Below are 72,089 nucleotides of genomic sequence, written 5' to 3'. Positions count from 1 at the left end.
ACTTGGCAAAAATACCATGTGTCAACCATGTACAGCGAGTACATAAGCAAGATGGTTTAGGATCAGATTCATGTGCAAAGCAGATAATTCAATTGAAGATGTTGGTAACTTAGAGATAAAACATGCACATACTTCTCAATCGGGTCCAACCATTCATGGCATATGCATTAAGCAGCTACTCTTAACTCTCAAGACTCAAACTCAATTGTTACTTAGGCTTGGCAGCCCAAGACTTTACCATAGTAGCAAACAATGGCCATTGATTTAACCGCCAAAGTCAGAGTAGTTGCTTACCGTCTTCTACACCCGCATCACTGTCATTTTGGCCCCCTCCGTACTCGTTCCCATCACCTACTTCCAAAAATTTACGTTAAAACCATATTGATCTCCATAATAATATCATGAAGTAATCAATAGTAGATTGAAATGTGAAAAGAGGAATACCACTAGTTATAAAGTGTGTTGTTTCACATTCAGCTTTGAGTTACCTTTTTTGAATCTTATACAGTCTCGTATAATGAGGAGGAGGTCTTGCATGTCCTTCGTCAGATGCCTCGGGCCCAGCATTGTGTCCATGTTTGTGCCCCCCTGTCCCACAAGGAGGTGCCTTTGATATGCGTTTCGGCTGACCTTCTGCCACTGCAGGTAACCCAACAGTCTGCTCAGCCTAAACATGGGGTAGGTCAATGGCTGAAGACGGGGCAGTAGATGTACTGTGGGAGGGTGGCTCCTACTGCATGTCAGGTGGAGTTGGATCAATACCCAGGTCAAAGGATGGAATGGGTAACAGCTGAGGAAATGACCGTGGAGTGGGTGGACGAATGTCAGACCCAAGACAAGGATGTGGGGTAGGTGTCAGTATGGTGGGGCGAGGAGATGGATGTGGGGTGGGTGAAGGAATGGTGGGGGTAGGGGATGGATGTGGGGTGGATGAAGGGATGGTAGGGCTAGGGGATGGATGTGGGGTGGATGGAGAAGGATCCGGGGTAGGGACAACTCGAGGGCTAGCAACAGGCAGACGAGGGCGACATCCGGCTGGGGTTGTGCTCGTGCTTGGGCCTTCAGTAGTGCTTGGGCCCGTAGGAGTAGGTGCCTCCTCATTCGGGGCCTCAGGAATAGGAGGTTGTACACGTTCAATTGCATGCACTGCCGTCAAGACCTTAGTAATGTCCTTGTGGTCCTCCGTGCCCACTAGGTGACGCCTCAAAAAACGGACGTATCCCTCAATCTGCACATGGAAAAACCACACATATTAGTAATGCAATACCAAATCAACAATGCCAATCGATAATAAAATAAATGTTGGTTCAGAATTGGTTCTGCTAGTAATAATTGCAAATTATAGAGAGACCAAGTGCTAAGCAAAAAATGTGATACTATCATGTTATCTAAACAGTGGTTTCATGCTATTTCAGTATGGTAAGATGTAGAAGACATTGAGAAGTTACCAGCAGAGTCACTATAGCACCAGGCCTATCTATGAACTTCCGAGTTATCCTTTTGAACCAGTCGTGGTACTCGTGCTGTGGAGGCATATCACCAAGCACTGCTTCACAACGCTGTTGAAGGCGATTACCCCACTCATCGATATGCACAGCATGTTTTCGCGCCCAATCAACACCGACCTTCCCCCTCAAATCAATGCCATGAAGCACAGTGTCAGTGTCAACATTGCAAGGAACTTGGATCATCCCAAATTGACAAACAACACGATCCGGTGTATGTTTTTCTACTAGGTGGAAACATACAAGCGGCACCGTTGCCGTCCACACGGCCCTCCCTGCAACGCACCATAGCGGAAGGTCCTCTAACTCAGCTTCATATGGCTGCCACACCACCTACAACAACCAAAAAACAAGTACACAACACATTAGGTAGCAATGTTTATATTTCAAAGCTCACCAAACCTATATCTTGTTCCTAAACATGTAAGACAATGCATTTTCATACCTGGCCTGGCAACATTGAAGCTATTTGCTCACGATACCTGTCCCTGAAGATGTGGGTGGGCCTATTTTTCTTGTTTGGGACCCACAACCACCTACAATCAGTTGCAATAGATCAATATCTACAACTTTCGTACAGAGATAATTCCAATGTTAAAACTATAATGTAATCACATATAACTACTGAGATCATCTTATAGATATTTACTTAATTAATAATATCAATAGAATAAGAAACTCGATTATAAAAAACAAAGCACATACAAGCCACGTGACAATCACAAAATTAGAGTATATTAACGTAATCATATATATTGAACCTCTATTTGAAATTTACGCAATGTTGACATAAAAAAATGCTAGAAGCCTTTAAAATAAATAAATAAAATCAAGTTACATTATTATAGGCTTAGGGAATGATCGCATAATGTATATGACGTGCATGAGGTAAAGACTTACTTCAGGGACAATGGACCACGCACTGGAGGACCATAAGCACCCACTGGCGGACCATGCTCAACTGCGGGGCACAAATAGGGGAACCTGGCCCATGCCCAATACTGGAGTAACAGTAAGCACCCACCAATTTGACTGGTGTCCTCACTTGCCCTGCATAGCTCTCGGTACAACCATGTAAGGCAAGCACTTCCCCAACTGTACCTTCGTGGGTTACGAAGGTCTTCCAACTGCTGCACCCACATTAGATGCACCCTATCACCAGATTTGTCCATGAATATTGTGTCTCCCAGTAGCGCTAGAATGTAGCATCGTGCGTACTTATGCAGCTAGTCCTCTTTAGCATTAGGCGGCAATGGATCAGCAACTTGCTCCAAAAGCCGGTTGATGAGAATCCTCTGACCAGTAAGTTGCTTATGGTTGTCTTGATTTATAGGTTGAAAGCCAAAGAAGTCCCGGCACACATCCACCCAAGTTTTCTGCGTGCTCCCTGTTATAGCGTCACCATCAACAAGAAGCCTGAGAAGAACCTCCACATCCTACAATGTGATGGTGATCTCACCATGTGGCATGTGGAAAGTGTGAGTCTCGGGCCGCCATCGCTCCACTAAGGCAGTTATCAGACCATGGTCAATCTCTCTACCCGGGACCCAAAGGAGTCCCTCCAAACCAACTGTCTTAATGATGTTCCTGACTCGGTCGTCCACCATTGGCTCTCGATTGGAGAACTGTAAACTACGGCTACGGCAGGTAACGGATCCTGGATCCTACACAGAATAGAACCATGGATTAATATATGGGTGGCATATGCATGTACATTGTATAAATTAAATGCATGTACATTAGTTAAATCTTTAGTGTTGTGTTTTACCTGCCCATTCCAAATAGCTTCGGACCGATGCTTGAGCTGCTTTAACAACACCGACCTGTCAATGGGTCCAGGCTCTGTATAGTCAATCTGCCCAGCATTTGCAGCAGCCATACTGCACAAAAATGATAAGCAGTTAGTTTGAAAAATGAACACACAATATGCTTATGGAAGTAGGTATAACTAAACAAGACATCATTGATCCCTATCTCACCAAATTTACTCCCACAACCCTAATCCATAAAAGGACTAATTCTGTGGCATAATGCCATAGCTATTTCCCCAAGAGAGCTTGATTGAAAAATCCAAGCTTCCGAAGCCTAAAACCCCCTCAATCCCATGTTCCTTAAATTGTATTGTAGAGCTAACTGTGTCTCCACTCTCCATTCACCTAATGAAATTACCTTTCATCCCCTAGGCCACTCAACAAGAAGTCTCTTTAAAGCCCTCCTAACATTTTACAAGAGAAACACAAGCGAAAAGAAAGTGAATTTATAAAATCCACAATAGATCACTAGATGCAAAAGTACAAGACCACTCGAACAAAGATCTTAAAACATGGAGTTGTTCAGTTCAACTTCAACAATAATAAAAACTTAAGTCCAAAACCCTCTTAGGCAACATGCATTGGACCCGAAAACAATAAAAACTAAAGACCATGGGACCGTTTGGTTAAGCACTTTAAGAGCTTAAAAGAGCATTTTTAAAACCCAAAACTCTGAATTGCAACCACAACTCCTCGTACCTTTTTTACATACACTCACTTTAAACTTAAAACACAGCTTATACAAACACACTCCATAACTCATAAGCAATAGCACAATTGAATAATAAAAACAGTTCATGCTAAAATCATACCTCTTCTATTACAAATCTGGATATAGTTATTTACTGTAGATAGTTTTCTTAGCAATGGTTAAGCACTTTAAGAACTTAACAGAGCATTTTAAAACCCAAAACTCTGATTTGCAACCACAACTCCTCGTACCTTTTTTACATACACTCACTTTAAACTCAAAACACAGCTTATACAAACACACCCCATAACTCATAAGCAATAGCACAATTGAATAACAAAAACAGTTCATGCTAAAATCATACCTCTTCTATTACAAATCTGGATATAGTTATTTACTGTAGACAGTTTTCTTAGCAATCATAATAATAGCAAAAGTAGTTAAAAAAAAAAGTAAAAATCCCTGTCACATGGAAATGGAAATGGAAATAATAACGTTGATAGTAGTGGAGAAATATATAATTACTGACTATTTATTGGGTATTGGGTTTTGGCTTTGGCTTCAGCTTGTTGAGGTGTGTTAGCGACAATAGAAAGAGTGTGTACACCAGAGTGAAGCTCGTCAGCCAAAGCAAATGATAAACAATAGCCTACATCAATTCAATTCACAAGCATACCAACACGGCCAAAGCAAACCCAAAATCTCAAACCAAACACACACACAGAAAATACCCATTCTAATAAACCCAGATTCAACTCAAAATACATAGCAAACTTCTAGCAATTTCGGAATAATCCATGAACAAAGAAAAAAGGAAAAGACCATTCACTTACCTTACAAGTTGTTCTCTGTGAGCAAGAGGGAGGCAGTGGAGGCGCAGAGCAAGGTTTTCTCAGATTTCCCAATCAAGGTTTTCTCAGATTTTTCCCACTGTACTTTGTACAAAGCACTCACCTTTTTTTTAGCTTTGAGAGACCGCGTAGACTGAGGGAAAATGGTGGAGACTGAGTGAGAGAACAGTGGTGAGTACGAAGAGGGTGAGTGAGTGAGAGTGGAGAGGGTGAGCGAGTGAGACTGAGTGAGGTTTGGTGTGTGAGAGTGAGGGTGGGTGAGAGGAAGAGTGAGAGCGTGAGAGTCTGCTGTGTTAGAGAGAGGGGAGAGTATCTGTGTGAGAGGCGTTAAGTTTGAAAAAACCCCAAATTGAAATCGAGTCTCTAAGACTCGGTTTCCTGTTTTGCCATGTGGATCAACCATGTCATACCTAGATGGCCACGTCACATAAATCGAGTCTTAGAGACTCGATTTCCAGGTGGAGGCCACGTGGAAAAAAGGCCACATCAACCTACAAAAACCGAGCCTCAAAGACTCGATTTATGGGCCAAAATCGAGCCTCTAAGACTCGAGATGTTAGTAAATTATATAGTTTACTAACCGGGCCTGCTAACTATATACTTAGAAACTAAGGGCTAATTTGCTATTTTTGCCCAATAAACTAGACTTAAACTATACGTCTATGGAAAATGCTAATGGATATCATTTTTGTATTATTAATTTTTTTTTTATCTTGCTCGTTTAATTCTAATTTAGATTTCTAGTCCATGCTTTGGCAGTGGAATTTGGAAATTTCTTGAAAGTTTCGTTGTCTACAAATGCTCTCAACATGTATCTTTATTTACAAAATAGCCAAACTTGTTTTTTCTTAATAATTAATCCAATCACTTTATTAGGAATTTTCCTAAAACTCTATATTGAATTATAGCCATTTAAAACACTTAATAATAGTAGTAAGGGATAATTATAGATTACCCACCCGTAATTTAGCTCAAATTTAACTTACCCACTTGTGATTTCATTTTTGATACTTTACCCACCTATGTTTCACTCCGTTACTACTTCGTAACCCATTTCCATTTCAGACGTTACTCTAACACATTTTTTTTATCAAAAACAAAATCCAAAACAGATCAAACACTCTTCTCTCCCAAAACACACTTCCATCTACATGAGGTAGATCTACTAATTTGCTTGAAAATCATGAGTAAATACAATATGAACATCTGAACTGAAATATGTACCACAAAATCAGCAACTTGCACAATAACAAAAAGGAAAAAAGAAGTCACTGGTCTCCATCTTTCCAATTCCCTCAATCCCTCTCTCTCTCTCTCTGCCCTCCATTTTCCATTTTTCCATGATCCATGAGCTCCACCCAACACCGATTATCAAGATATAATCACCAACTAGAGCACCACCAAATCCATGGTTGGATTTCTCTCTCTATCTCACTCTCTGATCTGGCCTACCATGATTCAAACTAGAGCACCACCAAACGGGTCCTTCAAATTGATGTAAAACAAATTGAAGAAAAATCTGAGGGTCTAAAACAGGAGAAATTATTGAACCTCAATGTGGTCCCCCCAGCTTCACCCACCAAATAAGAAAGTGCCACTTTAGTTTAACTTTATGAGTCAGCTCTACATCACCACTGATTTGAATAGAGAGCTTTGAAAACCTGCTAAAAAATAAAGTAGGTCCTTCAGGTTGGTGTAGTACTTGCTGGTATTTGGTAAATTAATGTAACTGTAATTAATTAATTAATTAATTAAGAGATGGATAGAAATCTGTTTTCTTAACTTTACTAAGAGTTGTATTTATTCCATCTTATGGTGAAATGACGTCCATTAAAAAAATTATTGATAATGTTAATTTATTTAGAAAATCAACGTAGTTGTTCTAAAATCTTTTTCTATTTTTCTTAGTTGGGTCCGGTTAATGTGTGCTCTTAGGGCACACATTAAGCTATCTATTTATGGTAAAATTTTCTCAAAAATTGAAAAAATTGTCAACACTTTTTTAATTTTCAAAATTTTTTTTTCAAAAATAAATAATTATTGTGTGTCTTAGGGTATACATTAGTAAAATTCTTCTTAATTATCTATTTGACCGAAAGTTCATGGTTTAAGATATTTTGTCATTTTAGTATTTTACGCTCTTTAGTGGGCACATGGGTGGACTAGTTACTAGTTAGGGTCCTTAGGGACCTATAATATGATACATCCCACCAAAATACCAAGTCCAACAATTTTCAAATAGATTAAAATAGAAAGTTGGTCCACAATCAGATTTATTGTAAACTTTATCATGTAAAAAACATGTGAGGTAAAATGATAGTATAAAAATAGTGTGCAAAATTTCAAATATCATTTATAACTAAAATCTTTCAAATTTTACTAATGACGCAAATGATTACTACGAATATTTCTAAACCACAGAGATAGTGGCATCTTTTCCAAATAAGATAAAAATCAACATATATAAAAGAGTACATAATAAATACTCCATCTCTTTCCGGTGGTAGATATATTCGCTCATTTTCCATTGAGTAAATGATGCGGTATTTTTGCTACAAGAGAATTTCTCGTTTAGTCGTTTTGTGTACGTAAGACAAGGGTTAGGCCAGCCGAAGGCCGCAAATTTTACTGATGTGGCTCGTTTGAGGTTTGAATTTCAGTGCATAGTATCTAAAAAATATGCTATAGTAATACTATACTTTATTAGTAGGAAATAATGAATGCGGATATGGTGCTACTCAAAGTTAAAAATTGATTTTAATTTCAATTTTTGAATTAGAAAACTTGTTAAACTTTCAACCTCTTACTTTTTTTTTTTTTAACCTCGCAGACTTTTAAATCTCACAATTACGCCGTACAATTATTGTAGAAATCCAAATTTAAATGGGAGGCCAATGAGAGATATCTCTCATTGGCCTCCCATCTAAATTTGGATTTCCACAATAATATTGTGACTCTTGTCACGTTTTCACTTATTCTTGCTATTTTTAGGATTTTGATTTTGTGAATCGAGTAGGGTCTTAAATTCAAAATGTATATCAATCTGCATTTTTTTAGGAGTAATTTTTTAATATCAATCTATGAGAATATGCTAGGTGAAGCACTTATTTTCCATTTTTACTGTGCACCTTTGATGCAATGGTCACTCTAAGCGAGGAGCAAAAGTCGGGGTTCATTGGTTTATGATAAATATGATGCCCAAGAAATAAGTAGTATGATAAGCATTGGTTAATTTTTGTGCTAAAGAAAGTTTGATTTACATGTTTTAGGAATAATTCTATAAATTGGTATTGTTCTTTACTGGATGCTTACTGTTAAATGCTGTGATTTTCCTAGGCCTTATAGTTTTCTTACTTTCAGATTTTTTTTTTAATACAAAATAAAATTTCTAGTTTAGCTTAATCTAAGTGTATATGTGTGTGAAACTTTCTCTTGAAGACTTGAACTCCAACCTTTACCCCCACACTTTACAAGCATCTATACTTATGAAGTGATCACCGCACCAAGAATGCGCGGTGGTCTTACTTTCAGATTCTTAGTTATTGTTTGATGTCCCTAAACTTTTAACTTTCACAGTGAGCTGCAGAACCTACATAAAAAATTTGAGCTTGGTAATATCTTGACAGAATCTGAGTTCTGGGCTACAAGGAAGGTAAGTTTTCTTTTTGAGTATATATATTATGCTGCCTTTTGCTTTATGTTTAATATTTGAACTTTGAGCTCAATTGGATTAGACCTTTCTGTAGTTTACTAAAATTCCTGTGGAAGATCTTTATTAGAACCTGCTGTTTAGTTGTTGAAAAGAATTTGTAACATTCAATGGAAGAGTTCCAATTAAAAGCTGTTGTTCACTTGTTCTCTTGATACGTTTTTCTAGGTAACATTTTCTGAACTTAAAATACAGAAGTTGCTTGATGGAGACGTGGCCCAAAGTCCAAATAACAGGTTGTTTTTAAAAGTGCAATGGTATATTCTAGACATCAAACCCGTGACTGATGGCCGGGTACATCAGATCTCTCTCTCTCTCTCTCTCTAATTTTTGTGATGGGACTTGGGCGGCATGTGTGTGCTTGCGTTACAATGTGAAGATCTTATAGATCTAGACAAATTTATTCCATACATTGGTGTATTACGATTATTGTATTTTCTTTATTGGCAAGAGTTAACGGTATTTTCCTTTGCAGGTTACATTTTGCTTGTGGTTTCATGCATGGGGACTAATTATTATTTTTCTTTCTTCTGTTGTGTTTCCAGACGAACAAGGTTACATTCAATTTGACACCAAAGATCAAATATGAGGCATGGTTTTTCTTTCTTTTTTTTGGTTTTTGTAGGAGACTTATACATAAATACACTTAGATTAGACTAGAACGAGACATATATTCTAAGATGGTGAATTAGATTTGTTTTTTCTTTTTACATTTAATGAAAAGCAATTTTGCTTCCGAATACTCACTTGCAAAAAGTAGAAATTTTTATTTCAACACTTTCATTTTCGGTACCTTTTAAAGTAGATTGGATTGTGACTAGCTATAATCGGTGCTGAGTAGAACGGTAGGTGGAGCAAACAAATTGAAGATGTTTTCATTAAAATGTCTTATATTTTCTCAATTCTCAACATAGAAAAAGGTTGCCATAGAAATTCACATTAAACCAAACACGACCAATTGATGGACTAGTTGTTCGTTTGGTAGGGCTTAAATTAATTAAGATTGAAAAGAATTCAATTGAATATGAGATTACAGAGATTTTATAACTCAAAACTCAAATGAGTTTTTTAACGAGTTGTTGGTGGGTCCCTTTTCGTGTTTGATTCCAAGACTGAAAGTCGTGTGAAAATAAAAAGACATCGTCACTTGCTCACACATTAATGTTCCTTGTTAACATTTTACAAAGGTGAGGGTGTTTTTTAAGGTGAAAATCAATTTTGTCACCAAATATATACTAATTCTCTAAAACAGTAATTTTAATATAACTGGTGATTAGTAGATGAATGGTAGATGCTAGTTAACATTAGAATGTTTTAGATTTTCTCAATTCTCGGCTTAGTCTGATAAAATAAAATAAAATAAATCTCAGCATAGAAAATGGTTATAGAATTTTATATCGAACCAAACATGACCGATTGATAGACTACTTTGCTTGTTAATTTGGTAGGACCGCTTAAAGAGTTGGAGAAAAATATTGCATAAAATGGCGGTGAACTCAATAATTTATCTAGGCGATGGTTGGATGATTTTCTCTTACTGTCTTCGATCACTCAAAAGTAAAAAAGTTACTTAAAAAGTTAAAACTGTCTAAATTCCCTTCTTTGTGTTAGTGCTATGGGTAAACACGCTTCTCCATAATTGGTTTGGTTAAAAAATGGTAAATTCAATTTTTACAGCAGTAAAAAAAAAATTCCTATAAAAAGCAGCCAAACGCTTGCCATATTGTTCATCAAAAATCTTCTGAACCACCTTTGCTTCTAAATATGGTACCATCTCTTTTTCTAAAAATGCTTCACGTAGCCCCAGTGACAGTGGCGCTTGTTATAATTATGAGCATGGCTGGTGCATATGAGGCTAGGAGAATCCTCCATGGCCACGCCCCTCCTTCAACTTTCAACCCAAAGGCCATGGAGTATTCCCAATCCACGCAATATCCTCCTCATGTTCTGGTGCCTCCATCTGCACCCAACCCAGGCACCCATATTCCCAGTTCATCATGGAGACAAAGAAAGAATCCTCCGCATCCCTATATGCTGCATGGGGCTTATTATCAGGGCACCCATATGGGCCATATCCCAGGTTCAACAACCAGTACTACTGCTCCAATGCTAGGCACGCCGTAGAAGAGTTCTCTGACAACTCCCTCTCTATGTCCAAGTGGGGTACGCTCCATATCCATCCCCCAGCCCCAATGAATATATGAATAATGTACACCTGTTCTTTGTCTATACATGTAGAACAGCAGTACTATTCAGAGAGAGAGAGAGAGCACTAGCCAGATGATAAATAGAGCAATATTATATATATATATATATATATATATATATATATATATATGTATGTATGTATGTATGTTGTATGGATGGATTATATGAATCTATGTTTTAGTAACATGAGTTTGGGTTTATCTTTTGAGTGGTGTCATAGAATTAATTTTAGCAATACTTTTTGAAATTTATAATTAAATACCATGCCCAAATCTAAATTTCTTATGAGAATAAAAATTATAATCCATATTATAAAAGAATCATATTAAAATTCTAAAAACAGGTGGAGAAAAGGCTCGCAGGATGGAATAAGTTATATACTTGTCCAAAAGAAGGGTGGATTAAAAATAAACTTAAAAATTAATCTTCTATTACTGCTTATTTTATGCCTTTGTTATGATGCATATAATCAAGGTCCTGTAACCAATTAGCTGGGTAAGCTTCAAAGGCACTTTCTATGGGAAAGAGAATTGGGGACACCATAAGCTTTTATTAATTGGATTGGAGAGGTTAGCCCCCCGAGTGGCTTGGAAGTTTGGCTCTTTTTTTTTTTTGGTAAAGAAAGTTTGGCTCTTTCTATGATTCATGAAGTTTGGCTCTTTCTATCATGAATCATGTCATATTGGGATGTATAGCTTTGGAAATCTAATAAAGTTAGAAAGATCATCTTCCCCTCCTCTAGATGATAAATAGAAAACAAACCACTTTTGTCAACAAAAAAAAGAAAAGAAAAAGACAGCTTCCCTTTTATTCCCCTTTTTTATCCCCAAAAAAACAGAAAGAGACAACTTCCCTCTTATTCCCCTTGTTTTAAACTTCATTTTTCTAGGTGATAATAAACTCCCTTTTAATTTAAGGTATACATATTTATAAATCAAATATATTTTTGGGATTCTTATTAATCAAATATATTGAAATGAAAAAATAATGAGTAAAGAAATTACAAAACACCATTTAATAACTTTCTATTTGGTTAATATTTTGAAATTTTCAATGTTTGATTACATGTTTTTTTTATTTTTTTATGTATGTATGTCCTTGACTCCTCGATACTGTGGGTTTTTGGGTTTATCTTTGATTCTTAGCCGATGGATATGTATGTGCTTTAAGACTGTATGGATGCATTTATGTATTAGCTGTGTGTAACAGATCACAATGTAAACGAGACACCAACACATCGAATAGTTTTTTTTTTATTTTTTTTCTTAGGCCCTACAAATCCGACCTAAGAAAAAATTAACATAAATTAAAATGATTTAAAAACGTTTGAGAATTTTTTTTGCTCTACTCTTCAGGTGGTTCCAGAATCCTCTATTTCTGTTGCTAAAGTTATAAGCCGTGTCTGATGGCCTAGCCTAGCAGATACATGCATGGCACATGGTAGCAAAAATAAAACAAAAATTTCACCCACCAAAACTCATTCCATTTTATGTAAAAGCGCGTAATGGGATAGAAAATATCCTTCTGGCTATAGTGACTATATAAAAAAAAACGTTATTTTCCGATTATATATATAAAAAAAAAAACGATATTTTCCAATGAGTGCGGATTATTACATAGCAGTGTATAAAGTATGTGTCTCACGTCAGTTAAATTGTAAAATAGTGTTTTGAAAACATAATTTCATGATTTTAAAATCATAACTAAAATTAAAGGATGCGTGTATGGATACGTGCAATAAACATTAATGTTTTCTGATTAAGGGTAGAATCAGGATTTTTAGTTTTGGGGGCGAGATTAGGCCATCATATTAATTTGCAATTTAAAAATTATCAGAGAAGATGCGTGTGCTGGAGTACATGTTTGTACATTAGTTTTTTTTTAAAAGTTCAAATCTTTACTCCAATGTCCAAACTAAGTCATAAATCAAATCATATATATGCTGTGATGTTGTCTACAAGATTTATGTCTAAAAATTATCTTATATGAAAGCAGGAGGAGTGGCCAAAAAAAAAAAATTCTTGAGAGGTTAGCCCTTACAAAAATGGTGAGGAGTTCCTAGTTTTGTGTAATATAAAAGAGTTTTTAAAAAATCTGGCCGGGGCCATGGCCCCCTACCAACCAATGTACTTCCGCCCTTGTCTCTGATAATCCTAAAGAGATTTTAATTGATAAATTATTATAATAGGACTAATTTAATAATAATGTAACCCTGAAAAACATTACTTCAAATCAAAATATCATCTTCTCAAGAAAAGACAATCAAAATATAACAAAGGATAAGAATAAAAACCTACCTACATCCACCAATATCACCATTCCATTCCAACGTATTAAAACCTCTCAATCAATAGACTAATCAACATGAATTAATCATACACTTTTATATAAAACAAAAATTGCAAAGCATTTGTAAGTTGTGAAAGCGTTGATTAGTTAAATTGTCAACTCTTCAAGAATAAAACAGAAATTATATAATGAAATTTGTAATTGCTTTTGTAGTTTTAATTAGGAGAATTGGAGAAACCCATAATTTATTTAAAAAGAAAAAAAATATACTTAGGTTAGTTTGTTTCACCTTAAAATACCAATATATATTCTCCTAGTGAAATTTGTAACTATTTTTGTAGTTTTAATTAGGAGAACTGGAGAAACCCATAATTTATATAAAAAGAAAAAAAAATTACTTAGGTTAGTTCGTTTCACCTTAAAATACCAATATATATTCACCTTTTATAATGGGGAAAATATTCATGTTTCAACAATAAAGAGATTAGATTCTCTTTCTCAAAAAAAAAAAAAAAAGAAAAGAAAAGAAAAGAAAAGAAAAGAAGATTAGATTCAATAAAGACTTGGCGTAAAATCTTATGTATACATACTCAATAATGTCTCAAATTTTTGTTCAAACATAAGGTAGGAAATGACCAATCTCCTGAAGTTAAGAGAGGAAATAGACATGTTTGGTTAATTTTCTGCTTGATTTTCATTAATGTATTTAATGTACGAGAAATGTTATGTCCACAACATTTACACAAAAAATCCTAAGTGGCAGGTTGTTACTGGTTGTTATTGTTGGGGCAAAAAAATAATTTCAGTGGTAGGTTCAAATTTGAACCAATAATAACTAGCCACCTATGATTTGTTGTGAAAATATTGTGGATGTAGCATTTCTGTTTAACGTGCACAAATAGCCAAGGATGAGATAACCTCTTCAACAAATCCTAAAACATGGGAACTAATCCTATCATAAAATATGGGAATCAATTTGAATACAAGTAAATAACAATACTAATCTACTACTACCTTATTCAAATAAAGATTTATCACTAAGTCTAAATTTAAATACTTCAAATTCAAATAACAATTTATCCTGAATATCATCTCAGGTCATAACACACTAATGCTGTATTATCCATCTCAACACAGGGAGGTTGCTCAAAGAGGTTAATTTAAGTTCAACCATCACTACTTTGGTGCCTAAAGTTCCAAACCTTCAAAAATGGGGACTTTAGGCCTATATCTTGCTGCAACCTGATATACAAGTGCACTACTAAGATTCTTGCTAATAGACTTAGACCATGCCTTGCTAATATGATTAGAAATAACCAGGCAACATTCATTCCTAATAGGTGCATTGTAGAAAACATTGTTCTTGCTCAGGAATTGGTGTAAAACTTTGACAGACAGAGGGGTATTCCAAGATACGTTACAAAGGTGAATCTCATGAAGGTATATGAATATATGATTCCATCCATTTGGACTTTGCATTGTTTAGCTGCCATTGGAGTCACCTGAGAAGTTTGTGGCATGGGTTAAAGAATTCATCTCTTATCCCTCATTCTTAATAGCAATCAATTGAAGTCTAGTGGGTTTCTTTAACAGGGGTAAGGGTCTTGCTATTTTCCTTTGGAGAGGTATTGATGGTCTTGTACAAAATGAAAAAGCGGCTTGGGATGCTGTTTGTTGTCTTAAAAAGGAAAGTGGTCATGTCCTTAAAAGGGTGGAGGAATGGGATAAGGCAGTCATTATGAAATTCATATGACTTCTCTTCAAACAAGCTGAATCCTTATATGTTGCATAACTCAAGTTGTAGATTCTTAAGGGCCAAAGCTTCTGGTGTGTTAGGAGCTTCCATGACTGCTCTTGGGGGTGGAGGAAAATTTTAAAGCTCAGGACCTATTTAGGCCTCTCTAGGACAAGTTTGGTCATAGAGTGGTCTTTGAAGCTGCGAGCGCTGTGAATGCCAAATTAGCTAGTGTCATGAATGGTAAAAAATTAAACTGAGGTCCTGTTAGGTCAAAAAACCTGGTTACTATCCTACACAAGTTGCCTATGATCAAATTTGGGATAATGACAAGGCTTGGTGGATTCCTTCAAGAATAGGGTCCTTCATTGTTGCTGGTGCTTGAGATTAAATTAGGTAAGATTGTCCTAAAGTAGAATGGTGGAAAGTTATTTGGTTTTCTAAAGTTATACCAAGACTTGCTTTCATCTCATGGTGGAAAGTTAGAACTAATTACAATTTACCGCTTAAGATTTATTGTGAAAATATAATGAAAATATTGTAAATACACGAACCCAATCTAAATTAGATTTTCTCTCTCTAGTACGATGCCTTTGCTCTACTTCAACCAAATCAATTAATTTCAAGATTGTTTTAGGTTAAACGACATATAATCAAAGAAAAAAAAGCTATATAAATAATTACCAATCTAGCAAATGAAAATGCTTCTGAAACAATGGTTGTTTGTACACCATATAAGTTAACAACATGCATTGTCTTTATCATTTTCACAATGTATTCTCTTTTGACTTTATGATTGAATGCGTCTCTTGAAGGTTGTAGTAACAAACATATAGGGACTGCATTCCTTTTTTTTTTTTCTTTTTTTTTTTTTTCTCTGGTAAACCCTTTAAATTGTGAGGCACTCTGGTGAATTGAGAAGCCAGATGGGTTATGTCATTTTGTGTTAGTTTACATTAGGATTCAGCTATTTGTGCATCAAGCAGGTCAATCCTTGAAGTGGCCAAGTACGGAACTTCCAGTACAATGAAGTGGTTAGTCTGATCTTGGCTTGCCTCTTGATCTTTCCCTCCTGTTGTCTTCCAAAAACCAGTATAATAAACTTTGCCATGGTGATCAATGGCAAACATTCTTAATTCATGTCTTGGTTTTTGAAGATGTTTCATCTCTCATGTTGAAAAAGGTTGAACAATAATGAACATCTTCTGGTATGTCCTTAGTGTAAAAAAGGTTCCTTGACTGAGCCCACCGGAAAGAGATGGAGTATTTATTATGTACTCTTTTATATATGTTGATTTTTATCTTATTCGGAAAAGATGCCACTATCTCTGTGGTTTAGAAATATTCGTAGTAATCATTTGCGTCATTAGTAAAATTTGAAAGATTTTAGTTATAAATGATATTTGAAATTTTGCACACTATTTTTATACTATCATTTTACCTCACATGTTTTTTACATGATAAAGTTTACAATAAATCTGATTGTGGACCAACTTTCTATTTTAATCTATTTGAAAATTGTTGGACTTGATATTTTGGTGGGATGTATCATATTATTGGTCCCTAAGGACCCTAACTAGTAACTAGTCCACCCATGTGCCCACTAAAGAGTAAAATACTAAAATGACAAAATATCTTAAACCATGAACTTTCGGTCAAATAGATAATTAAGAAGAATTTTACTAATGTATACCCTAAGACACACAATAATTATTTATTTTTGAAAAAAAATTTTGAAAATTAAAAAAGTGTTGACAATTTTTTCAATTTTCGAGAAAATTTTACCATAAATAGATAGCTTAATGTGTGCCCTAAGGACACATATTAACCGGACTCAACTAAGAAAGATAAAAAAAGATTTTAGAACAACTACGTTGATTTTCTAAATAAATTAACATTATCAATAATTTTTTTAATGGACGTCATTTCACCATAAGATGGAATAAATACAACTCTTAGTAAAGTTAAGAAAACAGATTTCTATCCATCTCTTAATTAATTAATTAATTACAGTTACATTAATTTACCAAATACCAGCAAGTACTACACCAACTTGAAGGACCTACTTTATTTTTTAGCAGGTTTTCAAAGCTCTCTATTCAAATCAGTGGTGATGTAGAGCTGACTCATAAAGTTAAACTAAAGTGGCACTTTCTTATTTGGTGGGTGAAGCTGGGGGGGCCACATTGAGGTTCAATAATTTCTCCTGTTTTAGACCCTCAGATTTTTCTTCAATTTGTTTTACATCAATTTGAAGGACCCATTTTATTTTTTTATGGGATGTCGAACGATACTTTATTTTTAATTCAGCACGTTTTAAGCAGGCTATGCATACGCCATACGTGGAGCACCTACAAAATTCTGTAGGCTGTTTTAGACACTACAATTCCTTTCTTAGCCAAGTATGCTAGAGTTATTTTTTTTTAAACATTGGAATTAATCCCAATGTTTTGAATCCTGTTTCGGAGGGAGGTCGAATGGGATTGACTACTGGAATGGAATATTTTTGGTATCGATGTGGATTTGTGTGTCATTTCGGGGTTATGCACCAAAAAATATGTATATATATAGTAAATAATATAAAATTTTAATTAAAAAATAAGTACTAATTTGAATTAATGAATTTAATATAGACTTTCATTAAATTCCAAATAAAATTATAAGCTTTGTTTGAAAAAAAAAAAACTCAATTCTAGTTTTTTTTTAAATTTAAAATAAACCATATTTTAGAGATATTTGTAGAGATAATCATTATTAAAAATGTATTACTATTTGTGAGGTGCCAAAGACCCAAGAACCCGAGGACCCAAGGAAGGGAAGCTCGAGACATAGTAAACAAGGGAGAATAAAGGAATAAGGAAACTTACCCGAGGATACCCGAGGATGAAGTGGCACGGGCATTGATGACATAGGGGATGTATTGTGACTAGCTGAATGTGGCAGGATAATTTAGAAGGTTGCATTAAATGTCTGGCACCAACCTTTATGGCCGCATTAATTAGAAAGTACCGACTTTATCCGTTGCATTAATGTAAGACGTGACCTGAACAGTATGGAACGCAAAGTTAGGGCTTTGCTCCATTACCGACGGACAGGTGTTGGGGGAAGAAGCTTAGTAGATTGCAAGGTGTAGGGCTGAGATGAGAGGAGCCAAGGATATAAATAGGAACCGGAAGATACAGAGGGGGGACTTTTGTTGTTGGACCCTCTCTACCAAATATATTGTATTCGGATCTTTAGTCACGGAACTAGCTAGGAGAAACTGAAGCTGGTTTACGATTTTTTGGTCCTTACACTATTATTATTATTATTATTATTATTATTATTATTATTATTATTATTATTATAATTAGTATTATAACTACTACTACTAGGGATAATTACAAATTACCTACTTGTGGTTTAGTTTGAATTTAACTTATCCACCCGTGGTTTCATTTTTGACACTTTACCCACCTAAGGTTACTTTCGTTTAGTCTCTGCTACCACCTCTGTTAAAAAAGAAGGTTAAATAAGTCTTTTTACTCTCATTTTATATCTCTTTCATCCCAAAAAAAACAAAAACAAAAACAAAAACAAAAAAAAGAAAAAGAATACAAGATCAAAATGGGCTATTTTAAACCCAGGAATATGCATCTCTTCAAACATGGCTCAAATTAAAAATTTTTCAAACCTAGAACATAAGAAGACCACCATAATCACCTTCATCGTGAAAGCCAGCGTGCAAAATAACAAAAAAAAAAAATACCAGTTTTGAAGAACCCCAGGTTTCAAAGGAAAATAGCAAACCCACAAAAAAAAAAAAAAAAAAAATCTCAATGCTAAGAGCATTAAACCCCACCTTGCCGCCGCCATGAGGCAACCTTGAACTTTGCAACCACGTTTAGCCTTAGTCCAACACCTTCCACTAACCAAATTCATAATTCAAAAAACCCATCACCAATCAATAACCCAATATCAAACATTCAACACATCAGTATTGTCATTTTGGAAAAAAGAAGTGAGATTTTCTATGAATTGATTTTGGGTTTTGTTCAAGACCCATAATCCATGATTCAACCCCCAAGTTAGCCATTATAAAAAGAACATATGAATACCTCAAAGCCCTGGGTTTGAATCATGGTAGGCCAGATCAGAGAGTGAGATAGAGAGAAAAATCCAACTGTGAATTTGGTGGTGCAGTGGCTGCTCTAGTTGGTGATTATATCTTGATAATCGATGTTGGGTGGTGCTCATGGATCATGGAAAAATGGAAAATGGAGAATAGAGAGAGAGAGAGAGAGAGAGAGAGAGAGAGAGAGAGAGAGAGAGAATGAGGGAATTGGAAAGAGAGAGACTAGTGACTTCTTTTTTCCTTTTTGTTATTGCGCAAGTTGCTGATTTTGTGGTACATATTTCAGTTCAGATGTTCATATTGTATGTACTCATGATTTTCAAGCAAATTAGTAGATCTACCTCATGTAGATGGAAGTGTGTTTTGGGAGAGAAGAGTGTTTGATCTGTTTTGAATTTTGTTTTTGATAAAAAAAAATGTGTTAGAGTAACATCTGAAATAGAAATGGGTTACGAAGTAGTAACGAAGTGAAACATAAGTAGGTAAAGTATAAAAAATGAAACCACAAGTGAATAAGTTAAATTCAAACTAAATTACGGATGGGTAATTTATAATTATCCCTTACTACTATTATTAAGTGTTTTATTGGATTAATTATTAAGAAAAAACAAGTTTGGCTATTCTGTAAATAAAGATACATGTTGAGAGCATTTGTAGACAACGAAACTTCCAAGAAATTTCCAAATTCCACTGCCAAAGCATGGACTAGAAATCTAAATTAGAATTAAACGAGCAAGATAAAAAAATAATAATAATAATACAATAATGATATCCACTGCAGTTTGAATACGTGTTCAAAACTCATATAGGGTGCACCCTCTAACAACACATCCATTCGGTGATTTTTAAACAAATGATTTTGAAAAGGAGATAAAGTAGCTTGGAACTTTATTGGGAGTTGGGACAAATTGATTGAGGGCCCACCACAGCACCATAATGTAGCTTGGAACTCTGTTGGCAGTTTTTTTTTTTTTGAGAACGCTGTTGGCAGTTTTTTTTTTTTTGAGAAAGCTGTTGGCAGTTGGCGGCATTCGGTTTTCAGGAATCTTCCCGAATTTAGGATTGTGAAAAGTTTGTACGTGTACAAATTTGGAGTATATTTTATTTTCAACCGACTTTTCTAGATTCTAGAAGCATTTATTTACTAAAAGGCCAACACCCTTTGGTCAAAAAAAAATTAATAAAGCTGCGCAACACTCCTTTTATTTCTCCATATATAAAAAGCGCCAACGAGTGAACAGTGCATTTTGGTTTATTCAAGTGGCACTGTTTCTGTTCCGCTGGCCACACCTTTTTTTTTTTTTTTTTATTTTTTTATATATATTTAAATATGGCTTGTGGAACCGTATTAAATCAACAAATTACCACTATATTTTTACAATTGTTAAATGTATTAAGTTTTTATAGGTCAAAATAAAATAACAAAAATATCATACTGGGATTAATCACAACTAAAAATAAAGATATTGTAGAAAAATAAGTGTTACATTTACAATTTTTTTCACAACACTTTCATAACAAATTATAGTGGTAAATTGTTATTGGTTTTAATTTAAATTTCTATATATAAAAAGTGTAAATGAGTAGAGCAACCATGAATTTGATTTGTTCAAGTGGCACTGTTTCGCTGGTCCTTTTTTTTGTTAATATTGTATGATGAACTCTATTAAAACAACAAATTTTCACAATTGTTAAAGGTGTCAAGTCCTTATAGGTTAAAATAAAATAATAAAAATATTATACTGGGATCAACCACAATTAAAAATAAATGTATTGTAAAAAAGAAGTACTACATCTATAACATTTTCATAACAAATCATAGTGATAAATTGTTATTGGTTCTAATTTAAATTTTCATATATAGAAAGTGTAAATGAGTAAAGCAACCGTGCATTTAGTTTGTTCAAGTGGCATTGTTCCGGTGGCCCTTTCTTTTCTTTTCTTTTTTTGTTAACATCAGCTCTTGAACTCTATTAAAACAACAAATTGTCATAATATTTTCACAATTTTTAGAGGTGTTAAGTCCTTATAGGTCAAAATCTAATTATAAAAATATTATATCGGGACTAACCACAGCTAAAAATAAATGTATCATGAAAAAAGAATTGCTACATCTATAACATTTTTCACAACATTTCCATAACAAATCATATATGGTAAATTATTATTGGTTCTAATCTAAACTTTTATATATATATATATATATATATATATATATATATATATAAAGGTCAATGCTCAAAGTGTAGGATTATAGGATTAAACATGGTTTGTATCTCATACAAAACATACGCAGTGAAAATTTAACGGATCTACTTCATTCACAATCGATAACATGCACTATGTAAGTTTCAGAATTCAAGAACAAAATAGCGTACCTTGGAGTGATGAAATTCAAAATCAAAGACCAGAAGTTCTCGGGAACACTTTCAATCTTCACTCCAATTTCACTTTACGCCCAAGATGTGTGGTATCTCAATCAGTTTTAAAGGGAGAATGTCAAAGTGTCTAACACTTCTTACACCACTTCGCAATAGTGTTCTTTCAATTCTCTACAGAAATTTCTATATGTTTTTCCCTTTGTATCTAACTGATTATCTAATTGGACTGGCCTTTTGGACCTTTCCATTTGGGCTTTAGTATGTGGCTTGGAGTGGGACCAAAAGGGACCAATAAGACACTAGCTCCAATGAGCCTTGGGCTTTTCTGTCAACTCTTGACAAATTCAAAGTTACCATTAACTATATTTAATACCATTATATAAAAATAGTTGCACTCTAGGCCTTATCTATAAATTATATCCCAAGACTTTATTGTACATGCAACCCCTTCATAAAATATTCGTAATAATACAAAATCATGAATATAAACTTCCACTTTGTAAATTATTATATCTTATCCTTGAGTACCTGATTTAATCCTTTAAGTTATTCATCATATATTTATGAAATTCAATTTTATAAATATATACTCTAGCATCAATTTACTAAAGTAGTTAGGCCTAACATTCTGAATAACAAAACCATTAAACTTATCTCAAGGGAATATTTTGTATCTACGTTAAGAGACTATGAATTCCATCTTGAGAATATATGTTTCATCAACACTAAATGTGGTTGCCCAACATACTGAGGTTTTGATCGCTTTTTTAAACCTCATTCCTGATATATTAAAGCAACTCACACTTTATGATCAAGTCCATTATTCTCTTAGGATTAAGAGTTCATGCAAATATAAGTCGTGAGTTTATTATTCATTTGACAGTCGTTAGGAGAATAATAAATCTTACATCGGTCTAGTTCAATATGTTTTAACTCTTAAAACATATCAACATGCCAACTAGAAATCTCTATTTCCATGATCAAGACAAATCATCTTAGTTGATATGTTATAGTCTTTGTAGATGAAAAACTCAATTTCATCACCAACTACGAACTATAATTCTGAGTTTACAAATAACTTGTGATTTATATCTTCTGTGACTTTTCACATAAATCACATACTATGCATCTCATGGACTATATGATAATGTCTCAATATTCATGTTACCATTATTTCAAATAATAATAAAACAATTTTATTAAATACAACATTACGTCATACATAATAAAATACATAGTATTATACAATAGAATTTAAGAACACTAATCCTAACACAAAGCTACAGTAGCAACACCATAGTAGTTTTGGTTTATTCAATCCAAACTGTTTCACTGGCTTCTTTTTTTTTTTTTTTTGTTGGAAATATCGCTTATTGAACACACTTTTATCTTTATTTTTATTCTTATTTGCATATGAGTTGTTATCCTAAAAGTTTAAAATATTATCACAACAAATTGTCACAATAGTTGAGGTATTAATTCTTTATAGGCTAAAATAAAATTAAAAAAATAGCATACTAGAACCAACCACAACTAGAAATAAAGGTATTATGAAAAAAAAAAGTGTGACATCCACAATATTTTTTACAACACTTTTATAATAAATTATAGATGGTAAATTGTTATTGGTTCTAATTTAAATTTACCAATGAAAATAATTTTTTTACTACTACTAATAACAATCTGTTGCTTTATGATTTTTTGTGAAAATATTGTGAACACAGCATTTTTTTTATGAAAACTACATTTTTGGGGGGGGGGGGAAGATCGTCTATTAAACCTGCTTTTTATTTATTTTTATCTACATATGAGTTGTTACCCTAAAAGAATAAAAAATTATCACAACAAATAGCCATGATATTTTCACAATTGTTGAGGTGTTAATTCTTTATATGCTTAAATAAAATAAAATAAAATATCATACTGGAACTAACCACAATTAAAACTAAAGGTATAGTGAAGAAAAAAAAGTGCGATATTCACAACATTTTCATAACAAATCATAGGTGGTAAATTCTTATTGGTTCTAATTTAAACTTACCAATGAAATTACTTTTTTAGTTTAGTCAACTTTGTTGAGCCAAAATTTACTATTTCACATACAATTTTCTCGAGTTGACTTTTTGTATTTTTTTATTATTGTATTTTTATCTTTATGCACCAGTTTAAGTAAAAGCACAGAGTTTTACATACAAAATAAATAAATAAATAGCTTAAGATAAAAACACTTTTCATCCTTTATGTTTGGGGTAGTTCACAATTCCTGCTTAAACTTTAAAATCAAACAATTTTCCCTTTAATATTTTGGAAAAGAGAAAATATGTCATATTATTATTCTCTTAGTTAAACCCTAATCAAACCTTATGATTCTTAAAATATTACATTGTGTAATGTCTAAAATTCTCCCACTAAATTTTAACATTTCAAAATTTTCTTCACTTATTTTGAGTTTTAGATGGTAGTAATGCTTAAAAAGTTTGAATAGTGATATAAAGTGTTTTATTTATTACCTAAAAAACATTGATTTTTGAGGTTTAAATTTTTTAAAATTATAATTTATCTAATGGGAAATTCGATGACACATGCTTTTTGTTATCTTTTTTTTTTTTTGCCTAAAATGGGCGTTCATTAAAAACTAAGTAAGCTAAATATTGTACCTAGACTCATGTAGAATGATAAAAAAGAAAGTATAAATGAAATTTTTTTCATTATATATGATTGAAGGTATTTGATGAAAAACTTTAATTGTTGCATATTACACTATTCATTATGAAAATTTAAATATTGTGATAATGTCTTAGCAAAACTCAGTTGCTTATTGTTGGAAGATGATGATATTCGTTATCATTCTTAGAAGTTTTTAGTGAGTGGATATTGCATTTATCAAATAAGTACTAAAAAACAATTATAGTAACATAAATATTCATATGTTCAATAGCTACCATGACTTTAATTTATGTGTGATTAACTATTAAAATTATTATAAGAATAAGATTAACTTTGTATGACATATTTTTTATGTTTATAGTTTCGTACTTCTTCAGCTGTCCTCAGAGTGTTGGGCGCCGATTTCTTCTTCTGAAGACAATGAAGCTCATCGATTGTCTGAGCTCTCACCGGCGGCGCATTGTCATCGTGGCACACCGTCGCCGTCTCTGCACCCGACTTCCTCTGCGTTTCGATCCTCAGCCCTGCACATCCTTTGCTCGCCAACCTAGCCTCTCCATTTTCAGCCTCCATGATTTCTAACTTTTCCTTTTATAAATTCAAAGAAGCAGCAAAGATATCACTGTTATTAGTTTTCGTTAGTAACAAAGGTAAATAGCAATTTTTTTTTTTTCGTCAGGGCTGAGGAAATAGTGAGATTCTTTTTTCTTTTTTTTCACCTTAAATTTTCCCAAGAAACAAACAAAGATTATTTATATAATTGGTTTGTAATTTTGTTAATTTAAAACGGATAAATTGGAGAATTCATTTGGTCAATAATTTATCTACTTTACTCTCTCTCCAAATCTCTTCAATTTGGAGGAATTAAAAATGAAGGGTTAAAAGTAGTTAAAACCCCTCCAAATCTCTCCCCCTTCTTCCTTAAAAAACTTTCAAACAAGATAATTGAATTACTCTCCCTCCCTTTACTCTACTCCCCCTCCTTTTTTAAACTCCCAAACAGGCCATTAAGAAGCTGTCCGCATAGCATAGGATCACTGGCGAAGGCCTTATGGCTGATCCTTGAAGGAGGGGTGACGCCAGTGGTGGTAAGAAGATTGGACACGAACACAGATATTGGAGGGACTTGGCCTTGCACAACCAATGACCCTAGTAACTGGTTTTTCTTCATTAGATTTGGTTCTTCTCCATGGGGTATCCTCCTAGCTTCATATGCAGCAGGCTTGTTCATAAGAGAAAGTGCCAGTATGGCTAGGAGGAGAAGCATTTTTTGAGAAAGAGATGGAACCATATTGAATCAAAGAGGGTTAAGAAATGGTTGATGAGGAACTATGAGTGAGCATATGGTGTATTTATAATGAGAATCGTGTGACGATATCCAAACTTCGTTTTCACACTAGAGAAGGATAAACTGGAAAAAATGGTGAAGTATTAATTAATGGTGGAAAGTGGGGACTGAAGTATTAAAAAATTACTATTAAAAGAAAAATATTCAGTATTAAAGGTCTGACTATAATTCTCTGAAAAAGAAGGTACATTATTGCCATATTGGGGTCTACTCGATTCTAACTGCACAAAAAAAGACAAAATCCTAAAATTAGCAAAGAGCCGCTGAAACATGACTATTTATGGAATTATTGAATATTTAGAAAGAATTATAAATGCTTTTTTTTTTTTTTAGAAACTACTCTATCATTTCTTATGAATTGTGAATTTCACAAAAAATTTAATTAGTAGGACTCACAGTTATGTGAAAGAGAAGAATATGTATTTATGGTACTCAGGAGTACTTAATAATTACTCCCATGATGGAGACCATGGGACGAGAAATTATGAAAAGCATCTACAATCAAAACATCCCAAATAAATTATTTTAATGCTATATTTACAATAATTTTATCACAAGTAGTGTTAGTAGAATGGAATTGGTAAAAAAAAAAAAAATGTCAATAATGAGGAAGAGAATGAAAATAGGCCGTGGATGGTGATTGTGTGTATTAGAATCAATAACTTACTATTTATAATTTGTTGTAAAAAATATTATAAACATATATTTTAGAGAAATGATATGTCCACAACATTTTTACAACAAATCCTAAGTGGCAGGATGTTACTGGTTGTTATTGTTGGGGCAAAAAAGTAATCTTAGTGTTAGGTTCAAATTTGAACCAATAACAACTAACTACCTATGATTTGTTGTAAAAATATTATAAAAATATTGTAGACGTAGCACCTCTCTATATTTTATAATATCTAGTGTGCCTCTTATCCATTTTTGTCCATGTCCGTGGGCCTCTCATCTATGTTGGTATATTGATTCTCTTATTGGCATCTTTTTCAGATCCATGTGCAAATTCAATTACTGCTTTTGGCATCTTTTTGACTTGTTCAGGTCCATGTGAACCACAAAGGTTTTCATAGTCGGTGTCTCTTGACATAGAATCATCACGTCTTAAAAAAAAGTCACACTGCTATTATTTACTCCCAAAAAGATAGTAATATGGTGCTCTTTTTTGTTTTTTGTTTTTTGTTTTTTTCTTCTTCCATGAATGGTAAATCCAATCATAAAAATTAAGTTATTACTATAAAAAATTCAAAATAAAGTAATGTTATACCCACTCCTTTCATATGATATTTGGTCTTATTAATTAAAATTAGATGAAATTTTATTTGAGATAAGAGAATACTATGTCATTACATTCAAAAAGCACCTAATAATTTTTTCTGAAAATTATCGTCTATATGTGTACCCAAACTAGGGGCAGAGCCAAGGGGGGGCTAGAGGGGATAAGTGCCCATCCTGACTTCTCACAAAATGACTTTTAAATGAATAACAACTTTAATTCTTTAAGGTCTTTACCCTCCTGACATGAGAAAAGAAAAAAATAAAGAAGCATTCTCATAATAACCAAACTATACCACTAACATAAAAAAAAAAAGCCAAAAACCTATACTACTTGATCAATAAGCCTAGCACCGAAGAAAAATGCACCAGCTCTCACTTCTTGAAAGTCATTGTCACACATGATTTCACCACACTACACCATTCTTGCTACCCATTTATATTTTCTCCCCAATCCTTTTTTTTTTTTTTTTGTTCCTTTCAAACCAACCACAATAACTCAATCAATGGGCCCCAAATTAAGATTATACACAATATAATATAATAATAAATAAATAATGTTAGAGACACAACAAAATGTTATAACAATTATAGTTGTTTACAGTTGTTTATTTATTTATTATTAATATTGATTGATTTTCTTTAGGCTATTTTTTTATATTGTCTTTTAATTTTGTCCCCCCCCCCCTAAACTGAAATCCTAACTTCATCATGGCCCAAACTAAATTTATTAATCACCTTAAATAATGTACACTAACTATACATTACTAACTTCCATTCACTGTCTCAATAATAATCTATAATCTATAAAAAATAGTATTTGATTTTTGATTGACCTCATAATATTTTTATCACATAAGCTGTGAGGTCATACAAATTTACATATCATAATTAATATATATATACACTCACACGCACACACACCAAAATTTGGAAATTGCATATTTAGACAAAAAAATACATTAAAAATCACATTTTGTTAAGCTTTCTTGCATTGCACAGGTGTATATATATACACACACACCACAATTTGGAAATTGCATATTTAAACAAAAAAAGTTAATTAAAAATCACATTTTGTTAAAATTTCTTGCATTGCATAGTTAACTAACTAGATATTTAGTATACTGAGAATCAAGTGAGGTGGTACTCCCTCCTCCCATATGATAATAAATCATTTTAATTAAATTTATTGGTGGAATTTGTATCATTTAATGAAAGAAATGAGTACCATATCACTTTACTCCATAAATTCCTAATAATTGGTCACACATGTTAATTTTGTTCATGTGTCAAGCTTGGACCCTCATACTCTTTCATTAAATATTTTAATTTTTTGGTGTTCTCCAAAATTTTATAGTAAAAAAAAAAAGGAAAAGGGGTGATGATTTGTTAAGTCACTTAAGTAGGCATTGTATTGTTTTGGTAACAAATATATTGGGATAATAGAAAATAAATAAATAAATAAATAAATAAAAGTAAAAGATGGCTGATTGCTCGTGCTCTAATTTAATTCTCCTTATTTTCTACTCATCATGGTGATGCACTTGTATTGGTGTGCATCAATACAATAAAAAGATACTTAGTATTGATAGATAATTAAAAATGATTTCTTCTTCTTATCTATTAAATTGAGAAGACCGATCATTATTAACAATTTTTTATTGAGAGATTTTTAACCTATGACGTTCGTTTCGGATGATACCTCTTTATCATCAAACCAAAACACCAATCAATTTTCGATGTAGGTGGGGATCAAACTCCATATCTCTTATTCAACCATCAGAAACTTTACCAGTTGAACTAATTGGAACCCATGGTCGTTATTAACGTGAAGGGAAAGAAAAAGACGGGTAGTTATTTACTTGGAGATAAAGAAGAAAATAGAAAAAAATATATAAAACTAAAGACCAGTAGTTATTTACTTGGAGAGAAAGAAAAAAAGAGATAAGATAGATTAAATAGAAGGGGTATCGGGGCAAAAATATAAATAAAGTAAAAAAATTTTTATTTTTCTGCCGGAATACCTCTTACACACTCACTCTCACAGTTCACTGTGCACATTATAATTTTCTTGCTTCTTAGAAATTCCTTCAAGTAATATAATGGCTTTATTTTTAATATATATATATATATATATATATATATATATATATATATATATATAAAATGACTAGAAGTAGAGTTCTCTCTATTTCAAATCCTAGTAATATTCCCTTCTATTTATCTGAGGTTTTCTTTATAGTAAAAACCTGTTTCACACAACTACTTAAAACAATTGAAAACGTGAATTTAAGTTACAATTTTGAGTTGGAAATCGTAACTTAAAGTCATGTTTCTGGCAGTGTCAAGTATGTATTTGTAGCAATAAACATGGTCCTTCCTTGTAATATCGTGTTCTTTGTGTCATTGCTTTCCACTAGTATTTTTTTTCTTTCTATTTTGATAAAAAGATAACAACTTTTATTAAGAAGAAAATAAAAATAATACATCTTGAGTCAAGGTAGACTAGTCAATAATATAAGGATTCTCTTCTATCCAATTGACATGATTATCAATACCCTTGGCAAATTATGCTAAGATATTTGCTGGACGGTTACCTTATCGCTTCACATGAGATATTTGAGCTGATCTAAAGTCCCCTAGTTTGAGTTGAATCCAAGGAAGTCAATACCGTACCGGAGGCTGTACTGGTTTGGCTAGCGGTACGATATATTTCGGGTACCGGTCAATACCGGTATACCGTTTCGGATTTACCGCTATTTTATATTATATTATATTATATTATATATATATATTAGCAAAGAAAATTTATAGGTTTAAAGTTAAAAAAAAAATCAAATTATCATCAATTTTATCTTTCTATAATAGCCTAGTACATTATATATAAATCTAAATTGTCTAATCATTATATTTAAAATAATAATAATAAAACTTAGAACAAGTGTAAAAGGCATATTTCTTAAATATAAAAAAAAAAAAGTGTAGAAGGGATAGACTCCACCTAACCCACGTGAATTCTGAATTGAATTCAATGCCTGACTTAACTTTTACCAAAGCCACACGTTACTTCAAAAAAATAATAAACACAACTTCACAGCCACACGATTTAATATTGCATTGAGAAGCTATAAACAACTGGTATGAGAAGACTGTGTTGGGCGGAGAAGAGAAGACAAACCAGTAAGAACAAGAGATGTAGATTAACAGAAGGAGGACACGATGCAGTGGTGGGCTTCGCCGGAACTTATCAGTGTCACAGATCTATGGGTTTCTACCGGCAAAAATCAATTTCAAAGAGGTAATTTTCATCTGAACTAATTTCGGACCGAAATCAATATTTCGGCCGGAATGACCGGAACTTCCCGAAATAGCCGAAATATCCCGAAATAGTCCGGTATAAAAAGCGGTACGAAATAGGGTGGTCACCTATACCGGTTTACTCGTCGGAACGAGAAATTTCGGCCGTACCGGCCAGTACGGTACAAAATTGACTCCTTTGGTTGAATCCCCTCTATAACATTCTTAATATTCACCGATGGGCTGTGAGAACCCAAGACCACATCTACTACAATTTTTGAGTCACATTCAAACATGTTATCACGAATGCTACATCCCAAGCAAATAAAAGTTTTCCTTGTAAGATCATAGGCTACCATAAAAAAATCATACAAATAAAATTTTTCCTGGTAAGATCATTAAAAAATAACAAAAAGAAAAAAGTTTAATTGACATGCTACCAACCATCATGGTACGTGACCTACAAAAAAAAAATGTCACTCTCTACAGATCTTTATCACATAAATTAACTTGATAAGATTAACTGGAAAATCTGGACCATTAAGAGTATTATATACTACTATAAAGGACATTTGAATGTTCTTAATCTTGCTGTCTTGGATGGTATGCCAAATTTGTCTAATTGTCTAGGGTGAGGTATCTTTTTATTTATTAATAAGATAAAATTTTAATATATAATATTTGCTTCATAATAATTACTTTTTATCATTAAGTTAAAATACTAGTTGATTTTTATTGTAAAAAAATATTTACACACCAAATCTCTTTTAACTCTGCTTAAGTGTTTATAGACCAGGAAAGAAATTAGAGTAGTTTTTTTTAGTGCTTCTTTATGTTGATTTCTATCTTATGAAAAAAAATAAAAGGATGCCACTATCCCAATGGGATCAGAATATTTTAAGGATTGGTAGAGCCACATGAGGTCAGAGGCCAAAACCCAAATATTTGAAATAAAAAAATTAAAGATTAGTTAAACCAAAATATATGGAAGACTTGGAAGTTCTATATAAAGCATATATCAAATTGCTTTGGTACGAATAAAATGGCCCTCTACTTTACAAATCAAGTAAAAAAAAATGTGTCAAATCCAAACAATCCTGAAGCGGCTACATTCACTAAAAGCCAAAGTTCTAAAAGATTTTTCCAATTTTTCATTCATTACAAAAACAACTTTCCTCCCTAATAAGTGTCTTGTGGGTACCCACAAAGTTTGGGTCTTTTCGTCTACCACTGCGTCTTTTCTTTATATTATTATTTTCAATACGATAAAAGCAGCAGCATGCTAAAACTGGAGAGTCTCTCTAAAGATGAAAGAGCTAAAATTTATTAGTGTTGAAAGGATAAAGAAAATCCAACTTTCTTTGATTTTCTCAGATCCAACTTTCTTTGAGACAAGATTGAAATTCTATATCTATAAAAATTAAAATTAAAATTAAAAAAATTTAATCGCTTTAAAGCTTTGGAATGTAAAAAAATTTATTATCTTTTTGTTTGTTTGATGGTATAAAAGTTTGGAATTTTTCTTATTCCAAATCATTATACTGATTTAGCATGAGACTCTATCTAGATTTACATATTCATATTGTAGTCATGGCTGAGCCAATATAATTTGGCCCAAAACAATAAATTTAAGTGAAATTTTTTAAGATTTTATATATTAATTACATAATTTTTATTTAGTTTCTTTAGACAAATTCTTGACTCTACCATTGATTCTTTGACACCATTTGTGCGAATAATAAAATTTGAAAGATATTGATTAGATAAATGATATTTGAACACTATATATATATATATATATATATATATATATATATATATATATATATATATTATATCATTTGACATATGTTTTTTAAATGATAAAATTTACAAAAATAAAATCTTAATATATCTTATATGATTATGCGAAGCATACAAAATGAGTAGAGACAAAGTAATAGCGATCAAAAGATACTGATTTTCTATTATGTTTTTCTCTTATATGATTATGTGAAGTATATTGATTTTCTAGATGTTCACAACTCACAAGATCTTAACCCATGTTAAAGAGATGTTTTAAACTTGTTTTACTTATTTTCTTTTTGCGAACATCATCAAAAAAATCTAATTAATCATTTGTCTCTAAATTAAAATTTGTTTACTAAGTAAGTAATTATTATTAATTTTTTTTATGTGGACAAACTACTAATTAAGTAATTATAATACTTCCCCCTCAAAAAAAAAAAAAGTAATTATGATACTTCAAGCATATAGGTTTCTATTTGTCTCTTAAATTTCATGACAACGTCAATTATAATTAATTATTACAACTACATTAACCCAAACAGAAATTACGCCAATGAACTTTGGGTGAAGTGGCACCTTCACACTCGTAACTTGTAAGTATGAGATGATGGGCATGAGTTTTCACTTTTTACCTACCCAAAATACAAGTAAAAAACACCCAAAAAAAAAAAAAACAAACACTGTCTGAGGAGCATTGTCAATACTCCACAGTCCACACATATCAACTAAGAATTAAAGAGAAATCTGTGCCAATTAAAAAAAAACACTTCATAAAATGTTAAACCAAAAGGCCCAAAAAAAAAAAAATATATATATACCCTAAGGGTCTGTTTGCATACAGCTGAAACTAAAAACTGAAATTGAGAACTGAAAAACACTGTAGCAAAATAATTTTTTAATATATGAAAAACACTGTTCACACTTAAAATAACTGTTCATTGGCCTAAAATTACACTGTTATGGCCAATGAACAGTGACAAGTGCGCGTCCAGCCAAAAAAAAAAAAAAAGGAAGGGCTGAAACGCACACGCACTGCATTTCAGCCCAATCCAAACCCATCCTCAGTATATAAAAAGTGGGCAGTTCATCTGGCTAAGCAAGAAGTAATTCAGCAAGCTCTATCATGCCCAGAGAGACTAGCACAAACATGTTGGTATTTGCAATAAACAGAAATTGTTCATATAACTTGGGCTGGGACAGGATAAATATGGTGCTGATGAGTTTGGGAATTGGGCTTTCAGGTCTACTTTTTATTTATTATTTAGGATATTATAATTTTTGTATCCAGTTGTCTTCGTCTCCTATGCTATCAAATTCTCCATAGAGAGGCTAATATTTTACCCAATAATTTGCCGAGGCTCACTTCCATCTCTTATTCCTTCTTAGGTGTTTTTAGGTCAGGAAAGAAATGAACTGGTTTTTTAGTGCTCTTTTATTTTTATTTCAACCCTTTTTTTTTTTATAGAGTTTATTTCTATTATAGAGTTTCAACCTATCCGCTACAGATGATGTTTCCCAGATCAGGAAAGAAAGGAACTGGTTTTTTAGTGCTCTGAACTTGTAAGTGATCTTCCAATTGTTTCTACTTTCTGAGCAAGTGATCGTAATGTTAGAGGAACACCTCCCATCTCTTCCATTCCTCTCCCTGCATTTGGAGTTTTGGATGGAGATGGACTATGTTCCTCTTCTGTGAAATAAAGTTTTCATATTCAATAAAAAAAAAAAAAAAAAGAGTATAAAACAACCAGTGAATTTTCACAAAAGAAGTCCAATTATGTGATAATTTTTCTTACTTTTCAATTGTAACGAAACTGTGGAATAGAAATTTTATTATATTGTAATACTTGTTAGTACTATGGTAATGTTGGCATTTTATATAATTTCTCCTATGTTGAGTCACTGGATTCAATGAAAAGCTGAACTTCTATTTTTACTACCGTATTTGGTCATTCTACTTCATTTAATTTTCTGATCCTCTTGTACATTCAACACTTATCATTTATCAACTATCAACGAATCTCTCTTACGGAAATTATCAATTGTCAGTATTTTTTTTCATTGTTGTCCTTGGAAAAAAAGTAACTATTTCTGGGGTCCTAGCACCCTATATGCTTTTTCCATGGGAAAATGTGGCTTATAGAGCTCTTGAGGGCATTTTAACATGAACGACCCTCAAATGCCCCACTCTTTGTTGGTCTCCACAAAACTTGATTTTCACTATTAGAGAAGGGGAAAGATGATCCTTTTCCAACTTTAGATCTCCAAAGTCACATCCCTTAAGTGGACTTGATTGAAAAAACTAAAATTCCAACCACCCAATTCACCCTTTTACAGTGGAGAGCAAAACACTCTCTAATCCACTAGGTGTAATTTTTTGGTGTCCCCAATTCCTCCCCGTAGAAAGTGCTTTTGAAGTATCTCCAGCTTCTTGGTTACATGAGTATGCATCGTAAATTACGACATAAAATAAATAGGAGTGGAAGACGAAGTGTTTTCTTGTCAAAGTGACCCTCCCTCTTTTTGGTCATTTAAAGATTCTTCCATCCTGCAAACCTTCTCTCCCCAATTTCTAAAATTGTTTGTATGATGTTTGTAATATGGATTATAATTTTCATTCTCCTGTGAATTTTTTAGAATTGTGAGTGGAATAAAGTTTCAAAAACTTTGTTATGATTAATACTATTGCCCCTTTTTATGCTTTATTCATTTAATTGTTAAACAAGGAAGTGTCAATGAATTTTAGGTCAATTTGCATTTCTTAGAGCGGAATGTATGTGGGCAAATGATATTTGAGCAATGGCTTGTTTACGATGAATGTAATGACTGCTTTACCTACTATTGATAATAATAAGAGTACATCTTCTGTTTACGTGCTTGAGTCATCTAATGTATGATATGGTAGATTGGGCCATGTTAATTATCATACTTTACATAGACAAATCAATTTAAATTTATTGCCTAAATTTGAAATTGATTTTGATCATAAATGTGAAACTTGTGTGGAAGCTAATATGACTAGAGTATATTTTAAATCAGTTGAAAGAAGCATTGAACCTCTAGATTTAATACATAGTGATGTATGTGACATGGAATCTGTACAAACTAGAGGTGGTAATAAATATTGCATCACTTTCATAGATGATTGTACTAGATATTGTTATGTGTATTTGCTAAGGAGTAAGGATAAGGTAATTGAGGTATTCATGCAATATAAGAATGAGGTTAAGAATCAACTCAACAAAAAGATTAAGGCTCTAGGGAGTGATAGAGGTGGGGAATATGAATCACTTTTTGGTGAGTTCTGTTTAGCAATGGTATTGTTCATCAAACCATTGCACCTTATTCACCTCAACAAAATGGAGTTGCTGAAAGAAAAAATAGAACCTTTAAAGAAATGATGAATGAGATGTTAATAAGTTCCGGTTTACCACAAAACTTGTGGGGGGAAGCTATTTTTTCCGCAAATTATATTCTTAATAAATTGCCTAGAAAGAAAACCTAGAAGACACCATATGAATTATGGAAAGGTAAAAAACCTTCCTATCAGTTCTTAAAGGTGTGGGGGTGTTTGGCAAAGGTGGTTGTCCCGATTCCTAAAGCATAAAGATAGGATCAAGATCAGTGGATTGTGTTTTCATTTGTTATGCTCATAATAACAATGCATATCGGTTTCTAATTCATAAATCTAACGTACCTGACATTAATGTGAATACCATTATTGAATCAAGGAATGCAGTATTTTTTTAAGAAATATTTATTTGCAAATCCACACAAATATCAAGTTCTCTTAAGAGAAACTTTGAATCTACGTCTAGTACCTCTCATGATCAAGAGTTGATGGAAGAGAGGAATGAGGTTGAGTCTAAACGTAGTAACAGGGTTAAAACGTCAAATCGTTTGGTCCGAATTTTCAAGGAAGCTATTTCTACACTTGAGACACCTTTTTGGAAAGAAGCTGTCAATAGTGAGATTGAATCCATCTTACAAAATCATAAATGGGAACTAGTGGATCTTCCACCAGGCTGTAAACCTTTAAGATATAAATGGATATTCAAGAGGAAACTTAAAGCTGATGAATCTATTGACAAGTACAAGGCAAAACTTGTTGTAAAGGGTTACAAATAAAAGGAAGGTGTGGATATTTTTAAACACATATTCACATGTTACAAAAATAACATCCATTCAGATGTTGATGGCTATTGCAGCGTTGCATAACCTAGAAATATATCAAATGGATGTAAAAATTACATTCTTAAATGATGAATTAAATGAGGAGATTTATATGGAACAACCTGATGGGTTCATTGTTCTTGGTCAAGAAAAGAAAGTGTGCAGACTTGTTAAATCTCTTTATGAATTAAAGCAAGTTCCAAAGCAATGACATGAGAAATTTGACAATGCAATGATGTCAAATGGGTTTAGAATCAATGAGTGTAACAAATGTGTGTATATTAAAGATACCGCAAATGGCTGTCATTATGTGTCTCCATGTTGATGATATGCTCATTATAGGTAGCAATAATGATATATTAAAGCTACTAAGAGAATGTTGACTGGTGAGTTCGACATGAAAGATTTAGGTGTTGCAGATGTGATACTAGGAATGAAGATTTAAAGAAAATCTAATGTACTTGTTTTATCTCAATCACATTATGTTAAGAAAGTTTTTGAGAAATTCAAGAAATATGATGACAATTCAATGAGAATACCTATAGATGTAAATTTACATCTAAGAATAAAGGGTAAGGAATATCTCAATTGGAATACTTGAGAATAATAGGCAATTTTATGTATATAATGAACTGTAATAGACCAGACATAGCATATTCTGTCAGCAAGGTGGTGCAGCGGTATCTTGGAAGTTTTCTAAACAAACATACATTGTTAGGTCCACAATGGAATCATAATTTATCGCATTGGACAAAGCAAGAGAAGAACTAGACTGGCTTCGTCACTTCCTGGAGGATATGCCAATATGGATGAAACCTGTGCCCTCTATTTGCATACATTATGATAGCAAATCAGCTATTGATAGAACACATAGTCATATGTACAACGGTAAGTCTCGACGTATATTTTGAAGACATAATACCGTGAGACAGTTGCTCTCTAATAAAATTATTTCCATTGACTTCATAAAGTCGAAAGAAAATATAGCGGATCCATTAACCAAAGGTTTGAGTAGAGAGCAAGTAAATTACTTATTGAGGGGAATGAGATTAAAACCTATGACATAAAAGTCTCCGGAATGACAACCAAACCTAGCTGACTGGAGATCCTAAGATCTAAGTTCAAAGGGACAACCGAATCGTGGAGACTAGTTTTATCACTATGGAGATAACATCTCCCACCCGTTCTTACGATGAAATAGTGATGCCTGTAAGCGATGTTTAAGGTAAACTTTGCTTTTAATGATTCTTATATCTTGAAAAACCAAGTGGGGTATAGCAGGATACTCTTAATAAGAGTCACCTATATGAGTGTGAAGTGGACTGCTTTCATGAGAGTTTTAAGGCTAAATTCTCTAAAACACTTCATGAATTTACCAGGATATGTTTAGGGCTGAAATGAACATAACTATATGAACGAAATATGTTCGAAAAGGAGCTATGTGAATTCTATTGTCTTGGTATGTACAAATGATTGAATAGTTCAAGACATCATGTTCATTGGTTAGCCAGTACATCCAATAGCCTTTCATAAAGGAAATTTCAAAGCCAAAAGCTACTTCTCTCGATATAGTAACTTTTCTTCTACTCTTTCTGTGTTTGCATCATCATTTGCATTATGTTTTATCAATTTTCATTCACGTGGAGGATTGTTAGAAAAATAGTATGGAGTGAATAAGAAATTGACTCATAATATGACCACTTGAACATGATATTAAAGTGGTGAAAATCCTTGAGTCCCACATTGGAAATGATAGAGAAATATGAGTTTTGGACTAGATATTGGGTTGGGTTTTATGCATGTGTGGATTGGACCCACTTATCCAATTAATAATATTATTTTATTATTTTATTTTTTAAGTCAGTAAGTCTGTATACAGCAGTTATTTTTGAAACAATATGTCCGTTCAGTAACGTATATTTTCATAGTCCCTTATTCAGAAATTTTTTTTTTAGAAAAACTCTTCCAAAGGGAAAATATTTTGTGCATTCATTTGAGTCAAAGAGAGAGAAAGAGACATAGTGTAGTTCGCAGAGCACAGACCTTGTGTGCTTCTTCTTCGTGTTGTAGATTATTTCATCTTGGGAGGCAGATGTCCGTGAGTCTCAAAGTACTATAGATTGTGTGAGGGGCGAAATCTGATTTAAGGAGATTGTGTCAAATACAAGACTTAATCTGATTCATTCATCCTTCACGCATTTGGTCTGTGAGTTTTTAATTGTTTGTAGATTTCTTCTTATATATACAGTATCTATTTATTACTTTTGTCTATCACATCTATTTGTGTTATTGTTTATATTTAGATCAGTATGTTATTCCTTTTTGTTAATCACAAAAGTAAATTGTTAAAATATATCCAACAACAACATAGTGTCAAAGCACATACATATATTCCCATCATCTCACATAATCAAAGATAAACTCAAACATACACACATACATAAAGAGTCTCAAAGGCACAGACATATATATCCATCATTAGAGACTCAAAGATAAACCCAAACATACATACATAATCCATATGCAATAAAATTCCTTTGGGCACTAGGGGATGGAGGTGCCTTCGTAGGGCATAAGGGGAGGAGGAGGGCTCTTCTGCAGTGAGCCTAGCATTGGTGCAGCGTTATCACTCTCCAAAGTGCTTGTTGAAGATGGGATATAGGTGCCTGGATTTGGAGCCGATGGCATGACAGGACCCTTAAGAAGCTGTCCGCGTAGCAAATGATCATTGGCAAAGGCCTTATGGCTGATCCATGAAGGAGGGGTGTAGCCAGTGGTGGTGGGAGGACTGGACATGAACACAGATATTGGAGGCACTTGGCCTTCTCCTTGGGGGATCCTCCTAGCCTCATATGAAGCAGGCATGTTAATAAGAAAAAGCGCAACTGTGGCTAGGAGAAGCATTTTTGGAGAAAGAGATGGAGCCATATTGAATCAAAGAGGCTTAAGTAATGGTTGATGAAGAGTTATGAGCGAGCATCGGGTGTATTTATAATGAGAATCATGTAACACTTGCACACACACTAGACACTGATAAAAAAGATGACGCCAAGTTTTGAAAGAATGACGGTGACAAAGTAGTGATTCTAGACTTCTATTGTAGTATTTTAATTTTAGTGATGGAGATTAAAACCTCTTCATCAAGAAAGTAAGAACGATGGTGAATGGGAGTGAATCAAGTGAAGTATTTTGATAATGACCATTAAAAGAAAAGTAGTTGTCACTTGTCAGTATCAAACTCGCTATTATTCTTCATAAAAGATAGTCCGACTTTAAAAAGATTTAACCAAAAAAGAAGAAGAAAAGATAGTCCGACATTGTTGCCATTTTGGGGTCTAAACTGGTACCTACGCTACCGGTCCAAAAAGATAAATCCTAAAATTTGGGACGGCCGCTTAAACGTGGTTGATTGAACCCATGCATGATGGAGACCATGTGAGAAGAAATCCGAAAAACAGAAAAATCAAAAGAGTTATTTTATGTTACCATCACAATAATTTTATAACAAATTTTAAATAGTTGATTATTATTAGTAAAATAAATGATGCTATTAGGCTCAGATAAAAACCAATTACAACTTATCAGGGACGGAGTTAAGACTTGGAGTTAGAGAAGGGAAAAGTCTCATTTGAGAATTCCAAATAAGCATTCATTTAGAAATTTAGTTTTTTTTTTTTGGTCTTGCGTGTTGTCAGATGTGTGTGGATGTTCACTTAAACTAATTAGAATTGGCTTAGGAATTTTTTATTTTATTTTATTTTTTTTTTGTCTTGTGTGGGTTTGTTTTGGGGTGTTGTGTGGATTTAAGTTTGCTATTGGTAAATTTTGTTGTTGAGTTTGTTAAATTTATTTCAGATTTTAGATCAATAAAATTTTTTATAGCCTTTAAAAAAATCAATAATATTGTTGAAAGGGGCAAAGTGCAAATTTATTAAAACAAATTACTAAAATTAATACATACATACATATACATATACACACACTAAAAAAAATTTGAAAAAATTTGGAGGTGAGGGCATTGTCCCCCACGTCCAAGTATAGCTCCGTCACTGTTATCATGTATATAAAATTTGCAGTAAAAATGTTATTACGGTAGCATTATTCTTATTTTATAGCATTTTACAACCTTTGGTGCGCCACTGATCCATTATGTTCAAGTCCCAACTACTGCAGGCTTCTTTTTTAGATCCAATTGACCACAAAGATTGGATGTTTGGTTCCGTAGTCGCTGTATATCTTGAAAAAGAATCATCACTAGTTTAAAAAGTTATACTACCATTTATGTACTCCCAAAAGTTAGTGATATGGTGCTTTTTTTCTACTTAGTCTGAATAAAAGATCCAATCATAAATGGTGAGTTTAGATACTGCTTATTTTGCTGAAAATTAAAAATTAAATATAATAAAAAAAACATACTGTTCACTCTGTGGTTACTATTCATTTGTCTATTTAAACTGTTTATGTTCCATGAACAGTGCAAAATAGGTGTTGGATAAAAAAATAAAAAAAACAGGCTGAAACGTCCAAACGCAAAACGTGGACGCATGAACCAAAAATTGAGTTATTACTATCAAGATACAATAATATAATACCCACTCCTTTCATATCATTTTTTTTTTGAGGGGATCCTTTCATATGATATTGGATCTTACTAATTAAACTAAGATGAAATCTATAATTCATGTGAAATGATGGAATACCACGTCATTAAACTCTAAAAATACCTAATAATTTTTTATAAAAGTTATCAATCTATATGTGTACCCAAACTAAATAAATTAGTCATATTTAATAAAATACACTAACTTCTATTCACTACATCTCAATCATAATGACATGGTACTCTCTTCTCCAACATGATAATAAATCATTTTAATTAAATTTATAGAAGGAATTTATCATTTAATGAAAGAAATGAGTATACCATATCACTTTACTTCTTAAATACCTAATAATTAGTCACACATGTCAAAATTGTTCATGTGTCAAGCTTGGACACTCATACTAATGTTCGCCAAAATTTTACAGTAAAACAAAAAGGGAAATGGGTAATGATTTGTTAAGTTACTTAAGTAGGCATTGTATTGTTTAGGTAATAATACAATAATTTTATTGCTTCTTAGCAATTCCTTCAGGTAATATAATGGCTTTATTTAAAAAGAAAAAAGAAAAAAGAAAAAGAGAAATACAATGACTAGAAGTAGAGTTCTCACTATTTCAAATCCTTGTAATATTCCCTTCTACTTATTTGAGGTTTTCTTTGCCGTGAAAACTTGTTTCACACAACTACTTAACACATCTGAAAATGTGCATTTAAGTTAAAGTTTTAAGTTGGAAATCGTAAGTTAAAGTCACGTTTCTAGGCAGTGTCGACTGTCAAGTGTGAATTTGCAACAATAAACATGGTCCTTCCTTGTAATATCGTGTTCTTTGTGTCATTGCTTTCCATTAGTATTTTTTTATTTTAATAAGAAGATAGCAACTTTCATTGAGAAAAAGATAAAAACAATACATTTTGAGCCAAGATAGACTTAATAATATAAAGGTTCTCCTCTATCCAAGTTACATAATTATCAATACCCTTAACAAATTGTGCCAAGATATGAGTTGAACGGTTAGCTTGTCACTTCACGTGAGATATTTGAGCTGATCTAAAGTCCTGCAGTTTGAGCTGAATCCCCTCTATAACATTATTGTTAACAATATAAAGTGAGAGAGAGACTGAATAGTTTGTATATTAATGTGTATATAACAATGTACAATAGAGAGCCTTATATAGGCTAGGTATGTGTGCAATACAAGTAATATGAGTGAACTACAAGTACAGTATACTGGGCTAAGCCTAATAGGCTAAACTAGTCTAAGCTATACACTAACATCCCCCCTCAAACTTGAGGGGGCAAGGAGGAAGCCAATTGGAGTTTGGATATAAGATCTCAAAGACGACTCGGCGGGTGAGTCTTGGTGAAGATATCAGCAGGTTGATTAGCAGAGGAGATGGAGAATAACTTGAGATTTTCTTTCTTGAGATGCTGGCGAGTGATGTGGCAGTTGATCTCAATGTGCTTGGTGCATTCATGAAAGACATTATTATGAGCAATGTAGATAGCACTACGATTGTCACAATAAAGAGGAGTGGCAGTGGGCTGTGGAGCATCCATGTCACCTAAGCTGATTGTCACTGATTATCGTTGATTATCACTGCTATTTTGCTCTTGCCACCCTTTATGAACCTCACACCTATCGTGAGACCCATAATGACCCTCTTTGGCAGCAAGATATAAACGAAGAACTAGATGCCCTTCATAAGAATCACACTTGGGATATGGTTAATTTGCCTCTTGGTTAGTCTGTAGTGGGTTGTAGGTGGGTTTACAAGATCAAGACCAAGGCTGATGGATCTGTTGAACGGTACAAGACTCGCCTCGTTGCCAAGGGTTTTATTCAGGAGTATGACATTGACTATGAGGAAACATTTGCTCCAGTTGCTCGCCTTACATCTGTCCGATGTCTCATTGCTGTGGCTGCTGTTCGCCACTAGCCTCTTTATCAAATGGATGTGAAGAATGGTTTCCTCAATAGAGACCTCCAAGAAGAAGTGTACATGTAACCACCCCCTGGCTATCTACACTCAGGCTGTCAAGTTTGCTGCCTTCGTTGTGCTCTTTATGGCCTCAAGCAGGCTCCTCGAGCTTGGTTTGAAAAGTTTAGTTCAATTGTTGCTCAGCAGGGTTTCACTTCGAGTCCTCATGACACTGCTCTCTTTGTCCAAAGATCCTCTGTTGGTATCACTCTTATTCTTCTTTATGTTGATGATATGATTATTACTAGAGATGATTCTGCAGGTATCTGCTCTCTTCAGCACTTCCTTAGTCAGCATTTTGAGATGAAAGACTTGGGCATTCTCAGCTATTTTCTTGAGCTTGAGGTTACCTCCTCCTTTGATAGATACTATCTTTCCCAAGCTAAATATGCTTATAATCTTCTCTTCAAAGCTAATATCACCCACAACAAGACTGTTTCCACTCCCTTGGAATACAATGCAAAGCTCACACCCTTGGATGGTGAACCTATATTAGATGCTACTCGCTATCGTCAGTTGGTTGGTAGTCTGATCTATCTCACTGTTACTCATCCGGATATTTCACACACTGTGGGTATGGTTAGTAAGTTTATGGATGCCCCTCATTCTGTCCACTATGCAGCCATTCTTCGGATTCTCCGATATGTCAAGGGCACACTTTATCATGGTCTCCATTACGCTTCTCGATCTTCTCTTGAGCTTCATGCTTATTCAGATGCAGACTGGGTAGGTGATTCGACTGATCGATGCTCTATCACAGGTTTTTGTTTCTTGTTGGGTACTTCTTTTGTCTCATGGCGTAGCAAGAAGCAGGATGTGGTTTCCCATTCCAGTACTGACTCTGAGTATCATGCCCTTACTGACACCACCTGCGAGCTTGTCTGGCTTCACTGGCTCTTAGCTGACATGGATGCTTCACAGCCCACTGACACTCCTCTTTATTGTGACAATCCTAGTGCTATCTACATTGCTCATAATGATGTCTTCCATGAACGCACCAAGCACATTGAGATCGACTGTCACATCACTCGCCAACATCTCAAGAAAGGAAATCTCAAGTTGTTCTCCATCTTCTCTGCTGACCAGCCTGCTGATATCTTTACCAAGACTCACCCGCCGAGTCGTCTTCAAGATCTTATATCCAAACTCTAGTTGGCTTCCTCCTTGCCACCTTGAGTTTGAGGGGGGATTTTAGTGTATAGCTTAGACTAGTATAGCCCATTGGGCTTAGCCCAGTATACTGTACTTATAGTTCACTCATATTACTTGTACTGCACACATACTTAGCCTATATACTGCACACATACCTAGCCTATATAAGGCTCTCTATTATACATTGTTATATACACATTAATATACAAATTATTCAGTCTCTCTCTCACTTTATATTGTTAACAATTATTAATCTTCACTGGTGGGCTGTGAGAACCCAAGACCGCATCAACTACAATTTTTGAGTCACATGCCAACATGGCATCACAAATGCCTACATCCCAAGCAAATAAAAGTGTTCCTTGTAAGATCATAGGCTACCATAAAAAAATCATACAAATAAAAGTTTTCCTTGTAAGAGCATTCACAACAAGGGAGCTAAAAATTATAGCTTTTAGCAACTTTACTTATTTTAACAACTTACTTTATAAAACACCCAATATCAAAGCAACTAAAGCAACTATACCTCCTTTACTGTTAATGCTCTAAGGTCATTAAAAAATAACAAAATAACAAAAAGAATAAAGTTTGACATTCAATGACAATAACATATGCTACCAACCATCCTGGTACGTGAACTTTTAAATAAAAAGTGTCACTATCTAAAGTTTTTTATCACATAAATAACTAGATAAGATTGAATGGACAATCTAGACTATTAAGAGTATTATGCTATTATAAAAGGATATTTGAATGTTCTTATCTTGCCGTCTTGGATGGTATGCCAAATTTGTCTAATTGTCTATGGGGAGCTATCTTTTATTCCTTTTTATTTACTAATAAGACAAAATTTTAACTTATAATTTTCGTTTCATAATTTTTACTTTTTATCATCACATCAAGGTACTAAATAATTTTTGGTGTAAAAAATATTTATCCGTCAAATCTCTTTTATCCATACTTTTTTTTATACCATTAAAGGGAGATAACCTGAGTTATACACACTACAACAGATTGGAGTTACTTTTATCCCTACTTAAGTGTCTATAGACCATTTTCTCACCCAAAAAAAAAAAGTGCTTATGAATCATATGGTAGTTTTTTAGTGCTCTTTTATGTTGATTTCTATCTTATTAAAAAAAAAATAAAAAGGATGCCACTATCCCAATGGGATCAGAATATTTTGAGGATTGGTAGAGCCACATGGGTTCAGAGGCCATGAAACCCAAATATTTAATTAAAGGTTAGTTAAACCCAAATATATGGAAGACTTGGAAGTTCTATGTAAAGCGTATATCAAATTGCTTTGGTACAAATAAAACAGCCCTCTACTTTACAAAGGAAAAAAAAAAAAAAAACGTGTCAAATTCAAACACTCCTGAAGTAACTTCATTCATAAAAACAAAAGTTTTAAAAAATTCTTCCAATTTGGATGTGATTGTGGACAAAATATATGTCTAGAATCTGGCCTGTTTGGTATTAGAGTTCAAACTCACTTTTTTACATTTTAAACAACATTACATATATTTCCATATACTTTTTCACCTACACGTATTTCAAAAAATTACAAAAATCTCATCTCAAACTACTCTACCAAACACCCCGAGTAACTGGAGTGCTATTGCGTTTGTTATTTATATTATTATTTTCACTACGAAAAAAAGCAGCAACATACTAAAAATGGAGAGTCTCTCTAAGATGAAAGAGCCAAAATTTATTAGTGCTGAAAGGAAAAAGAAAATTCATCTATCTTTGATTTTTTCAGATCCAACTTTGTTTGAGACAAGATTGAAATTTTATATCTATAAAAAAAATTGAAAAATTTAATCATTTCAAAGCTTTGGAAAGTATAAAAATTTATTTTCTTTTTGTTTGTTTGATCGTATAAAAGTTTGGAATTTTTCTTATTATTTGTCTCTTAAATTTTGTGACAACATCAATTTTAATTAATTATTACAACTACATTAACCAAATAGAAATTATGCCAATGAACTTTGGGTGAAGTGGCACCTTCACACTCATAACTTGTAAGTATGAGATGATGGACGTGTTTGAAATTTCAAATCCCCTTAAGGGCATGAGTTTTCACTTTTCACTTACCCAAAACAGGAGCGGACCTAGGATTTCAAGTTAGGGGGCTAAAGTATAAGAAGAAGAAAAAAATCCAAATAAGTATCCATATAGTACTAACAAACTAGCAACCAAGATCAATACACAAAATCATTATTTCTTAATACATTAAGAAATAATACATGAAATGTCCAAATTTAGGATGACAGAGGCTAGACACATAAATAGGAATGGCAACAAGATAGCCCATGAACTTGCTCAACAGGCCAAGAGAGTTGGGGATTTGAAGAGCTGGACTGGTACAACACCAGAGATTGTAGCTAATCTTCTTGGTATAGATAGTTTCAGCTAAGGGAATTAGTTTGTGGTCTGTTTTGTTTGTGGTCTATCTTGTTACTCTTCCTTGTAGGTTTCTGTCTTTTCCTGAGCTTTGTATTGGTTGTATTGACTATTTTTGAATGAAATGAATATTTAGTTTCAAAAAAAAAAAAGTAATGTTTGTTTAGAAACCCATACACGCTCGCGTGTGTAGTTTAAGTTATATTTAATGTAACTTTTAGAATTGTTTACACTACTCAATAATTTTTATTGGATGTATATTTGACAAATCCACCGGTGGATTTCATTTTCACTCTATATGCTTGCAAATTTTCAAGTTAATTAGAGATGAATTTAAATTTCAACTTTTTTGTATTTCAACACTATACCCAAACCATGAGTTTATGGCTCAAATTGTAAGTGAAATTTGATTCATATAAAATTTGGTCTTGTGTGTTAAGAAGAACGAGAACTTGTAAATCAACCATAGAATTTTTAAAATTAATTCAATAGAAGTTATTGAGTAGTGTAACATTAGTACAAAAAAGTAATGTTTAGTTAGAAAGGAAAATTATATGATGAGTAAGATGATTTTAGTGGGATGATTCAAAAAAGAAAGAAATCATTCAAGGCTTGGCTTAGCTAATTCATATGCTTGGCGCATATTTTGAGGAATGTTATTTTGGTTACTAACGTCTACCTCAGAGAGAGAGAGAGAGAGAGAGAGAGAGAGAGAGAGAGAGAGAGAGAGAGAGAGAGAGAGAGAGAGAGAGAGAGAGACTGTCGTATTTGCCAGATTATACATATTTTTCGATAACCATTTTACATGCAAACCAAACACTGGAAACTATTTTCTAGTGTATTTTCTTGAACACAAACCAAACAACTGAGCACATTATCATTTCCAAAAAATATTTTACTCTGAAAAAATTTTACACTTAGAAAACATTTTACATCGAGCCAAACACAGCCTAAGGCAGATGAAAATTAGAGAATTTTTATTAATATTTAAATATTATTTATTTCACTTTTTTATGTCTGGTTAAGTTTTATTAATATATCCTGAGATTTAGATTAGTACTAATTAGGTTTAAAACATTTCAAAACTGACCAATTTGGTTCTTAAAGCTAACTTTGTCCCCTAAGTAAGACAATTGAAAAAAATGACTAATGGGCCGAATAGTGTTTAGAATCTAAGTTAGTTTTATGGATCAAAATGACTTGTTTTAAAATGTTTTGAATCTGGTTGATATTAGCCCAAACTCTAAGCACAGTAATAGAAAATTTACTCTTTTATATTACTCTTTTTTATATATTAATTAAATAGGTTTAATTGTGAGGTACAACGAAGATAGAAAAATCAGTTTCTTGGTGCTAAGGAAAAGTGACTCCCCTTTCTCTTGGACTGTAGAATTAGTTGTCCACTTTCTTGTGAGGTTTTGTTGAGTATCTCAAGTAACATTGTTACTTGTAGGTTTTGTAGGGAATTTTTTTTGGGGCTGTGGGAAACGCTGAGATCTTGTTGAGTTCTGGTAGGGAAACATGGATACTCTTACTCAATCGTGGGAAAATTTGTCATTGAACGACTGAGAAGGGGGAGAATTTCAATTCAAGAAGACAACGGAAATGCCAAACTATAGTATTGCAGCAAAATTTCTCACAAAACGTGCGCTCAATACTTAGGCCATAATTAAAACCTTCAATTCCATTTGGAGGTCAAAAAATGGTTTCAAAGTACACAATGTGGGAAACCATATTCTGTTATTTGTGTTCGACAATGAGGAAGAAGTAGAAAGAATTTTTGAAGGGGAGCCGTGGAGCTTTGACAAACACTTAGTATTGATCCAGCGCTATGATAATAGCATTCCAGTATGGGAGTTAGTATTTGACCATGTTTCCTTGTGGGTGCATGTACATGATATCCCAACCCAATTTTTGAGTCAAGATGTTGCTGAAAAGCTTTGTGAAGCTGTGGGAGAGGTAAGGAAGGATGTGAATCTCAGGGAAGTTGAAAGGGGGGAAGTCATGAGGATTAGGGTTCGGATTGATGTTAGTCTTCCCTTCTGCCGTGGAAGAGTTTTTTCGCAAAAAGATGGATCGAAGGGGTGGGTCTCCTTCAAGTACGAACGTTTACCAAATGTTTTTTTATTGGTGTGGCTGCTTGAATCACTTTGACAAAGACTGTAACACTGAATACAAAGCAACGACACCCTATGACAAGAAGACCAAGAAAATGGTTCGTGGTTACGTGCTTCACCACTGCCCATGCACAAAAACTCAGTGATCGTTGTACCAGGGTATTATGAAACAAGGAGAAAGAAACTTAAGGCCGGTGGTAGATAGAGGGTAAATGGGGAGAAGATTGACCCAAGAGCAACACAAACAGCGGCGAGAGGTGGTGCTTACTATGTCGGAGGGAAGAGTTACAAAACAACTCACTTAATGAAGGAGCCGTTACGGGTGTTTCTGAAGTTAATGCGAATAAGGAAGCCAGTCTGGACGGACATTCAATCAGAGGTGGAATTGCGATTCAAGGAGAGTATTTCACAGAGAAAATAAATGAGATAAACCAGGAGTTAAAGAAGTTTTATTTGGAAAAAGGTGATCAGGGTGGACACGCTATTGATGAAACGCCTATTATCTGGGATTGCTTGTTCCATGAGGCGACGGAAAAGTCTGGAATATGATAGACCTTAGTGGATACACGTGAGCTATTAAGTGAGTCCACTCATCGCGTGCCTTTGTCAAGTGAAAACCCTAAAAAAGACACCCCTCACTTGCCACCTACTCAAGCAAAACCTAATGCAAAATCCTTGGTGAATGATATGTACATTGCTCCAACGTGGAAAAGACTCCTTCGGCCAAAGAATTCAGAATCCCACAAACCTTTCTCCTCACAATTTCAAGCATGGACATCGATGATCATGAGTTGCCAAGGAAGAAAAAACAAGTTTCACATGATGATGGGACGACCCTTATTTTATTGGCAAAGGCTAATGTTCAGCCTTGCCAAGGACAATGAATCTCATATGTTGGAACTGTCATAGGCTTGGGAACCCACAGACAGAGGAAAAGCTCAAAGATATGATTTGGGCACAAGATCCATCAGTCGTGCTCTTAGCCGAAACATGGCTTGATAAAGCTAGGCTAAAGACAATCAAGGTTCGATATAAATTTAGTGGTTTGGTTGAGGTATCTAGAGAAAACAGAGGAGGTGGAGTGGCTGTCTTGTGGAAAAAGGAGTGTGATTTTACAATGGATTCATATTCCTTTAACCACAGAGATGCCATTGTGAATAAAGGAAAAGAAGATGAATGGAGATTTACAAGATTCTATGGTGAACCAGACACGAATATTCATCATGAATCATGGACTAAGCTAAGACGATTGAAGAATAAGCATTCACTCCTGTGGGTGTGTGCATGTACATGATTTCAATCGTGGGAGTGGATTGAGATGTTCCCAACCACAAAGGTGATACATTTGGAGTGTGGGTCTTTAGATCATAAGCCTATACTCATCCTGCCGAAAGGTATTCCAAAGAGATGAAGAAAACCTTGGAGATTCGAGCAAATGTGGTTGGAGGACCCGAGGTGTAGAGAAGTGGTTGTTTTGGCTTGGGAGAGATCTGTTAGTGGGAGCTCGATTGATCAAGTGGAAGGAAATATTAAAGAGTGCCAGGCAAATCTCAAACAATGGAGTTGTGTACACTTTGGGAACATCACTTGGTCATTGAAAGAAAAAAAGGAGCAACTAAGGACGACCAATGAGGAGGCAGTTAGGAGCGGGTCAATGGATAGAGTGCACAGATTGAAATGGGAGATTAATGGATTGTTGATAAAAGAAGAAAAAATGTGGAAGCAAAGGTCAAGGGCTTTGTGGTTACATGAAGGGGATCAAAATACACGATTCTTTCATAACCATGCTTCACACAGGTATAGGAGAAACCGGATTGAGGAATTATAGAATGTTGAAGGCATGATGTGCTCGGATGAGAAGGAGATTGCACAGATCCTAGTCACCCATTATCAAGAGCTTTTCCATTCGACCAATCCCTCTAACCTGGAGTATGTTCTAGAAGCAATTCCCACATTGATCACACTGGATTTGAATGATATGTTAACAATAGAATTTGTGAGGGATGAAGCTTTGAAACAAATGGACCCTTTGAAAGCTCCAGAACCTGATAGATTTCCTCTACTTTTCTTCCAAAAATTCTAGACAACCATTGGGGAGGATGTATCACAAGCAGTCATCAATTGTCTAAACACAGGTTCTATCGCATCCACAATAAACTGTATTTTTATAACTTTAATTCCAAAAGTCAAGAACCGATCTAGAGTTTCATATTTTAGCCCTATTGCTTTGTGTAATATTATTTATAAATTGGTTTCGAAAGTTGTTGCTAATAGACTCAAAAAAGTTTTACCTTACATTATCTCTGACTCACAAAGTGCGTTTCAATTAAATAAGGCTATTTCAGACAACATTTTAGTGGCTTTTGAGATGTTACATTAGATGAAGAATCAAAAATGAAAAAATGCAGATTTTATAACTTTGAAGTTGGATATGAGCAAGGCATATGACAGAGTGGAGTGAAGTTTCCTGATTGGAGTCATGAGAAAGATGGGTTTTTGTGAAACATGGATAGTCTTTATCTTTCAATGCATCGACACAGTCTCTTACTCTATTATGGTAAATGGTGAGCCGAAAGGAGATATTTATCCTACATGGGGAATCAAACAAGGAGACCCACTCTCCCCATATCTCTTTATTTTGTGTTCTGAAGGATTGAATAGAATGCTTCAACAGGAAGAAAGGGAAAACTTAATAAGAGGCTACTCATTATGTAAGAATGGACCTCGGATTACTCACTTATTTTTTACAGATGACAGTTTGCTATTTTGCCGTGCAAGAATGGAGGAGTTACAAGTCTTTCAACACATCCTATCCAAGTATGAGTAAGGGGCAACAAATCAACCGAACCAAGACTACATTATTTTTCAGCAAAGCTGTAGTCGAAGAGAAGAAAAGGGAGATTTTAAATTTCCTTGGAGTACCGGAGATAAAGGAATATGAAAAATACCTTGGTTTGCCAATAGTTGTGGAAATGAAAAAAAAAAGGCAAGCCTAAATTACATCAAAGAAAGAGTGTGGACTAAACTACAAGGTTGGAAAGAAAAGCTCTTGTCACAGGCAAGTAGAGAGGTGTTGCTAAAATCGGTAGTCCAAGCTATCCCAAATTTGCAATGAGTTGTTTCATGTTGCCGATGGGACTTTGTAATGATATTGAGATGCTAATACGAAAGTTTTGGTGGGGAAAGCGTGGTGGTCAAAGGAGAATCCATTGGAAAAATTGGGAAATATTATGCAAGCCAAAATCTGACAGAGGTATGGATTTCAAAGATTTGGCTAAGTTTAACAAAGCTATGTTGGTGAAACAGGTATGGAGGTTGCTAACTGACAAGACATCATTGTTTTATAAGGTGTTTAGCACAAAATATTTCCCATCAGGTTTTGTTTTTGAAGCAAAGAGTTCTAAAGGATCCTATGTGTGGTGAAGTATTATCAAAGCAAGTGGTGTAAGAAGGGATGCTTTGGAGGATTAAGGATGGAAGCAGAGTCCATGTATTTCATGACAAATGGATTTCGGGAGTGTTTCCTTTGAAGGCAGCAACTCAAAACCAGGAGTTTGTAGATTATAGCACAGTGTCTAGCCTCATTGATGTGGAGACAAGGGAATGGAATAGGCAGCTGATAGATCAGCTAATTTCCCCTTGGCTGGCCCAGCGTATAAAAGCCATGCCACTATGTCCGACATTGCAAGAAGACTGCATAGTCTGGCCACAGAGCAAGGATGGCAACTATTCGGTGAAAATAGGGTATCAAGTACTTGAAGAAATAGAAAGAAGAGAGGCAGCATTGGGTTTAGACCAGGCAACTCAGAGAAATTTTTGGAAGGGTATTTGGAAGTTAAATATTCCAAACAAAATGCAGATTTTTTGTTGGCGAGCTTGCACTGAATCATTACCAACGATGAAGAATTTGTATCATAGGAAAGTTGTGGACTCTCCATTATGCACCGCCTGTGGTAAGTCAGAAGAGACAACAATCCACGCTTTATAGGAGTGTGAGAAAATACAAATTAGTTAGGGTCCCTAGTTCAAAGGGCTGTGAAACCTTCACCAACGTTCTTGCTCAGTCATGGACCCGATCTGCAGAATTAGACACGAAGGAAAAAATGCGGAGCTCTTCCTGGTTTTGGCATGGTTCACTTGGTGTAGGAGGAACAAATGCCATTTCAAAGAACCTAGTCTATCTCCTGATAAGTTGTTCGAAGCTACCTCAAAATCACTAGCAGAATTCCAGGTGAAGAAGGCCGAAAGCTCACCAAAATAGAAACCAACAATCTAGGAATGGCAACCACCACCGACAGACACTTATCAAATAAATTATGATGGCGCAATCTTTACTGAGTTAGATGAAGCTGGGTTAGGAATTGTGGTTCGAAATGAAAGGGGGGAGGTAATGGTGTCCCTAGCAGAAAAGATTGGTATGCCATCGGGAGGGGGGGAAATGATTGAGGCCATGGCAGCAAGGAGGGCAATTCTGTTGGCAGTGGAGTTGGGCTTCCAGCAATGCATTATTGAAGGTGATTCAGAAATTGTGTTCAAGTCTTTAACTGAAGATGTTTTTGATCGCTCTAGTTTTGGTCATATAATAAAAGACTGTAAGTCTATAATGATTTCGCTATGAACTTGTTCTTTCTCTCATGTTAGGTGGCAGAGAAATGGGGTTGCCCACGCCTTAGCTAGATGAACGAAGAATTCTTACCCTTTCTTGGTGGGGATGGAAGCTGTCCTATCAGTTATTACTTTTTTAGTTCATATTGATGTAATTTCTTAATGGCTTGTTTGGATGGAGGGAAAAGGAGAGGGAGTAGAGTAGAGTTGGCTAAAAATAGGCTAATTTTGTGCTAAATTTACTCTACTCTACTCTACTCCCCCCTTAATCCAAACGGACCATAAGAGTTTTCTTTAATACAAGTTTGTGTGGATTTTTCTTTTTTTTAAAAAGGTTTAATTGTGAATATATTACAATTAATAATAATTAATTAATCCACTTAATCTTCTTGTGATATAATTTTTTTTAGAAGATTCTTGTGAGATAATGGTTCTTACTTGACACATTGATAACAATTTTTTAAAACATTTTAGGATTTTAGTTAAGTTGGATTTCTATTTGCTCGATATTTTCATATTTTGAAAGCCTTCTTAGAGGCAGGAGAAAGAATGCAAAACAAAACCATTCTAAGAGTCTGTTTGAGGGCAGTTTATTTAGCTGAAATTGAAAACTTTTTGTTGAAAGTACTGTAAATAAAGTTAAAAGGTAGCTGAAATGGTACAGTGAGATCCACAAATATACTAAATAGTACTAAAAAGTACAATAAAATTAATAAATAATAGCAAAAATAAACTGAACAATGACAAAAATAAATTAAAGAATAAAATAAAGTAGGTTTTTAAGCCAATATCAAACACAACCTATATATATTTTTATCTTTTTTTTTAAATCCAGTTACCACTCTACAATTTTAGGACACTTTTTTGTACAAATTTTAGAGGTTTTGTAGTTTTGTTCATAAAACGGAGGACCCTGAAATTTTTTTGGGTAGGGGGCCCCTTAAGTCTTGCGCCTATCCATCTTTTTTATTCCATCCCTAATTGGAATTTGGAGGTCCCTAAAAAGCTCTCTTCTGCGTTCTTTTCCTTCGATAGCAGAATAACGTTTCGAAACGTTTCAGGTAATTTAATCTTTCATCTTATCTTTCTGTTTGGTTGCCTAGAAAATTGAGAAGAGACAAAAAGTAGTTTTATATTTACGATTCTTTTTATCAAACCCTATTCATTGACCATTAAATTTTATTTTATGCATTTCTTGTTGGTTGCTGTGATATTCTTTTGATTGTGCATCAAAATCTAAAATTTATAATATTTAGTAGGTTTTTTTTTTTTTTTTGGTGGTAGATTAAGATATAAGAAAACATATAATGTTAATGTATATGCTTGTTTAATTTATGGTTGTCTTTAGTATTGTTAAGTTAGATTCTTATTGAATGTATAAATAAGGTTTCAACGAGGGTTTGATTGCATGACTTAGCTCCTATTCTTTAATTTGTAAAAATCTGATAAAGATATTAAACTTTTACTGCAAATTGAAGCGTTAAAGAGATTGGGTTTCCTTGAATGAATCCCAAACACCCTTTCATTGTCTTTTTTTTTTTTTTTTGGTTGAATAAAGGCTAGCTTATGGCTATAATTATTATTTAGATATATCTTTGTGTACAATTGGGAGCAAGAAGAAAGGACTCAAGCCACACCTGAGGCTCTACATTCTGCTGAGAAAACTTTGCTAGCTCTCTTGAGTTGCAGAGTTACTGCACAAATTGGAAAGAAACACATTCTAAACTTAACATGTTTTGCCTAATATCATTTAGCAATTGTCCCTATTCAACAAAATAGCGTGCTACATTTGTAAGTGCATTATCATCCCAGCGTATTCACATTCCACAATCACTGTACTAAATTCTGTGACATGACTCCATTGCACTATATGTGAGAGAGGAGTAATGCACATTTTTTTAGTCAACGATGAATCACAAACTCTCTCAGACAATGCAGCAAACACCTCATCTACTCTATCATGAATTACTGCTCCCACACCTCTAGTCCCATCTTTGATGCTCAAACCAGCAACATTTAGCTTAAAACAGCTTGCATCAGGAGGTAACCACTTCACTGGATCCAGATTGAAGTGAATATCCTGCTGTTTCTGATCAATGAATTACTTTGTCATTTAAATATTTGACATACTTTCAAAAGCCACAATAGGAAAGGAAACTGAAAAAACACTTAAACTGGAACCCACATTGTTGAGGAAATGAGAAACAGAGGAGCTCAAAATTCATTAACCTTGACATTTTGGTACAGAAGGTCAACTGCCAGATGGCACTTTAAGGCTTTCAATGCCAATTTATCCTGCCGTCTCCTCTTACTTCCGTCATCCTACAGGTTACAGCTGCTTCTTGATAGTTAAATGCACGTGTTGGGAACTTGTAACTCAAATGGGAAACTCAGATTTGGGTTAATTCAGATTTGGGAAACGCAGTTGGTTCCCTACAAACATATATGCTTTCAGCACTATATGTGAAGCAGCAGCCTTCTCTGTACAGTATTAAAGAAGGCTGTTAAATTTCTTTAGCTGAATTTTTGTTAAACCTTTGTATGCTTGTGCAGATGAGCTTGGAGGAGGAGAATACGAAGGCCTTTCTTATACTCAATGAGAATTATACTCACAGTTAAGGAGGTAAGAGCTATTTTTTGTACAAGTATGATGTTGTAAATGTCCTATACAACTTTTGTTTGGTCTGCTTATTCTCTCTCAAACCTATTAGATTCTTAAGAGTACATCTTTGAAGCTCTGCCTGAATTTTAGGCCTGATCTTGTGTAAATGTGAATAATGAGGTCTTTATCCCATACACTTCACTCAGTTCTATCCTTTAATTTTTTGTTTTTGCCAAAAACCTCGGAGCTTAAAACTCTTAATCAGATAATGGCTGTTCACTGCCATTACCCTACCATCGGTGGATTGTGATTTGGCCCACAAAAGGGCTTGATACTGATAGTAGAAGCCTAGCTGCCACCTAGGTTGCACCGACACGCCATTTTTGGTGAAGTACCGGTGTCCGACACCGATACCGGTAAGACTCACTGGACTCTAGCGTCCGAGCGGTGTCTTTTTTTTTCTCCGACATGGCGTGGACACGGTGGACACGCCAGCAGTGAAAAAAAAAAATCACAAATTTTGATAGATGGAAAAATCATTACCGTTGATTTTGTGATATACCCTAAAACAAAAAAGCTTGAGTCTGAGAAGTGAGAAATCATTATTGTGAAACCCACAGCCCAACCCTCCCTCTGCCTGCTGCCCTCTGTCCCTCACTGGTGCTAGATTGGGCTGATTGGTGAGTCAGCGAGCTCCATAGACAGTCGCTGCCCTCTATCCCTTCTGCTCTCTCTCTCTCTCTCTCTCTCTCTCTTGGCGTGGACAGGTCCGACTCCTCTGACCTTCTCTTCTCTCTCTCTCTCTCTGTTTTGTGATTTTTTTTTTTCTGCTTTGGGTGTACTGTTACCGTGTTACTTATAATCTCTTTCTCACGCATTTTTTTTTAATTCCACTCTCACTGTGTTATATTGTATAGATATATATATATATATATATATATATATATATTTTTTGTTTCTTTACTCAGCCTTTTGCCTTATAAATTATAATGTTTATTATGAATTTAGTGATTTTTGTTTTTGTGTGTCCTGCTATGGTTTTATTTATTTATTAAAGTTAAATATTGTAGGTGATTTTACTAAAATGAGTACTGAAAAATCAACTGAGTCAGCTGCTCCTCTATGGAAATATGTTACTAAGTTAGAAAAAGCAAGTGATGGTGGTGGGAATGTTACTTTTAGATGTAAGGTTGGAGATGAGTATCAGAATGAAATGAAGAAATTAGAAGATGCGTACGAGGAATCTTTGCATAGACCGAAGAAGCTTTGCATAGACCGAAGAAGCCTAAGCTAGTGTCTTTACCAACTGATTTTGCTAGTAGTCCTAATTTGGCTCCTAGTGAGAGTAGTATAGCTACAAGTCATCCATTTTTTCAGAACAAAAAAGGGGTTGGGAATTCTCCTTTGGAGAAGGTTTTTAACAATCAATGTCGAGAGCAATTAGATTCTCTTATTGCTAGGACATTTTATTCTGCTGGTTTACCCTTTCACTTTGCTAAGAACCCGTATTGGATTGAGATGATCAAATTTGCAGCTAATAATAATTTAGTGGGCTATGTTCCTCCGGGTTACAATAAATTAAGAACAACTTTGTTGCATAAAGAGAGGGCACATATTGAGAAGTTGTTGAAGTCAATTAAAGAAACTTGGAAAGAAAATGGTTTAAGCATAGTAAGTGATGGGTGGACAGATATTCAAAAAAGGCCACTTATCAATTTTATGGCTACATCAGCGAAAGGGCCACTTTTTATCAAATCCATTGATGGTACCAAAGAGTACAAAGACAAGCACTTCATTTCTGACTTGTTTCTAAAGGTCATTGGTGAGGTTGGGCATCAACATGTTGTCCAAATTATTACTGATAATGCATCTATTATGAAGGCCGCAGGATCTATTGTTGAAGCTGAATATCCTCATATATTTTGGTCACCTTGTGTTGTGCATACCCTCAATTTGGCCTTGAGGAATATATGTGCACCTAAGAACTCTTTGGAGAATGAGGTTTCATATAATGAATGTAAATGGATTGCACAAGTTGCAGATGAGGCAACTTTCATTCGTATTTTCATCACAAATCATTCTATGAGATTAGGAATTTTTAATTCATATTCCCCTTTGAAGTTGCTTGCTGTTGCTGAAACACGATTTGCTTCAATTATCATCATGCTTAAAAGATTGTTTCAAGTAAAACAGCAACTTCAAAATATGGTCATTGGTGAGGAATGGATGTCATATAGAGAAGATGATGTAGGAAAAGCTCAAATTGTGAGGGATTATGTTTTGAATGATTTGTGGTGGGACAAGGTTGCATACATTCTGAGATTCACAGGACCTATTTATGAGATGCTTCGAGTGGCTGACACGGATGCACCTATTCTCCATGAGGTGCATGAAATGTGGGATTCCATGATAGAAAATGTGAAGAAAGAAATATACCGGCATGAAGGCAAGGAAGACTATGAGGAGTCTCCATTCTATGAGGTGGTACATAGTATTCTCATTGAACGGTGGACTAAAAATTGCACACCACTTCATTGCCTAGCCCACTCCTTGAATCCGAAGTAATTTTTTTATCTCTTTAATCTTTTCTTTTATATTCTTTTAGGCATTTTTAAACAAATAAACTGAATTCATTAGTTGTACTTATTTATTTGCTTTTAACTAGGTATTATACTAATCAATGGATTGAGGAAGTCAGAGGCCGTGTTGCGCCACATAAGGATGCTGAAATTTCTGGGGAGAGAAACAAGTGCCTCAAAAGATTCTTTCCTGATCTTGATGATAGGAGGAATGTTGTTGCGGAGTTTGGTTTGTTTTTAGGAATTATGGCTTATGATGATGATAACATGGATGATAGGTGGACCTTCGATCCGATGATTTGGTGGTCAAATTATGGGTCCAAGTTACCAATGCTTCAAACTCTAGCTCTCAAGGTTCTTGGACAGCCTTGCTCATCATCATGTGCTGAGAGGAATTGGAGTACATATGGCTTCATCCATTGTATGAGGAGGAATAGAATTACTCCTAAACGTGTTGAAGATTTAGTGTTTGTTCATTCTAATCTTCGACTTCTTTCAAGGAGGAGGGAAGAGTACACTAAAGGAAACTCTAAGAATTGGGACATTGGTGGAGATACTTGGGACGAACCATTTGGAGGACCTGGGTTGCTTGAGATTGCTCATCTCACACTAGATGAGCCAGAGATGGAGATAAGTCTTGTTAAGAATGATGAGTATGTTGATGACGATGATGTTGTTGTTCTGTGATAAACTTGAAAGTTTAAAACTTGTTTTTCTTTTATGTTTTTAGTTTGATGTTGAACTTGTTGTTCAATGGTAATCTTGAAAGTTTAAAGCTTGTTTTCCTTTTATATTTTTAGTTTGATGTTGAATGTAGCCTATTTAAACTTTTGGTTTGTACTCTAAACATTTTATGTGTATTATTGTACTACTTGGGTGTTAGTTTACTTATTTGTAGTTCTTACATAATATAAATTCTAGACATAAACGTACTTTATGTCTAAAAATATTAAAAAATATGCCTAAATATAAAATTTAATTAATTATTTAATTGCCGTACCCACGCCTTGTTGTACCCTTATATTTCAAAAATTGTTGTACCCCTATTTCCATACCCATGTCAGTGTTGGTGCAATTTAGGCTGCCACTAAAGTAGCATTTGAGGTAGACTTATCTATCCACATGAAGTCTTCTTCTGCTAAATTGAATATTCATCTGCAGTCAATTATGATCTCCAGATAGGAAGTCAATGCACACAAATAATATTTTCCCTGAATAATGAGGATGCATGACAGTATGTATAGTAAGCAAATCATCTGAAAATATGGAGAGGTCCTTAAGAGCTTTACTATCTTGCAACATGGGAAACTAGATTATATGATTTGGTAGTTTATGTATGCCAATATTTCCTCGTACCTTTTTAGGCTTTCATGATTTTCTTTTGTGTGTATATTGTGGTGGGGGACTGTGGTCCAACTCTTTCTTTCTTCTTGATGTATTACATTACATTTCTGTTATCAACCTTTTGAAGCAAGCTTAGTACTTGAGTCATCTGAAGCTTCTTGTGTCATTATTACTTAAATTGTAACCACACCCTTCTTATAATTTTTATTTGATATTAAACTAGAGCGAAACAACCGGTGTTTTGAGGATTTTGAAAGGATAGTAATCAATCTAAAATTTTTATTTTTTAAAATGCTATGAGATTGGGTGTCTATAGTAAAAAGCCATTCTATCTCTTCGATTTATGATTTGATGGGTGCTTTTATTTGTGTTCTGATTGTATTGATCTCCAGTTTTATACGTCATGTATTCTAACTGGGGTGACTCTTTTTTAATGTTCAAATAACATTTTTATTACTTATAAAAAAAAAAAAATGGGGTTCAAGTGATTACCTAGTGGTAATGACATCCTTTGTGGTGCCCCATTTTTGTGGTTTGAGCCCCACCTCCTCCTGCCCCTCTATCTACCTATAAAAAAAATATTAATTCCATGATAAGAGAGATTGCAGCATTAGTAATATGTTTTTTATATGTACGGCAATGAAGAATTCAGGAAAGCTTCCTATGATATACTCCTTAAGATAAGTGCCAGCTTGACTCATCAGCTATTTCACCTTATCACAAACTGATTTAGCATGGTAATTATTTAAATGATTTTACTTCAACATCTGATTTGATACTAATGGTACCTTTGATTACTTGATCCTTTGATGTATCACCAGTTCCACAGCTGCTTTCATCATTAATATCTAATGATTTTACAATAATCAGATAATGGGCTATCTTTCTGGCTCATCTCCTCAGTTAAAAAGTGGAACAGTGTCTGCTTTGTCAATATTGGTTTATCAGGATGTAGATATCTATCTGTCAATGCCTGATCTTTTCCCTTACTTTTATCTTTGCTGCATACCAAAGTGGTGGAAGTGATAAATGTGATATTCTCTTAATTGCTCCTGATTCAGAGTGTTGGTATGATTTTGCTTTCGATGCTAGTTGATTGCATATTTAATGGCTGTTTTGGGCTTTTTGAAAGTACTAGTGTCATGCTTACAAGACAAAGACCTGCAGTCTTTTGTCTGATGTTGTGTATGAAGTTCAACCATGGTCATAACCCCAGACATCATTTTAGATCAAAGGCACATGCAAATTTGACATTAAGAACTTATTTGCCTTATATACATAGTAATGAAAATGTATTGGTGTTGGTGTTGGTGTTGGAAATTTTCAACACATGCACGTACATCTTTATTTAATGGTCATTGTAATAATGGAGATTTTGATACGGAAGTATTTACAGGTCATTGTAATAATGGAGATTTTGATACTGAAGTGAGATTCTGCAATAGTCGAGTCAGTTACTCCAGAGAAATATAAGGGTTTTCTGAAGGACATTTTGTTGGTGATTCTTTCATTTCCTGTTTATGCTCTTTGTTAAATATAATTTATTTTAATTTTAGGGAGGGACTTGATCAATTAATTGGTTGAGAACTCCTTTGAGCTCTGTCTAGGCCCCCAAGTTTGAAATTTATTGACCAGAACAAAATATTTTTGAACTGTGTAATCTCTTCTGAAAATTGTTGGTGATGCAAATATAGCTAGAACATAGGTTCCTTGCCATGGAGGCGTTGTTTTAAATGGTAAATTACTGACACATGGCATTAATAACCCACATGCTTATTCTGCTTTCCAAAAAATTTTTAATCTTGAGAAAAACATTAGTAATGAAAATTTTATAATCTCGAGAAAAACATTAGTAATGTAATGTTGCAGCATGTCTTAAGATAGCCTTCCCATGATTTGCTGTGTGTGTCATGCACAATTAGCATGGCAGAAGTGCGTCCTGTGAGCTCGACTAGGTGGATGACGAAGATGGAGGTGGGGGATAGTTAAGTGGGATTAGAAGTCTGGAGGAGGTTAAATCATGCCAGAGACATTGTTCATGAAATGAACCCTAGCTAGTGTTCAAAGCTCGGTGTCTGGCTTTGAGCCTTTGTATGGTCTTGCACTTGTGTTGCCTGGAATTCCTTGTGTGTTTGTAAGAAGTGTCATAAACCAGAATTCATCCCCAATGCTGAAAACTAATTTTTTTTGGGGGGTGGGGTTGTTAAGATATTCATAGGCTGTTATAGTGTTATTTGATTGTTATTTAAATTCTCTTGTTTTACCCTTTTCCTCTGTCCTCTACTATCAATCTGGTCTCATAGTGTGTCCTCACCCATTTATTAGATGAAGTCCTCTAGTTGAAGACACATAATGACTTCTTTTTCCCCTTAATGAATGGGCATTATCAGTTTAAACATGGGGGAACTAATGTCCCTCCTGCAGTGGTTTTTCTTTTGGTGGGAGTTCATTTGAAGTGTGTTTTATGAAGAATCATATTATATATATGATGGAAGATTATGCTGTCTTTGTATATCTTATTGCAGAACTGCCATTGGAAAACAAGTCCAAAGAATCTGGTGCTGGTGATACAGAAATGACACTTGCAGATTCATTTACAAAGGCTTCTGGATACATGTACGACTGATCACATTTTGTATGCTGATCTGTTCTTTCTTTAGATCTCGTTCTATCCTTTCTTTAGATCTCCATCTCATTTCAGTTGGACTTGCTTATTTTGCTTTATTGTTTTAAGGCTGGAGAAGAGGAAACACAAAGCAATGGGTTCTATAACTGAGGAGAATGGTTCAGTAGAACAAAGGAAAAGAAAGAGAGAAGAAAATCAATGCTCTTATCCCTAGCTCAAATGAGCGTCACTTGTCATATGGTATTGTTGGTGGTTTAAGAGCAGTTTAAAGTGCTAAGTGCTCTAATAATGCAAAATCACTGAAGAGTCAGTAGAAGGAAAGACAAAAGAAAGAGCAATAGGAATCACAACAAAATTATGACAAGTCATGACCAGAGAAAGATGGAGCTGACTAACAATAGCAAGAAAGATGAAGCAATCCATACACCTAGTGCTTCCAAATTAGTCAAACACAAGGTAGGGATGAAAAGACAGAAGATTCATAAAGGAGCCATGATGTGCACAAAGTCTGAATAGCAATTGCTTCCTAGAAGCATGAGAATAATTTGGCACACTCTGCTTATACTGCCCATTTAACACATGTTAAATTGTCTAAATAGAAATTGCTTCCTAGTCTAGCTTCTTCTTCAATATAGAGCTCATTTAACAGATGTTTAATATGGGAATAGCCATTTATAACATATTCATATTTAGAAAAATGAACAACCAATAGGATTGGAGCAAGTCCTTGTATAGATACTCAACTTTTAACTCTAATTACTTTAGTGAATTGTGATGCATTTGCTTGGATCTTTCTCTCGTAGAATTCTATATAATTCTCTCGTAGAATTCTATATAATTCTCTTGTAGAATTCTCTCCCTAAATCCCTCTCAATTTCAATTATCTCTCTATCTATCTCTATCTTTCACTTCTTCAATAATTCCTTTTTCTATCTCATTCTCTCACTATCTCACAACTAAACCCTGCTCTAGCTATTTCATCAAGTTTATTTCTCTAATCTCTAAACAATGAAACACCTAAACCACAAGTTTGATCTTAACAGTAACCCTCCTGTACCTAGCAGATGCTCTAGATACAACTATCTATATATGCCCCATTGCCACCCTTCTTTCCTCAACAAATTGTAAAGGAATTGTAGATTTATAAGGAAAGTGCTGACTGTTCTGTATTGAATAATATTTTGACCGTGGCCGTATCACAACAAATGGTCTTAGAAGTTCATCTTATAAGTTCCTTTCTTTTTAATTATTTCAGGGGAGAAAGTTGTTGGAAAGCGTGGAAAACCTCTCCATTACAATGTAGCACATTCCACAGGATTATTCCCTACTTCATGATTTAGGGAAGTAATTTTGCACTTGGTAATGGAAGAGGTGGAGAATCAGTCTATGGCTAGAAGCTTGCTGACAAGAACATCAGGATGAAGCATACTGGACCAGGTAGGACTGGTTTCTCCTCGACCCAATTATTTCAGTAATCCTGGTAGTAACATTGTTTTATATATAAATATATATATCTTTTGCACAGGGCTTTTGTCAATGGAAAATGCTTGCCCTGAAACAAATGGTTCACAAACGTCATTTCTTAGAAAATGTTTCTAAAAGGATGAAACTTTTTTTTTTTGGATTTTGCTTACTTTTATTGATTATTTTCATTGTTGCTGTAGGGTTGGTTGGTGTTTTGTTCAAGATTATTAAGAGATGTCACTTTCTTCTTTGTTGGTAATGATTCACTGTAGCTTTCACTTACGAACTAAATTTGCATATTATGTAACTCATTTTACCAAAAATTTATTTTCCCGTATGGCTGTTCATTGCAGTTTTACACTCCCAATTTTTCAGTTGCTGCCCCTATAGCAGAGACTTCAGTACAAACGAAGTATATCTCTGAACTCGTAAGTGATCTTCCGATTGTTTCTACTTTCTGGGCCTGTGATCGTAATGTTAGAGGAACACCTCCCATCTCTTCCATTCCTCTCTCTGCATTGGGAGTTTTGGATGGAGATGGACTATATGTTCCTCTTCTGTGAAATAAAGTTTTCGTATTCAATAATAAAAATATATATATGAAACAATCAGTGAATTTTCACAAAAGAAGTCCAATTATTTGTAAGCGATAATTTTTCTTACTTTTCAATTGAAACGAAAGTGTGGAATAGAAATTTCATTATATTGTAATACTTGTTAGTACTATGGTAATGTTGGCATTTTATATAATTTCTCCTATGTTGAGTCATTGGATTCGATGAAAAGCTAAACTTCTACTTTTACTACCATATTTTGTCATTCTACTTCATATTGATTTTCTGGTCCTCTAGTACATTCAACACTTATCAACTATCAATGAATCTCTCTTACGGAAATTATAAATTGTTGGTATTTTTTTTCATCGTTGTCAATGCAAAAGACGTAACTATTTGTTGGGTCCATGCACCCTATATGCTTTTTCTATGGGTAAATGTGGCTTGTAGAGCTCTTGAGGGCGCATTTTAACATGAACAACCCTCAAATGCACCACTCTTTGTTGGTCTCCACAAAACTTGATTTTCACTATTAGAGAAGGGGAAAGATGATCTTTTCCAACTTCAGATCCCCAATTCGCCATTTTTCAGTGGAGAGCAAACCACTATCTAATCCACCAAGTGTGATTTTTTGGTGTCCCCAATTCCTCATAGAAAGTGCTTTTGAAGTATCTCTAGCTTCTTGGTTACATGAGTATGCATCATAAACGACGACATAAAATAAATAGGAATAGAAGAGTGTTTTGTTGTCAAAGTGATCCTCCCTCTTTGGACATTTCTAGCTTCTTCCATCATGTAAACCTTCTGTCCACATTTTCTATAATTGTTTGTACTATGCTAGTAATATGGATTATAATTTTCATTCTCATATGTATTTTTTAGAATTGTGCGTGGTATAAAGTTTCAAAAAGTTTGTTATGATTAATTCTATTGCCCCTTTTTATGGTTTATTCTTTTAATTGTTAAACAGGGACGTGGCAATGGTTTTTAGGTCAGTTTTCTTTTCTAGTGTTTTCAACAGATACCTTTATTTTGAATCTTCCATTCCCCATGTAAAAAATATTTATAAAAAAATTGTTAAACAATGAATAATTTCTGAATGATTAACGTGTGAAATCTCATATGATTCTTTTGGATAGAGTATTAAAAATGAAGGGTTTGAATTTCACTCTTTGAGTTAAATGAGAGGGTAAAATTTTTTCTGTTGATGAAATTTTATTTGAAATAATTATAAAAGTAAAATGTTAAATCTGTAAACCTGTTTTACCCAAACTCAACCTTTGTAATTAATTATAGTATTAATTATTCTATAAATCCCTTGATTTTAAATCTTTATGTCCAAACTCAACCTTTTTTTGTCCGATCTTTTAAAATAATTTGGTTGTGGAAAGTTAGAAGAAATAAAGATTAAAGAATGTGTGTGGGGTACCCGTCATTAAGTCTGTGGGACAAGCTAAGCTTAAAAGGAGCATGTTTTCTCCGTGGAACATATTATAATGTATTTTGCTTTATTTTTTTATTATAATGTATTAAAAAATTTGTCTCTTTCCACACGTACCTTGCTAACACGTGCAACCGATCAATTCTAGTCGCATTCAAACATTAAAGACAAGCCGGCATGAATTTGCTTTTAAAGGCGTAATGACAAGACAGTGCGTAACTTTCCAGACCCTGCGTATATGATTACATCGCCAAACTCCTTGATTTTGTCACACTCAGATACCAACATGGATCTTCCTCAAAAGTTATAATAATTATAAGACTTTTGTTGTTGCAGGTATGACTGGAGCATCTTATCACAAATTATTTCATAATTTCTTTTGGCCACAATTGACATATTCTAAATAGTTAGTCTCTATTTGCCAATGATACTCTGTCACGTCATGATTGTAATAAAAAATTATGAAAATTTTTGTAGTTTTAAACTTTTTCACAGAATTGAAAAAAATAATTTTTTTTAATTTTAATTTTGACAAATATTGGTTGCAAATGACAAGACCCTGCGTATATGATTACAGCAAACTCCTTGGCTTCGTCACACTCAGAAACCAACATGGATCTTCCTCAAAAGTTATAATAATTATAAGACTTTTGTGGTTGCAATTATGACCGGAGCATCTTATCACAAATTATTTCATAATTTCTTTTTGTCACAATTGACATATTCTGAATAGTTAACCTCTTTTATTTGTCAATGATACTCTGTCACGCCGTGATTGTAGTAAAAAATTACTATATATTTTATAGTTTTAAACTTTTTCATAGAATTGAAAAAAATAATTTTATTTTTTATTTTAACAAATATTGGTTGCAAATTATTAGTTATAGGTAAAAAAGTAATAATAATGATTGCAGGTAAAAAAAAAAAAATAATGGTGAGCTTAGGAATTATAGGAAAAATTATTAGGTAATCCTAGAGTACTCTTGGTTAGTCTACCATGAATTTAATTAATGAAACTTACTATTCATGTGAGAGAAGAGTACGCATTTATGGTATTCTGGGAGTACACAATAATTTCTCGAATTATAGTACTTTTGTAAACCTATTTTACCTAATTATATTTATTTATTATTTTTTGGTTGGTGTTGTTATTAGAATTCGATTTGCTGACGGATTTTATCATAAAACTTTTATGCGGTAATGGGTTTGATAGTTTGTGGTGTTTATTCTACTGAGAGAGGGTGCTTGAATGGTTTTGGGATTTAATGGGAAGTGTGAGGCTTGGTGGGTTAACTTTTTGATACTATGTGCTATTCATCAGCTTGGCCATTAGAGACATGAGATTCTCGAACTGCCTGGAAAGTAAAAATAAAGACCACCAAAGAAAGTTTTCCTAAGAAAAAACCATACATACAACATAGTCTCAAAGCACATACGTATATATATCCATCATCAGAGATTCAGAGAATCAAAGATAAACTCAAACTGAAACACATACATAGAGTCTCAGAAACACATGCATCATCTGAGAATCAAAGATAAACCCAAACATACATACATAATCCATACTAGATAAACCCAAACATACATACATAATCCATACTCAACAAAATTCATAATCTTGGTGCTAGGGGATGGAGGTGCCTTTGTAAGGCATAAGGGGAGGAGGAGGGCTCTTCTGCAGTGAGCCTAGCATTGGTGCAGGGTTGTCACTCCCCAAAGTGCTTGCTGAAGATGGGATATTGGTGCCCGGATTTGGAGACGATGGCGTGACAGGACCCTTAAGAAGCTGTCGGCGTAGCAAAGCATCATTGGCAAAGGCCTTATGGGTGATCCATGAAGGAGGGGTGTCGCCAGTGGTGGTGGGAGGATTGGACATGAACACAGATATTTGAGGCACTTGGCCTTGCACCAACAATGACCCTAACAACTGGTTTTTCTTCATTAGATTTGGCTCTTCTGCATGGGGTGTCCTCCTAGCTTCATATGAAGCAGGCATGTTCACAAGAGAAAGTGCCAGTATGGCTAGGAGGAGAAGCATTTTTGGAGAAAGAGATGGAACCATAATTGAATCAAAGAGGGTTAAGAAATGGTTGATGAAGAATTATGAAGGACCATATGGTGTATTTATAATGAGAATTGTGTAACAACATTCAAACTTTGTTTTCACACTAGAGACGATAAACAGAAAAATAATAATAATAATAATGCAAGTTTTTAAGAATGATGGTGACTGGAACTAGAATAGTGGAGAATGAAGAATTAAAAAATATGACTATTAAAAGAAAAGTAGTCAGTTTTAAAAGTCTGACTATTATTCTTCAAAAAGGGTCTGACTTTATTGCCATATTGGGGTTTAACCTACTCTACTGGTAACCGGTCCAAAAGGACAGTACCGCTATTGACGTCTCTTTCTAGCCCATGTGAACGGCAAAGATTTTCATAGTATGTCTTGAAAATGAAACATCACTTACTCTAAAAAAGATGGTGATATGGTGCTCTTTTTTTTTAATCCTTTCTTGAATGGTAGATTTAATCATAAAAATTGAGTTATTAATATCAAAGATTCAAAATACACTAATGTTATTCCGCTCCTTTCATATGATATTTGCTCTTATTAATTAAAATTAGATGAAATTAATCATTCATATGAGATAAAAGAATACCACATCATTATATTTTAAAAGTACATAATTTTTTTCTTTGAAAATTATCATTGCCTATATGTATATCCAAACTAAATAAATTAGTCACATTAAATAAAGTACACTAACTATACATTACTAACTTCCATTCACTATGTCTCAATAATAATCTATAATCTATAAAAAAAATAGTATTTGATTTTTGATTGACCTCATAATTTTTTATCACATAAGTTTTGAGGTCACACAAATTTGCATGTCATAATACATACACACACCACAATTTGGACATTTCATATATAGGCAAAAAAATAATAATAAATAAATAAAAAATCACATTTTGTTAAAATTTCTTGCATTGCACAGGTAACTAACTAGATATTTTGTATTCCAAGAATCAAGTGGGGTGTTACTCTCTCCTCACACATGATAATAGATCATTTTAATTAAATTTATTGGTGAAATTTGTATCATTTAATGAAAGAATGAGTACCATATCATGTTACTCCATAAATTCTTAATAATTAGTCACACATGTCAATGTTGTTCATGTGTCAAGCTTGGACCCTCATACTCATTCATTAAATATTTTAATTTTTTGATGTTCTCCAAAATTTTATAGTAAAAAAAGAAAAGAAAAGGAAAAGGGCTGATGATTTGTTAGGTTACTTAAGTAGGCATTGTATTGTTTAGGTAACAAATATATTGGGATAATAGAAACTATATAAATAAATAAAAGTAAAAGATGGCTGATTGCTCATGCTCTAATTTAATTTTCCTTATCTTCTACTCATCATGGTGATGCACTTTTATTGGTGTTCATAAATACAATAAAAAGATATTCAGTATTGATAAATAATTAAAAAGGATTTCTTCTTTTTATCTATTAAATTGAGAAGACCGGTAGTTACTAACGTGACGAGAAAGAAAAAGACGGATTGTTATTTACTTGAAGATAAAGAAGAAAAGAACAAAAGAGAAAATATAATAATATAAAACCAAAGACTGGTAGTTATTTACTAGGAGAGAAAAAGAAAAGAAAAGAAGATAAGATAAGATAGAATAAATAGGAGGGTTATTGGGGCAAAAAAAAAAAAAAAAAAAGTTAAACTTTTATTTTTCTGCCGTAATACCCCTCGCACACTCACTCTCATAGTTCACTGTGACTGTGCCCAATATAATGTTCTTGCTTTAGCAATTTCTTCAAGTAATTTAATGGCTTTATTTTTCATTTTTTTTAAAAAAAAGATAAAAAAAAGTAATATAATTACTAGACGTAAAGTTCTATCTATTTCAAATCCTAGTAATATTCCCTTCTACTTATTCGAGGTTTTCTTTGTAGTAAAAACATGTTTCACACAACTGCTCAAAGCAATTAAAAACATGAATTTGAGTCACGGTTTTAAGTTGAAAATTGTGACTTAAAGTCAAGTTTCTGGGCAGTGTCAAGTGTGTATTTGCAGCAATAAACAGTCCTTCCTTGTAATATTGTGTTCTTTGTGTCATTGCTTTCCATTAGTACTTTTTTATTTTTTCTTTGAGAAAGGCTTTCCATTAGTACTTAACTATCCCAACAGGTTTCTAATTACAGAAAAGTTTTCCTTGTAAGATCATAGACTACCATAAAAAATCATACAAATAAAAGTTTTCCTCGTAAGATCATTAAAAAACAACAAAAAGAAAAAAAAAGTTTTTTTTTTTAATAAGACAAAAAGAAGAAAGTTTGAATAACTTATGCTACCAACCATCATGGTACGTGACCCATAAAAAAATGTCACTATCTAAAGTACTTCATCACATAAATAACTAGATAAGATTGACCGGACAATCTAGACTATTAAGAGTATTATACTATTATAAAAGGATATTTGAATGTTCTTATCTTACTATCTTGGATGGTATGTCAAATTTTCTAGTTGTCTATGGTGAGGTATCTTTTATTCATTTTTAATTATTAATAAGACAAAATTTTAACTTATAATATTTGTTTCATAATAATTACTTTTTATCATCACGTCAAGACACTAATTAATTTTTGGTGTAAAAAATTATTTATCCACCAAATTTCTTTTATCCATACCTAAGTGTTTATAGAACATATAGTAGTTTTTTTAGTGCTCTTTTAAGTGTTTATAGATCATGTAGTAGTTTTTTAGTGATCTTTTATGTTGATTTCTATCTTATTAAAAAAAAAAAAAAAAGGATGCCACTATCCCAATGGGATCAGAATATTTTAAGGGTTGGTAGAGCCACATGGGGTCAGAGGCCATGAAACCCAAATATTTAAAAGAAAAAAAAAATTAAAGATTAGTTAAACCCAAATATATGGAAGACTTGGAAGTTCTATATAAAGCATATATCAAATTGCTTTGGAACAAATAAAATGGCCTTCTACTTTACAAATGAAAAAAAAAAAAACGTGTGAAATTCAAACACTCCTAAAGTGACTTCATTCACTAAAACAAGTGTTTTAAAAGATTCTTCCAATTTTTCATTCATTAGAGAGAAAAGTTATTGACTTTTGCAAATACAACTTTTCCTACACACAAAGTTGGATGTAATATATGTTTAGAATCTGAGTAACCGGTCTACTGTTGCATTTTTCTTTATATTATTATTTTCAATACGAAAAAAGCAGTAGCATGCTAAAACTAGAGAGTCTCTCTAAAATGAAAGAACCAAAATTTATCAGTGTTGAAAGGAAAAAGAAAATCCATCTTTCTTTGATATTTTCAGATCCAACTTTGTTTGAGACAAGATTGAAATTTTATATCTATAAAAAAAATTGAAAAATTTAATCACTTCAAAGCTTTGGAAACTATAAAAATTTGTTTTCTTTTTGTTTGTTTGATGGTATAAAAGTTTGGAATTTTTCTTATTCCAAATCATCATACTGATTTAGCATGAGATTCTATCTAGATTTACATGTTCATATTGTAGTCATGGCTGAGTCAATATAATTTGAGGCCTAAAACAATAAATTTAAGTGAAAATTTTCAAAATATTAAAGATTAATTACATAATTTTTATTTAGTTTTTTCAGACAAGTTTTTGACTCTGTCATTGATTCTTAGACACCATTTGTGCGAATAATAGAATTTGAAAGATTTTGATTAGAGAAATGATATTTGAACACTACATTTTTTTTTTTTTTTAATATCATTTGACATCATATTTTTTTTAAATGATAAAATCTACAAAAATAAAATCTTATTATATCTTAAATGATTATGCGAAGCATACAAACTGAGTAGAGACAAAGAAATAGAGATCAAAAGATACTGATTTTCTATTATATTTTTCTCTTATATGATTATGTGAAGTATACTGATTTTCTACACGTTCACAACTCACAAGATCCTAACCCATGTTGAAGAGATGTTTCAAACTTGTTCTACTTATTTTCTTCTTGCGAACATCATCAAAAAAACCTAATTCATCATTTGTCTCTAAATTAAAATTTTTTTACTAACGAAGTAATTATCATTTTTTTGTGTGTGTGGAGAAATTACTAATTAAGTAATTATAATACTTCAAACATATAGGTTTCTATTTGTCTCTTAAATTTCATGACAACATCAATTATAATTAATTATTACAATGAACTTTGGGTGAAGGGGCTTAGGGGCGTGTTTGAAATTTCAAATCCCCTCACCCTCAGGGGCACGAGCTTTCACTTTTCACCTACCCAAAATACAAGTAAAAACACCAAAAAAAAAAAACCACTATCATTGTCAATGCTCCACACATATCAACTAAGAATTAAAGAGAAATCTGGGCTGATTAAAAAAAAAAACAGTTCATAAAATGTTAAACCAAAGGGCCCAAAAAAAAAAAAAAAACAAAAACAAAAACCCTTATATACATTTAGTTTTTGGGACTTAGTATATAAAAAGTGGGCAGTTCAGCTGGCTAAGCAAGAAGTAACTCAGCAAGCTCTATCGTGCCCAGAGAGACTAGCCCAAACAATTTGGTGTTTGCAATAAGCAAAGATTTTTCATAAAACTTGGGCCAGGACCGGATATATATGGTGATGATGAGTTTGGGAATTGGGCTTTCAGGTCTACTTTTGTGGTCTGTGTGGGCTGAATAGAGCCCTAAGGAAAGCCTTATCTAGGATATTAGA

At 33.7% G+C, this 72,089-nt stretch overlaps 1 protein-coding gene, 1 long non-coding RNA gene and 1 pseudogene across 8 annotated transcripts; 2 read left to right on the top strand and 1 right to left on the bottom strand.

Annotated features, from left to right (window-relative positions):
- Nucleotides 1–484: 484 nt before the first annotated feature.
- On the bottom strand, nucleotides 485–1,535 carry LOC142610269 (uncharacterized; annotated as a pseudogene).
- Nucleotides 1,536–33,222: 31,687 nt separating this feature from the next.
- On the top strand, nucleotides 33,223–67,487 carry LOC142610527 (uncharacterized). The gene is made up of 4 exons (XR_012839829.1): nucleotides 33,223–33,232; nucleotides 64,848–64,868; nucleotides 65,467–65,654; nucleotides 66,950–67,487. It is a non-coding gene; the product is annotated as an uncharacterized LOC142610527 (long non-coding RNA).
- Nucleotides 53,596–63,915, top strand: LOC142610526 (uncharacterized). 7 transcript variants are annotated; one of them, XM_075782341.1, is made up of 10 exons: nucleotides 53,596–53,769; nucleotides 55,262–55,331; nucleotides 56,381–57,871; nucleotides 57,976–59,970; nucleotides 60,630–60,727; nucleotides 61,759–61,849; nucleotides 61,968–62,315; nucleotides 63,115–63,296; nucleotides 63,524–63,578; nucleotides 63,677–63,915. In XM_075782341.1, the coding sequence occupies exons 3-4, from the start codon at nucleotides 56,829–56,831 to the stop codon at nucleotides 58,574–58,576; spliced, it is 1,644 nt and encodes a 547-aa protein (XP_075638456.1). In that variant the 5' UTR covers nucleotides 53,596–53,769; nucleotides 55,262–55,331; nucleotides 56,381–56,828; the 3' UTR covers nucleotides 58,577–59,970; nucleotides 60,630–60,727; nucleotides 61,759–61,849; nucleotides 61,968–62,315; nucleotides 63,115–63,296; nucleotides 63,524–63,578; nucleotides 63,677–63,915. The 7 variants fall into 7 exon arrangements, with proteins under 7 accessions (XP_075638456.1, XP_075638458.1, XP_075638455.1 ...); XM_075782343.1 differs by having other exon boundaries at nucleotides 60,630–60,731; nucleotides 61,968–62,099; XM_075782340.1 differs by having other exon boundaries at nucleotides 60,630–60,731.
- Nucleotides 67,488–72,089: the final 4,602 nt, after the last annotated feature.

This window comes from Castanea sativa, chromosome 9 (assembly GCF_040712315.1).
Source record: "Castanea sativa cultivar Marrone di Chiusa Pesio chromosome 9, ASM4071231v1".
In the NCBI taxonomy this organism is placed as follows: domain Eukaryota; kingdom Viridiplantae; phylum Streptophyta; class Magnoliopsida; order Fagales; family Fagaceae; genus Castanea; species Castanea sativa.
The sequence above is the reverse complement of the archived record's forward strand: the minus strand, read 5'-3'. Positions and strand labels throughout refer to the sequence as shown.

Coding starts and splice junctions, on each gene's coding strand:
- LOC142610526 (XM_075782346.1), top strand. CDS start 56,829: ATGATCAAATTTGCAGCTAATAATAATTTAGTGGGCTATGTTCCTCCG. Junction 57,872..57,975: donor GCCCACTCCTTGAATCCGAA/GTAATTTTTTTA, acceptor GCTTTTAACTAG/GTATTATACTAATCAATGGA.